This window comes from Zingiber officinale, chromosome 3A, assembly GCF_018446385.1.
Source record: "Zingiber officinale cultivar Zhangliang chromosome 3A, Zo_v1.1, whole genome shotgun sequence".
In the NCBI taxonomy this organism is placed as follows: Eukaryota; Viridiplantae; Streptophyta; class Magnoliopsida; order Zingiberales; family Zingiberaceae; genus Zingiber; species Zingiber officinale.
The window spans coordinates 22,492,766-22,564,295 of record NC_055990.1 but is presented as its reverse complement, the minus strand read 5'-3'; the positions used below and the strand labels follow the sequence as shown (position 1 = coordinate 22,564,295).

The 71,530-nt window shown below is 39.1% G+C and overlaps 4 protein-coding genes, 1 long non-coding RNA gene and 1 pseudogene across 6 annotated transcripts; 2 read left to right on the top strand and 4 right to left on the bottom strand.

The window, feature by feature from the left end:
- Nucleotides 1-29,834: 29,834 nt before the first annotated feature.
- LOC122051416 lies at nt 29,835-31,628 on the bottom strand. Its single transcript, XR_006131437.1, has 3 exons — nt 31,499-31,628; nt 30,941-31,030; nt 29,835-30,320 (listed from the first exon to the last, which is right to left on the bottom strand). It is a non-coding gene; the product is annotated as an uncharacterized LOC122051416 (long non-coding RNA).
- LOC122051415 (transcription factor MYB86-like) lies at nt 31,574-32,803 on the top strand. Its single transcript, XM_042612555.1, has 3 exons — nt 31,574-31,840; nt 31,926-32,055; nt 32,145-32,803. Exons 1-3 carry the CDS (start codon nt 31,708-31,710, stop codon nt 32,668-32,670), a joined length of 789 nt encoding a protein of 262 aa, XP_042468489.1. The 5' UTR covers nt 31,574-31,707; the 3' UTR covers nt 32,671-32,803.
- A 2,056-nt stretch (nt 32,804-34,859) lies between these two features.
- On the top strand, nt 34,860-36,094 carry LOC122050261 (annotated as a pseudogene).
- Nucleotides 36,095-36,493: 399 nt separating this feature from the next.
- LOC122051414 (transmembrane ascorbate ferrireductase 2-like) lies at nt 36,494-40,416 on the bottom strand. Its single transcript, XM_042612554.1, has 4 exons — nt 40,157-40,416; nt 38,873-38,921; nt 37,143-37,342; nt 36,494-37,037 (listed from the first exon to the last, which is right to left on the bottom strand). The coding sequence occupies exons 1-4, from the start codon at nt 40,298-40,300 to the stop codon at nt 36,738-36,740; spliced, it is 693 nt and encodes a 230-aa protein (XP_042468488.1). The 5' UTR covers nt 40,301-40,416; the 3' UTR covers nt 36,494-36,737.
- Nucleotides 40,417-42,758: 2,342 nt separating this feature from the next.
- Nucleotides 42,759-46,790, bottom strand: LOC122051413 (calcium-dependent protein kinase 20-like). The gene is made up of 8 exons (XM_042612553.1): nt 45,772-46,790; nt 45,193-45,316; nt 44,851-44,994; nt 44,544-44,696; nt 44,061-44,176; nt 43,704-43,871; nt 43,272-43,502; nt 42,759-43,184 (listed from the first exon to the last, which is right to left on the bottom strand). The coding sequence occupies exons 1-8, from the start codon at nt 46,273-46,275 to the stop codon at nt 43,029-43,031; spliced, it is 1,596 nt and encodes a 531-aa protein (XP_042468487.1). The 5' UTR covers nt 46,276-46,790; the 3' UTR covers nt 42,759-43,028.
- Nucleotides 46,791-48,656: 1,866 nt separating this feature from the next.
- LOC122051412 ((-)-kolavenyl diphosphate synthase TPS28, chloroplastic-like) lies at nt 48,657-53,071 on the bottom strand. Of its 2 annotated transcripts, none has more exons than XM_042612551.1 (14): nt 52,978-53,071; nt 52,647-52,726; nt 52,269-52,572; nt 52,012-52,195; nt 51,732-51,946; nt 51,547-51,667; nt 51,351-51,463; nt 51,041-51,267; nt 50,842-50,957; nt 50,645-50,743; nt 50,288-50,545; nt 49,377-49,497; nt 49,119-49,289; nt 48,657-49,041 (listed from the first exon to the last, which is right to left on the bottom strand). In XM_042612551.1, exons 3-14 carry the CDS (start codon nt 52,543-52,545, stop codon nt 48,835-48,837), a joined length of 2,109 nt encoding a protein of 702 aa, XP_042468485.1. In that variant the 5' UTR covers nt 52,546-52,572; nt 52,647-52,726; nt 52,978-53,071; the 3' UTR covers nt 48,657-48,834. The 2 variants fall into 2 exon arrangements, with proteins under 2 accessions (XP_042468485.1, XP_042468486.1); XM_042612552.1 differs by having other exon boundaries at nt 52,269-52,560.
- Nucleotides 53,072-71,530: the final 18,459 nt, after the last annotated feature.

Genomic DNA, 71,530 nt, shown 5'->3' with positions numbered 1-71,530 from the left:
TAATCAAAGGATACCGACAATGAGAAGGCTTTGATTACTTTGATACGTATTCTCCAGTGTCGAGAATAACTTCCATTAGAGTATTGGTGGCTATCGCTGCTCTATGGAATCTCGAAATACATCAAATGGATGTAAAGACAGCATTTCTAAACGGGGATTTAGAAGAGGAAATCTACATAGACCAACCTGAGGGGTTTTCTATGCCAGGACAGGAAAACAAGGTTTGTAAATTGGTGAAATCATTATATGGCTTGAAACAAGTACCAAAGCAGTGACATGAGAAATTTGATAATGTTATGAAGGAATGTGGATTCAAGATCAATGAATATGACAAATGTATTTACATGAAAGCCACAGAGAGTAACTATGTCATTTTGTGTCTCTATGTAGACGACATACTTATCATTGGGAGTAATGATAAGATAATCAAATCCACAAAAGGGATGTTAAACTCAAGATTCGACATGAAAGACATGGGTCTAGTTGATGTTATTCTAGGGATCAAAATTCTTAGAACAACAGAAGGACTTGTTCTTAGTCAGCCCTATTACGTGGACAAGATTCTTGAGAAATTCACCAAAGGTGATACTGCGTTGACACGAACATCGATAGATATGAGCCAACATCTATCGAAAAATCGAGGTGAAAGTATCTCTCAGCTAGAATACTCTCGAGTGATTGGAAGTCTGATGTACTTAATGAGTTGTACACGACCAGACTTAGACTACGCAGTAAGCAAATTGAGTAGATACACGAGTAATCCCGGTGTTAAGCACTAGAAAGGGATAACAAGAGTATTGAGGTACTTAAGGTATACTCGTAAATATAGACTGCACTATTCGAGATATTCCGCTCTGATCGAAGGATACAGCGATGCAAGTTGGATATCTGATATAAAAGACTCTAAGTCTACGAGTGGATATGTCTTCACTCTAGTAGGTGCAGCCATTTTCTGGAAATCTTCTAAGCAAACCATAATAACCAGATCCACGATGGAATATGAGTTTGTAGCTCTTGACAAATGTGGTAAAGAGCCTGAATGGCTACGACAATTCTTAGAAGATATTCCGAGAGTCGAAACCTGTGCCGGTAATTTGCATGCATTGCGATAGTCAATCAGCAATTGACCGGGCACAGAGTCATATGTACAATGGTAAGTCTAGGCATATATATCGTAGACATAATACCATTAGATAACTACTCTCAACGAGAGTTATCACTGTTGACTATGTGAAGTCAAAGGATGACCTAGCAGATCCGCTAACCAAAGGGTTAAATCGAGAGTTAGTTGCAAGCTCATCACGAGGAATGAGCTTGATGTCGTTGTCAGCGATCAGTGCAGAGGACACCCAACCTATGCTGATTGGAGATCCCAAGAACTAGGTTCAAAGGGATAACTAATATGCACTGACTAGACACACTGTGGGGGGGGGGGGGGGGTAGCCCAATGAAACAGTGACTAGACCAGGGTAAGCCGATGAGCTTTTAATGATCAAGAAGAATAGATGACAACTCTTGAGGGATCACCTATGTGAGAAAGAAGTGAGGCCACTTCGAAGATAATTGGAGGCACACTTCTTAGAGCTTCTCACAGAACCAGGCGTGTACATGGCCAAGAATGAACACACTCATGAGAACTGAGTTGTATCAGGGAGAGTCTTGGGCGAGATTTGTCACTGCTTACACAAACGGTAGTATAGTTCAAGGACATCGTGTCTACTATCAGCCAGTAAGCAACCAAATCTTCACAAGGGAGGGTTCAAAGGGTAAAATCTACCTATCTTATACTTGACTCAACTGCTGGATGTTATCACTTACTCTATCTCCATTCATGTGGGGGATTGTTGAAAATGAGTGAATGGAGAAGAGAGGGAAGAAGAAAGAAGCTCCATTGTGAAGAAGATTTTAATCCCACATTGAAAGTTTCAAGGCTTGATGGTTGGTTTATATTGTTTCACAAGAATGTGTGTTGTGAACAAATAAATGAGTAGAAGCTTGTTCTTGTGTGATTGCGTAGGGAGGGTGCAAATCTAGGGCCCGGATTGCACTGAACTAAGTTTGCTCGTGTGCGAGTACGACCTATGCACGCCCAAATAAATTAACTAACATTTTGCCACTTGGATTATTCTTTTTCTTTAACGCTTAAATAAGAAACGCATATTAATATAATGCATATGACGTTTCTTTAGTAAATGGAAAAATAATCTCACGCAAGACATCCTATAAAAGGCCTTGAGCATGAGAGGAAAAGATATAAGGAAAAGAAAAATTAAATAATCTTTCCATCCATCTTCTTTTCCCTCTTCTTCTTCTCTGTCGTTTCTTTCTTCCACTCGACAGAACCCTAGTGATAGCATTCGGGTATTTCTCAGTTCGCCGCAACCACCTGTGCTAGGTGGAGATTGCGGTTTCGCCGTTGTATCCTGGGAAACAAACAACCTGAGTAAGCCTCGAAGCACAGCCGGAGGTGGGCGAATCTGTTTCAAGGAAACTGCGTCATTCGCAGGCCTCGGTCAGCCTCTTCGCCCGTTCGGCCTGTCTCGCTGTTCGCTCGACCGACCATTCTGCCTACTCGACCTCGCTGCTAGGTCAACCCCTTCGTTTGCCCAGTTAGCATCTTCACTCGCTCGGTTGTCCTCCCTGTGTACGCCCGGTCGGTCTCACTACTCACCCGATCGGCCTGTCTTGTTGCCCGGCCCGGTCGACCTTCAGTCCGCTCGGACTTTGCTGCTCTAACACTCTGCTCACTCAGCCACTCCGTGGTTAGAAAATCAGCCCCTGCTGACAGCCTGAGATTATCAGCTCAAGTCATTTTAACAGATAAGTGAATTTAAATTCGGTATATTTAAATTCAGCTAATACCCCGTAAAATCTCCGGCTACAGATTGTTTGTGTCCGACAGAAGGTAAGTATTAAGTTTTTTACACGCATAAGAAATTTATTGCACAATCTTGTTTCTATATATTACAATTATTGTTCTTGTTAGTTTAAGTAATCATGTTAGAAATGAAATGTTTTGTCTATTTGTTTGTTTATTTCAATATATGTGAATGTCATACTTGTTTCTACATATTATAATTATTTTTATTATTAGTTTAAGTAATTATCTTTTATTGTTATAAATGAAATTTTTATTTGTTTGTTTGTTTTGATGGAGGAAAAGAAGATTGGATTGAGAAGAAATTTGTTAGTTTAAGTTTTTATATGTAGTTTATTGTGAACTTAACTTGTTGGATGTGTATTTTATCATGACTTGTATGGATTTTTACAGTATTTTGTTGTATGGTACAACAAACTTTGTTGTATGGAACTTTTTGTTGTATGGACTTGTATGCATTTGATATGTTAGTTTAAGATTTGATATCATTTTGTAGATTAATTTGATGTGTGAAATGTTAATTAGGATGTGTGATATGTTAAATTGGATGTATAGTATATTTCTGTTGTAAACAAGTGTGTTGTTTTGTATTAACATGATAAATTACTGAAACAAATAAAATGCGGTCAAATTTTTTAGATTTAGGAATAGATTTGGTGACGAAAATAATTCGTTGTCAATTTATCTAAAATACTGTGTAACGATAATATTGCGACGAATTGATTTTCGTCCCAAAATTCGTCGCAATATTCGTCCCAGAATTTGGGATGAATACACAGATTCGTCCCAGATGTTGGGACGAATTCTGAGATGAAAATTAATTCGTTGTAGACTTACCAATGAAATTATTATTCGTCCCCAATTTTGTCTACCCGCATTTAGGGATGAAATATTTTTCCGTTGCCAAATTTAGGACGAAAATTAATTTCATCCCAAAAAGTTTGCAACGAATTTTTTTTATTGTAAAATCAGCAACAAATTTGGTGACAAATCAAAACTTCGTTGCTAAATTTGGCAACGAAATCTAAGTTTCGTTGCAGAATTTTTACGACGAGTTTTGTTGTAAAATTTGTAACAAATTTGGCAACAAAAAGATCATTCATCCCAAAATTTGTCGCAAATTTGGGGACGACAGTTTTGGGATGAAAAAAATTTTGTCTTATAATTCGTCCTAAATTTTTTTTATAATGAAAATTTTTTATAAATTCGTCCCTAATTTTGTCCCAGATTGGAACTTTGTTTTATAGTGATACATATTGATGGGGTGGAGATAATGGTATCATGTGACACAGGTCATACAACCCTCTCTATAACTTAGTCAACATGGCCCTCAACATGCCCGATTTAGCACAGAATTTGGGTCAAACTAGCCAACTCATGCCTGAACAAGTTCAGAATAGTTTATTGGGAGAATGTTGGTGTAATAGTTTTCAGGTAAAATTGATCAGTTTGACTAAGCTCGAGCTGATTCGAGCTTAAGTTTTAATGTTTGAACAATATCTGAAGAAGAGGTTAAGTATGTCAAGGTTGGCCGGATACTTGATAATACGTGAGAGAGTAGTTAAATAGATCATGGAGAACTGAATACTTGACTGGTAAAGTCCTAACTAGAGGTTAGGCAAGGAAAAAACTTAACTTGAGGGTGGTTAGGTGAGGTTAAAGTCCTAACTGAAGGTTAGGTAAGATAAAGTCCTAATTCGAGGGTTAGGCAAGGGTAAAGTCTTAATTGGTAGTTAGGCAAGGCAAAGACCTAACTTAAGGGTTAGGCAAAAGTAAAGTCCAAGTGCGTCAAGGAGGACCGCACGTTGGTAAAGGAAAGTCCTAACTGGAGGTTATCTAAAATAAAGACTAATCGAGGGTTAGGTAAGGGTAGAGTCCAAGTGGGTCAAGGAGGACAACATGTTGGCAAAGGGAAGTCCTAACTACGGTTAGGCAAAGGAAAGTCCGAGTGGGTCAAGGAGAACTGTGCGTTGATCAGATGGTGAAGAAGTTTAACTGGACACGAGATGGAAAGTTCAAGTGGATCAAAGATTAACTGGACAATTGGTGAAGAAGTTTCAACAGGTCACGGTTGATCAGATGTTGGGAAAGGGAACCCTATACTTGGATTATGCAAGTTAGGGTTGGGCAATTGATTGACCTTAAGCTAATCGATTAGACAATCAATTAGGGCTTAATTCGCAAGAGCATCGAAGGTGTCGGAATTGATTGGGCAATCGATTCCGGTATCTCTAATCGGTTGGTTCAATCAATTAGGCAATGCTGAATCAATTGGGAAGAAAGTTTAATTGATTGGGAGCTTTGCGAAGGAGATTTGAGATAATAAAAGTTGAATCGATTGGCCTAATTGATCCATCCATTTTCAATCGATTGGACAACAGTTTGTCGTGAAGAGGTGGAATCGATTGTGTCAATCGATTCTAGCATCTCTAATTGATTAGGGTAATCAATTAAGGACTAGTTTATGAAAACACAAAGAGTTGGGGAATCGATTCGCCAATCGATTCATCCCAAGCCAATCGATTAAGGCTTTTCGTAAGAGAACAAAAGGTTAGGGAATCAATTGGGTAATCAATTAAAGCCTTCTAACTTGATTGAGATGGTTCACTAATCAATTAGCGCTCGAAAAAAAAAGTTCGTTCTATAGGTGTTCGAACAGTCGAATGATGTGACAATTGATTAGGAAAAAATTGAATCGATTGGGAGGCGTCGAAGAACCCTAGAAAAGGGTTATCGTGGATATTTCGAAGCATCTCTTGCAAGCATTCAAAGCCACCGGTTCTTGAGCTTTTGGAAGACAAGTGTTGCTATACTTTCAAACTGATCAAGAGACAACCCATAACAACAAGAGATCAATAGCAAGATTTCTTATTGTTATATCTATTTTCTCATTCTTGTTTTATTTCTTGTTGTATTTCTCGTATTTATTTGTACGAGACTTCTTTACATCCGGAAAGGAGATATTCATAGTAGAGTTGTGAGTATGAGGAGTGGACCTTTAGATTAGTCACCTCAAAAAAGTGGATATCAAGTAAACAAATCAAGGGTGTTAGCATTGCTTCAAGTTTTCCACTGCAACAAATTAACAAGACGAAACAATCGGAGCTATTCACCCCCCTCTATCTCTCAAAGTGTCCTAACATAGTTGGCTCCTGACCAAGCTTAGCCCGAGTCAATCTAAGTCACATTGATGAGCCTCTAACAACTCTAAGAGACGTAGTCGTTATGCAAGTCACTTGCGGCCTTGAGTGACATAGCCGGTACACAAGCTGTAGATAGAAATTATATTGTATTATTTTTTTAACACAACTACATTGTGCTATTGATATAAAATTTATAGAAAAATAATGATAAGTAAAAATCCTTAATTTTTGGGATTATGATTAATACAGATCCTTAATTTGTAAGATTAAATACAATCCTTCAGGATTTAAAGATGATTATAATCCGGACCTGGAATCCCTAAAATCTCAAGAAGTGTATCCCTTAACACCCTCTCACAAGCGAAATGGGGAGGCACGTACCATGAGCTTATCTCAAAGAAAGGCTAAATGATGTGAGGATAAGCTCTTTTGTGAAAATGTCAACAACTTGATCCTTGGTAGAGATGTACTGAATGGGAAGTGTCTTCTGAGCAACACACTTGTGAACAAAATGAAAGTCAATCTCAATGTATTTTGTACAAGCATGAAAAATCAAATTGGTTGTGAGAAATGTGGCTCCAATTTTGTCACACCAAAGAACCAGTAGTTGTAACAAGGGAACATGGAGGCTATTGTGAAGTGACTGGAGCCAACATAATTCAGCAGTGGCATGCATCAAGACATCATAATCTGATTCAGTACTGGAGTGAGCAACCACCTGCTGCTTCTTAGAATTCCAAGAGATAAGAGTGTTGTTAAGAAAAATATAGTGTCCTGTAATAGATCGACGGTCTTCAGGGCAACCTGTCTAGTTAGCATCAAAATAAGTTATCAGACCCAGAGAGGAGGAAGGTCGAATAAGAATACCATGGCGTGGGGTATGCTGAAGATATCAAAGAATATACTTGACAACTTCCAAGTGATACTTGGTAGAAGATTGCATAAACTGACATAGACGGTTGACGGCAAATGCATGTTCTGGGCGTGTAAGAGTAAGATAGTGAAGAGCACCAACAATACTCTAGTAGGACTAAGGATTGGCTAGGGGACCTCCATCATGATGAGAGAGAGATGACGCAGAGGCAACCGGAGTGTGAAGAGGCTTGAATTGGTGCATCTAAGCCCTAGTCAACAAATCAATAAAATAGCAAGACTAGAATAGGAACAAACTGAGGGTCGTGTGAGCCACTTCAACACTAAGGAAATAATGCAGTTGATCTTTGAGGGGGGAAAAGTTCACCTAGTGTGTCAATGGTAAAGGCAATGAGAGATGATGAGTTGCTGGTAAAAATTATATCATTTACATAAGCCAAAATATATATTATTACCTCTGAAGAGTGATAGACAAAGAGAGATGAGTCTGATTTTGACTTGAGGAATCCAAGGTTGAGTAATGAGGTATGTAGTGTCGTATGTCATTCTCTCTGAGCTTGCTTCAAACCATTTATAGCTTTGTAAAGGTAGCAAACATGGTCTGGATAGTCAGGGTGAATAAAACTAAGAGGCTAAGATATATATACTTCTTCATACAATGTGTCGTGTAAAAAGGTATTACTCACATCAAGCTAATGAATGAGTCATTCCTGAAAGAAGGTAAGAGCTAATATAATACGAACTATAGTGGGCTTGACAATAGGGCTAAAAGTTTCAATATAGTTAATGCCCGATTGTTGGTGAAATCCCTTGGCAATCAAGCGAGCTCTATGGTGATCAATAGAGTCATCCATCCCCCGTTTCCATTTAAATACCCATTTGCAACCAATAAGATTTTGATGAGAAGTACGGGAAACCAAAGAACATGTATCATTACTGATGAGGGTGTTGTACTCCGATGTCAAGGAATTTTACTAAGAAGGATCCTTACTAGCACTAGAATAGTTGGTTGTCTCAAAAGGGTTAGTAGTCACAAGATGAGCACAAGGACAAAGAGACCCAATCTTGACATGAGTGGTCATGGGATGTAGAAAACAAGAAGGGGTCTTGAGAAGGCATGTGTCAAACCGTGCCGGTGGAAAATTCGAGGAGGATGATAGAGAATAAGTAGGGGCCCTGAGAAGGCTCGTGTCAAACGATGCCAATGGGGAATCTGAGAAGGATAGTACATCGGCTGGAGGAGCATAATTCCTGGTGACAATGGAAGGGTTACCATGCAGTGATGATGAGAAACCATTAACAAGTGAGTGACCTAGGGCCTGCAGAGATATCCAGTACAACAAGAGTAGGGGTTGTAGTTGATGATGGAGCAGGGAGTGATCCAAAATCCCTGTGATCAGTAAAAGAAAAAAATGTCTGATAAAAAACCACACACCAAGAAATAAATAGTCTCCCTCTACGAATATGAAGACAACAATAACTCTTGTGAGATAGGCTATATCTCAAAAAGACATACTTGATGGATCAAAAAGTTAGCTTGTGAAGATTGTATAAACATGTAAAATGAAAGTTGCTGCACCCAAATATTTTAAAGAATCCATAATCAGGAGACCATTGAAATAACATCTCAAAAGGAGAGCCATAATCTAGTGTGGTAGTGGGAATTCAATTAATCAAGTATGCTACAGTAAGAAATGTTTCATCCTAATAAAGTAAAGGCATAGAGTTGTGGCCTAGTATAGCAAGACTCATTTCGGTGATGTGATAAATTTTACATTCAACAACATCGTTTTGTTCACTCATGTGAGAACATGATAGACAATGTTGAGTACCTTATAGTTCAGGGAGATTATAGATTATATGAACCCCCCTCCTCCACCTAATTTATCTGTATTGCTTTGATCATCTTGTTAAATTGATTTTCAACAAGAGTTCAAAATTAGAGAAAAGTTAGGAGTACATCAAATTTGCATTTAAAAGGGAATATCCAAGTATAGCAGCTAAAATTATCCACAAAATACACAAAATAGCGATATCCATTAGCAAAGAAATTAGGCGATGGTCCCTAAATATCTAAATGTATTAGATCAAGAGGTACTGCTGTTTGAGACTAAGATAATGAAAAAGGCAGTTTATGGGTTTGTCCAAATTAACATGTATCACAAAAATATATAATCTTATTACTAATATAGGTAAACTATAATGAGAGATAAGACGAACAACTGTAGCGGATGCTGAATGTCCTAGATGATGATGTCGTGTGCTGGTAAAAGAGCACTCTCCAAGACAAGTAGACCGCCTGGTAGAGGGCTCACCAATCTAGGCTAGACGATAGAGATCATCTTTAAGGATACCTTAATTTAGTTCCACCTTTGTAGCCTGATCCTTAATAACACAAAAAGTTGGATGAAATTCAAAAAATACACTCTTGTCAGCCATAAAACGAACAACACTAAGTAGATTTTTAGTGATGGCAAGCGCATGTCATATATTTCGAAGCTGTAATAATTTGATGGAGCTAAAAATGGATGAGTGATGTGCGTAAATATTATGATGGTTTATGCATATTTTTACGCACATTCACTTGTTTTATACGTGCATATTCTTTGTATGATCACCTCTTTTATCATGTACTCATCATATATATTCTTTTGTACGGATATCTGCTCTTTGTTTGATTTTATGTTGACAGGGATAACTTTTATAGCGAAAACAGCGTTTGTCGATGCACCGAAGCGAGCCAGAGAACACGATCGTGCAAACCTTGCACAGCCGTGTGGTCAAATATAAGAGGAGAAGTGCACGGCCGTGCAACCCTTGCACGGTTGTGCGGCCAACCCAGAGGTAGATCAGAGCATGGTCGTGCATACTTGCACGGTCGTGCCCCCCATGACTGAGACCAAGCAGCACACGGTCGTGCAACCCTGTACGGCCGTGCAACCTTGTATGGCCGTGTCCCTAGAGCCGAGTCCCAGCATCGCATGGTCATGCCAATTAGCACGACTGTGCAGCGTCCCCAGAGCCAAGAAAGGGCACGGTCGTGCAAGGATTGCACGACCGTGCTGCCGCGTCGTGCCTTAGCCTATAAAAGGGGTTTTAACCCTTTTTCTGAGGGGGGAGAGCCGGGAGGCGAGCCGTCAATAGGAAAATCACTCTGGTGTCGTTCCACGCCATCCAGAACATTGGTCCAGCGATCTTTCATCACCACATCAACTCCAGAAGCAAAGGATTGGATCCGAAGATCACTCGTCGCCGTTGGATAAGCATACTTCTTCCTTTTCTCTTCGTGTTGAGAATTTGTATGTTTATATACATCATGTCTTCGGATTTTTCTCCAACGTCTATAGAGTAGAGTCCTTGTTTTAGGATGAGGGAGTAATTGTGAATTAGTTTTGATATAAGACTTATACTATGCTTATATTCATTGGATGATTTCGCTTATTTTGTTTCGACTACTCGATCTCTTTGTCTTGTTGATTGATTGTGTAGGAATTGCTAACCTCGTAGAGGGAATACCTTAGATCATACACCCGAGGGGCCCTAGTGACAGGAGTAATCCGTTCACGGACATCTAGGGTACTTCCTTGAAAGGAGAGGCGACTCCTCCACAAGGAAGTAAGAGACCAAACTAAGCTTCTTAATTCTATCTTTGATAACATCAATTAGAGTCGTGTCCTTGTGATCTACCGAGGCATCCTAGTGACAGGGCTTAACCGTAACAGAATTTCATAGGGATCGTCTTTGTTTGGTGCTTAAGGATAGTTGCTTTAGCTTCCGCCGAATGCATGCTGATGGATAATGAGTATAGGATAGTATGTGACACATCAATACCACCATAATAAAACCGAACTCCTAGAACTCTTCATTAACCAGGTTCATTTCTTCTTGTTGCTAGTTCTCATTTCCGCTCTCTAACCTCTTTCCTTAGATTACTTACAACCATCGATAGTGTAGCTAATCCTAAGTGTGCCATCACTAGTGCTTATAACCAGGCCTCGTGGGATCGATATTCTTTATTACTGACGATGAATCCGTACACTTACGGAAGCATAACAATGAGTCACCAATATTAGATATGGGAAGGGTTGTACTATTGCCAACAATAATTTTGTACCTTGATACGGGGAGTGAACATGTAGATTCTCTAAATATGTTGTAAGATGATTAGTGGCATCGAAATTAGAGTACCAAGTATGATTAGAGACTGTGCTAGGTTCTGCTATCATAGCTGATAGTAGTGAAGGAGAATTAAAATTTTGGCAAAACAACGTCGACATGATGCTGTAGAATGGCCCCAGCCCTTATTACAGATTTGGCACTAGTACGATGTACGACAATTAGCAGCAATATGACCAAACCTATCTTATAGTTGACACTTGGATCATTTATTTTTATTATGTCGACTTCCATTATATGAACATTTCTCGTGTTGCTGATTATGGGCTCGGAGTTCATGGGCTGTTATAAAAGGAGTTGGGCTTAGGTTCTAATATTGGGCTTGATACTGGCCCAATGAAGAAGTGGATGATGACCCGTAAGGGTTGTGAGCCCCTGAAGGGTTCAAAGAAGAGGGGTTCCCAATGGAGGGTCCCCTGAAGTAGTCCTATTTGGAGTGGCACCTCTGTGGAAATTTCTTCCAGACAATTCGAGAGGCAGGTATGGTATGGAAGATGGCTCTATGGCGTGTAACTACTCCAATCGTTGCTCATGAGTAAGTTGTATGCCAGTTAACCCTTTTATGCTTACTCCTTTACTCTTGGTTGTCATGATAATCATCGTAGATTCATATTCAGGTCTGAGTCCTCCAAGAATATAAAGCATCAAATCAGACTCTGGAACTTGATGTCTAGCACATGTGAGATTGTTCGAGATGGATTTCACCCTTTTTTTAATATTTGGTCACGAATAGTCGACCCTTTTCACTGTTTGCAGTCGGAGTTGCATGAGGCATGTACCAGATTGTGAGGCCGCCATTTTCTCCAACAATGTTCACAAGCGCCTTGAGGTGGTGCAAGAGGGGCCAACAACTTGACCCAATACTTCCTCTAAAGTGTTGACAGAAGCCAATTGAGGAGATATTGGTCTTGTTGCTCCCAGATTGCATATTCGAGATTGTTTTTGATCTCCTATACACCAGCTTCATTCCTAGTTGCTATTGTCTCATCAAGGATTATGAACTCCGTAAAAATGAATTGAAATAAGCAATGACCTTTTAGCATAGATAGTACCTCGGATTTCCAGATAATGTAATTCCTCTGGTTTAGTTTTGTTGATATTAGGGTAGTGAAGGATATCATGGTAGGAATTGTTGTTAGCTGCATATTTCCAACCATAGGATCGCTGGAATTGTCCTTTGGCCTTGATACCAAGATAGAAAATATATTGTATTGATTTTTAGCATATAACTATAATATGTTGTTGATACAATATTAATAGGAAAATAACGAAAACTAAAGTGTTGGACCCCGTGGTAGTTTTGATGTGATCAACCAAGTTGGTTATGTCCTACTTAGTGTTTGATCCCTGTGTCTGAGTGTGCAGGAGCTTAGGAGTGCAGGAAGTCGAGCGGAAGACGTAGCTAGCGAGAAGGACGGCACGGGAAGGGAATCGACGAGCTCGGTGCATCCGAAGGATGAGAGAGCTGCAGAAGAGTACACCAGTGGACAAGAAGAACGTGCACAGCGTTCGAGGGGCGTTAAGCCGGGGAGGAACGCTGCTCGAGGAAGGCTAGAAATTGAGTTCGGGTGAGTCCTATTTTGGTTGGCGAAATCACCCAAAAGAACAGAGCATCGGAAGCCGAAGCAAAAGAAGCAAAACGCTGGAAATGTAGCTTACGGCGCCTCAGCCATTGCTGGAGGCGCCTCCACCTTGGAGGTGCCTCAAACAGCACTGGAGGCGCCTCCAACTGGTCAAAGTGACCGTTTTGAGCTACGGATAAAGTTTTATCCGCTCACCCTTTGGAGGCGCCTTGGACCTCTGTTGGAGGCGCCTTGGACCTCTGTTGGAGGTGCCCTGGACCTCCGAGATAGAATTTCCAAGGGCTATAAAAGGACCCCTAGAGCTAGAAATTCAACAACAACTCAAGCAATCAATTTTGTAGTCCTTTCTAGCAACTAGTGAGCGTTTTAAGTGTGTAAAAGGCTTCTCCGCTTTCAGCAAAGGAGTTTTCTTACTGCGCTTTTCTTACTACCCTGGATTAACAACCCTCTTGGTTGTAACCAAGTTAATTTCTGTCTCCTTTTATTTCTGCTATTAACTTTATTATAGTTGCTTTACTTTTGAGTTGAAAGATCCGAGAAGGGTATCGTTTTAATTTTTTCAGAAGCAATTCACCCCCTCTCTTACCGGCCTCCGCTGCACCTACAACATAAATATCCTTAATTTATGGGATTATAATAAATATAGATCCTTAATTTTTAATTTGTGGGATTAGATATGATTCTTAAGGATTTGAAGATGACTGTAATCAGGATCTAGAATCCCTAAAATCTTGAGAAGTATACCCTTAACATTCGCCAATAGCCCTGAGAGACACAACCGCTATACAAGTTGGCAACAACCCTAAGGAACATAGCCATTATATAAACCGATGTAGCCCTAAAGGATACACCCACTATGCAAGCCACCAATAATCCTAAAGGACACAACAATTAGAGCAAGTGTCGGTTATAATTAAAAGATTGTAACTTTTGGGGGGAGAGGGAAGAGGTTCATCCCTTAAAGATCGAGGTCACCTCTTCACCCTCTATATAAGGTAATAGTGACAGGTACACCAAAAAATAGTGTTTTACTCTTTTCTCTTCACTATCGTCATCCAATTCTTTCTCTGAATCTAACTTGAACGTCAGAGGGGTCATGTCATGGTAAGCCTTGACCCCCTTCTAACCTCCTTCTCGTCATTTTAGTTGTTGGTTCTGGAAATCTTTGCCTGAGCCCATACAATTATTCGGTGTAGCATAGCCAGCCCGAAAAGCTAACCTAATTGGAGTCGGCTCAATGAAAGTCGACTTACGTGCATTCAACTTACTTAGAGATCTCAGCTACAGACATATCGAAAAGTCATTGCATCCCTCAATTTAGGACTGGATCATATATTATATGAAAATCTAACCAACTTAATCTGTTTAGATATAATATGATAGAATGTAGATTTTAAAAAAAGATTGAACAGGTGAACACTTCATAGTTGATAAATTCTTATATAAATTTCACTAGTATATGATAGTTTAGCATGATCATAATAAACTTACTAAAAGATGCAATTGATTTTTTATTTTGAAAGCATATCATAGATTTTTTTTTACAAGTTGCGAAGTAAATGATACATGTAGGGATTAACCATAAAGATCAATATAACTTTTAGTGATAAATTCATAATGAATACTATTAAATTATCAAGGATGATACAGTGGAAGCTTGCAGCCCTCAAGTGTCTCATGAGGTCAAAAGTCATGTTGAACTATCAGTCAAAGTCAAGGCAGATCAGATATGACATAAAGGGGATCAGACCCAACTTGAAGGGATTTAGTGTTGGTCCCTTTAGAGGCTGGCAAGAGGGGACGAGTGAATTGCCCTAAAAAATAAACCAACCCTTTCTCGGCTTATAACTAAATAAAGAACACTTGTAAATAAAAAATAAAGAGACTAATTAAAAGAAAGCAGACATAAAGGAGTTACTTGGTTTGCAATCAAAAGATTGCTAATCCAAAAAGAATATGGCACACTATCTGAAGATCTCATTCGGGCGGAGTAGCCTCTTATAGCGTTAACAGCACAAACAGAAAAGTATAGCACATAGAATTGGATTACAAATGAATTGATTTAACTGTGAAAATTAGTACTATATTTATAGCACTGTTCGGGGCGCTCGGAAGGGTTTTGGGCGCCCTAGGGGGATAAAATTATATCCCTTTCGCACGGATCACGGTTTGACCACGATTTGGATAAAATCTCGGTCCGAGCCCTCGGAAGGGTTCCTAGCGCCTCAGACTGTTCCGGGCGCTCGGAATGGTTCCGAGCGCCCATACCCCCAAAGTCAACTTCAATTGACTTTTTCCGTCCGGGATCTCTGCTTTGATTCAGCTTGCCTCGGCCCAGGTCTTTCGCTCTGGCTCCGCTAGCTTGGGTGATCTCGGCCATTCGGAATAGGACTCACCCGAATCCAACTTCCAACCTTCTCCTCGAGCAGCCTTCCTCCCCGGTTTCTCGTCCCTCGAACGTCGCGCACGTTCTTCTCCTCCACCGATATACTCTTCCGCGGCACCTCGTCCCTCGGACGCATCGAGCCCGCCGACTCTCTCCCCGTGTCGTCCTTCTCGTTAGTCGTGTCTTCCGCTCGACTTCATGTGCTCCTAAGCTCCTGCACACTTAGACACAAGGGTTAAACCAAACATGACCTAACTTAACTTGTTTAATCACATCAAAACACCTTCCAACAATCTCCCCCTTTTTTATGTGAGCAACCCAAGTTAAGTTAGGGTAAAACAAACATAATGTAGAAACAAATAATTTTGCAAATAAGTGTAAGTAAGATTTTTCAATGAAAAATTTTGAATACACCTCCCCCTATAGACTTAACATTCTTCTCCCCCTTTGATCACATAAAAAAATGAGGTTCTTTAACAAGTCTAAGGTTAATTTTTTAAAAAAGAATTTGTAATAAATTAGAAAATTTTAAGTGTTAAAAAAAGTATTAAAATTTCTAAGTAAAAAGAAATTTGATTTTCTAAGTTAAACATAACATTTTGTGCAACGGAATAACATATTTTAATAGAAATAATATTGAATTTTTCTAAATGAAACTTTTAGAAGAAATTTTAATAAGTGCTAAGAGTTTCAAAAAGTTTCTAAGTAAAAAAATTTCTGAGTGAAAAATAATTTTTAAAAAATTGAGAAAATTTCTCTATGTTTTTGTAACATAAATATTTTTAAGAATTGTCTAAAACAAATTGAGTAACCCTTTAAAGCATTTCAAATTAATGTTTTTTCAGTTAGTCAATTAAATTTTTCATTTCAATACTTGGCTTCCAGGCAGTAGCGAGGCACTAGGTCTTCTTGGTTATTGGAGTAACAATCACTTTCTAGACAAAGACTTATAAAGAAATAAATTGTTTAATTTTCTTGCTGAAAATGCTACTAATTTTAAATTTAAATTAAATAGGTTTTGGAACACAATAGAGGTTCCTTCCTACAGGGTTAATCAGGAATTTTTTAGGAATATAAGCCTTTGATATTTTTCTGATTTGGCTTTTGTGAAACCTATAGTACCAGTTTAATCCTCTATAATTTCTAAAAGAAAAAATATTTGAACAAACAGAATTTTTCAAGTTTTCTATTTCTTATTTTAATTTATCATTTTCAAGTTTTACTTTTTCAAAGTCTTATATTAGATAAGATTTTGTCAAAATTATTTTTATTTCTAAAATATCATTTTTTAATTTGGTAATTTTACTTTTTAACTTGAACATGGATTTTGTCATAGACTTAATTTCAAAATAAAGTTGATCAGGAGGTAAGAGGCATACCTCACTTACCATATCAGACTTGAAGCCTGACTCTCCCCCTATTTCACTGCATTCATCTGAAGTCGGTCCCCCTTCATCGATGCTGGGTTCCGATGTACTTTGCCCTTCATAGCTCGCCATCAGTGCTAGTCCGGCATATTCTTGTACTTCGAATTCAGATGATGAAGTCTCGTCCCAAGTAGTTTTTAGATTCTTGTGTTTCTTGGGTATCTTGACTTTATCTTTCTTGAGTTCTGGGCAATCCTCTTTTAATTGGCTTCCTTTTAACACTGGTAGCAATGAACCTTTCTTCTATTTCTCAGATTCTTCTTATTCTGCATTTCTTTAAATTTATTAGATCGAAAGAATTTTTTAAAATTCCTTACCATATACGCTTCTTGATCTTCTTCTGAGTCTGACTCGGGTTCATCCTTCTTGGTTGCGTTTAGCATCATAATCTGGCTTGATTCTTTTGTTGTCCCTGCACATCTGGTTTCATGTAATTCAAGGGTAGAAAATAATTCCTCTAGAGTACTTACCTCCAGGTCCTTTGAAATGTAGTAGACATCGATTATCGAGGTCCATTCCGGAGTTCTGGGAAAGGCATTGAGTGCGTAGCGTATGATGTCCCAGCTGGTTACTGTTTCACCGAGGTTCTCGAGTCTGGTAATTAACTCTTTTACCTATACGTGTAGATCAGCTACTTTCTCACCTCTTTCCATATGGATGTTCGTCAGTTTGTTCTGAAGTATATCTCTTCTTATGAGCTTGGCTTCGGATGTGCCTTCGTGGAGTTCCAGGAATTTTTTTCAGAGTTCTTTGGCCGACGAATAGCTTCCGATGTGTTTGACTTCTTGAGGCGGCAGCATGCTCGGCAAGTGAAACTCCGCTCGGTTATTTGCTACAGAATCATTTTGCTCCTTCTTCGTCGAAAGACTTTCTTCTTTTTCTTCTCCGTTTTGATTCGTCGGAGCTACAAAACCATATTTTATTATTAAATAAATTTTGAAATCTATTTTCATAAATACCTTTATACGGCGTTTCCAGTGTGCGAAATTTCCCTCGAATTTTAGTGGAACGATGCTTGGTCCGACCATTGGTTCCTTTGCTTCGGTCGGTGATTAGTCCGATCCTTCTGAAGCGTCCTCACTCTGATGCCACTTGTTGATCCCTATGGAGGCCGGCAAGAGGGGAGGGGTGAATTGCCCTGAAAAATAAATCAACCCTTTCTCGGCTTATAACTAAATAAAGAACACTTATAAATAAAAAACACAGACTAATTAAAAGAAAGCAGACACAAAGGAGTTACTTGGTTTGCAATCAGAAGATTGCTAATCCAAGGAGAATATGGCGCACTATCTGAAGATCTCCTTCAGGCGGAGTGACCTCTTTCAGCGTTAACAACACAGACAAAAAAGTATACCACAGAGAATTGGATTACAAGTGAATTGATTTAACTGTGAAAATCAGTGCTATATTTATAGCACTGTTCGGGACACCTGGAAGGGTTCCAGGTGCCCTGGGGGATAAAATTTTATCCCTTTCGCACGGATCACAATTTGACCGCGATCTGGCTAAAAACTCGGTCCGGGCACTTGAAAGGGTTCCAGACACCCCGGACTGTTCCGGGCGCCCAAACCCCCAAAGTCAACTCCGGTTGACTTTTTTCGTCCGGGAGCTCTTCTCCGATTCAGCTCGCCTCGGCCCGGGTCTTCCGTTCTGGCTCCGCTAGCTTGGGTGATCTCGGCCATTCGGAATAGGACTCACCCGAATCCAACTTCCGGCCTTCTCTCGAGCAGCCTTCCTCCTCGGTTTCTCGTCCCTCGAACGTCGCGCACGTTCTTCTCCTCCACCGATGTGCTCTTCCACGGCACCTCGTCCCTCGGACACATCGAGCCCGTCGACTCTCTCCCCGTGTCGTCCTTCTCGCTAGCGGCATCTTCCGCTCGACTTCCTGTGCTCCTAAGCTCCTGCACACTTAGACACAAGGGTTAAACCAAACAGGACCTAACTTAACTTGTTTGATCACATCAAAACACCTTGGGGTTCCAACATTTAGGTCTGATCAAACTTATCTCAATCGTTGACATCACCCCTGGCTTGATCTCAGTCATTGACATCACCCTTGGTGCAGTCTCAATTGCATACATTATCTCTAGCTCGGCCTCAGTAGTTGACATCACCCTTGGCTGGGCCTCAATTGCCGACATCACTCCTGGTTCGGCCTCAGTCACCGACATCACCACTGGCTTGGCCTCAATCACCAATATTGCCCTTGACTAAGCCTTTGTCGCCGACATCGTCTATCCTTGGCACCACTCAACATCGACCTCATCTCCTTCCTTATCCATCCCTGAATCGGACCCACACCTTATGTGATCAGTATTAGAAATGCAATCAAAGTTCTACATTGAAAATATACGAAAAAGATTATGAGTTTAAAAGATGAAGATATTTCCATTGTTATGAGTTTTTTTGGGTAGAACCAAAAAATAAAAATCATGAGAATTTTGACCCAAAGTGAATAATATTATACCATTATGGAGATATATCAATTCTTTTGGTCCCAACAAGTGGTATTAGAACCATAGTACAGATCAGATGTTATGTGGAGTGACCTTAAACGAAGTTGAGAAAAGGTCTAGATTAGGTCAAGAGTGATTGAATGCTTGAGAGGAGGCCCAGAGCATATCAAGAGTGACCAGATACTTAAGGGGAAGTCTAGAATAGATCAAGAATGGCCAAATACTTGAGGGGAGGTCCAGACCATGAGAGTAGTGATGGTTCTTTATTTGAGAAGAGAATTATTGGGAATACAATCAAAGTTCCATATTGAAAATATATGAAAAAAATTCATGGGTTTAAAAAATAAAGATATCTTCATTAGTATAAGATTTTTGGGTAGAACCTAAAAATAAAAATCATGAGGGCTTAGACTCAAAGTGGGCAATATCATATCATTGTGGAGATATATGAATTCTTTTGGTCCCAATAGCTGGGGCGTGTGGATAAGGAGGAGATGTAACGCCTCATTAAGACTATTTTTCCTAGAAGACGTGGACAATGACCGCGTGCATCCTTGGAGACACGGACAATGACCACAAACATTCCGGGACATGTAGGAAACAGAAGCACAAACCTTGAAGAGCATGTACATTTATGACTCTTTAAAAGGTCGCCACAGGTATGCGCACACAAATACCTCATTACTATGGATGGCAATAGATAGGATTTGAGTCGAATTTTATATCCTTCATACGCATCTCCATTTATTAAATTCATCCTCATATACGCATCTCTATATTGATCGGATATTTAACTTTCATTACCATCCCCATACCTGTCGGAGGATCGGGTATCCATACATATCCTACTTATCATCCTATTACAACCTACCATTCTCTTTTTTTTTTTTATTTCAATAAACTTATGAATATTTATTAAAATTTTAAATTCTTGTGCTTATTTGCTCTTACACGACTTGCCCTCCTTCGATCAAGTGAGGATTTCTCATAAAAAAGAAGATGGGATACATGTTAGTAATCGGGTAAAGAGACAAACTAAGTTTTTTTTCCCAATACGGGAAGCGGGCTAAAGTTTTTTCTTTCCCAATAAAAAATGAAACTTTATATATATATAGTCGTGATGTCCTACGCACGCACAATACGCAATTGCACGCGTAGGACATCAGGGTCATTTTTTTATTAATTTTTTATTTTTTTAATTTTAAATTAAAAAATTAACATTTCCTCCTATAAATCTCAAATACATTAATATATCCCATAAACACATTACTATACTCCGTAAACACTTAAATTTTTTTCATTTTTCATTTTTCTTTTAACTAAATACTATAACTCAATTAGAAAGTCTGAATCCTAGAGGTAAAATCTTAAAAAAATTTAGCTTGAACACTATAACCCAATTGGGAAGCCTAAACTCTAAGGGTACGCCTAAATTTTTTTCGTTTTTAATTTTTCTTTTAACTGAACACTATAACCCAATTGGAAAGTTTGAACTCTAGAGGTAAAATCTTAAAAGATTTTAGCTTGAATGCTATAACCCAATTGGGAAATCTAAAACCTAAGGGTGCGTCTAAATTTTTTTTTTATTTTTAGTTAGATTATAATGTTCATGCTAAAAAATTTTAAACTTTTACCTTTAGGGGTTAGACTTCTCAATTAGCTGATAGTGTTCGGTTAAAATAAAAATTAAAAATGAAAAAAAAAAATAGGTATTTAGGGGGTCTAGTATTACATTTATCGGGTATAATAATTATTTAATATTTATATTTAAGAAATTTTAGTTTTTAAATATTAAAAAAAAAAATCTAATATCCTGCGAGTGCAATCGCGCACTGTGTGACGCACAGGATATCAGTTTCGTGTGTGTATAATTTTTAGGATTTTACCACATCTTCCTCCATACTTATATACCCGATTATTTCAACCTCCTCAAGTAATTAAACTCTAGCTTGAGAATCATAGTGGTATGCTGAAATCCCTCCCTAATATCATTCTAACCCTCTTTAGAGTATTTTTCTAGGTCCTTTCATCCTCCTCATCAACGATCTCCGGAGAGCACATATGTCAACCTGTTCGTTGATCGGTGGCTTGACTGTCCATAGTATTTGATCAGAAATGTTGGATAAAAATCAATCTGTCGGTGATATTTAAGATTTTGTCGAATTTAAATTACACGAAATTAAATTCAACTTATCTGTAGAGATGACCTGAGCTGATAATCTTAGGCAGGCTACAGAAGCTGATTTTTGCTAATTGTTGAGTGCAGACTGAGCTCCGAGTCGGAGCAGCAAAGTCCGAGCGGACTGATAGGCGGGGCGGGCAAGCAATAGATTGGCCGACCGGGAAGACAGGTTAAGCGGGCAGTTAGACCAAGTGGGTGAGCGATCAACCCCGCGTCCGAGTTGCACAGTAGAGAGGCTAACCGACAGGTCGAGCAAGAGGCCGGTAGGGCGAGCAAACAGGCCAAGTGAGATGCCAGTCAGGCGTTGAGGCCAAGCGGGTGCTGCAACCAGGCGAGCAATGCGAGCGGCCAAACGGGCTATGAGGTCGGGCGGGCGCTGAGGCCGGGCGAGCGCTAAGGCTGGGCGAGCGCTGAGGCTTAGGGATGGCAATTCCACCCGAACCCGATGGAGGATCCGACATCCGACCCGAATGGAGGAGGGTATGGAGGGACTATCAATACCCGATACCCGACCCGAATACCCGATTAAATAATATATATACATATATTAAAGAAAATTTTCTTTTTCTAAAATCAACTTACTATTTTTTGTTGATATTAGTAGGCCTATATAGATGTTTAATCTATTTTTTTAATTATATATATATATTTTAATATGATGTTAATTTTAATATGTTTTTGTTGAATGATAATAGCTCGATAGAAAGAAGAAAAATTACACATATAGAATATATTCGGTCCTTTAATGGGTATGGGTATACCCATTGGATATCCTATACCCGATGGGTATGGGTACGGAGGATATAGAATCCGACCCGAACCCGACCCATTGTCATCCCTACTGAGGCTGGGCGAGCACTGCAATCGGGCAAGAGATGTGCAGCGGCCGAACGTGTGAACTGAGGCCTGCGATACGCAGTTTTCTTAAAATAGATTCAGCCCACCTTCGGTTGTGCTTTGAGGCTTTCTCGAGTCATTTGTTTCCCAGGATACAACGGTGAGCTGTAATTCCCACTAAGCACTGGTGGTCACGACGAACTGAGAGGTACTCGACTGCTATCATGGGCACTCCGTCGAGCAAGAGATGCACGACAGAGTTGAAGGGGAATGTAGGTGAAGAGTTTCAACTTTTTGAGCATGTAACCTTTTACTTGTGGTCGCAGCCTCCTTATGTAGGAGTCCAGACCAATGTGCAGCGTTTCACTTTATCATTTTGATTCTGCATTGATCTTATTTTAATGCATCCATTACACAAGAAGTAAAAAAAGTTTACGTGACAAAATGTTAGTTGTTCCACTTGGACAAATTTAACCCCAATCGGTCCGACATTTGGCATGTGTAAGCAGGGATAAGTATTCAGTTAATTCGGTCCATAAATTAACCGAATTAACCGAAAACCGATTTAATGTTAGCTAACCAAATCAAATCAAAGTTTTACTAAAATTAAATTAACCAATTGGTTATTTCGGTTAACACCAAATTAATTAAATTTATTTAAAATAACAATAAAAAGAATTTATATAAAATTAATATCAAATTAACCGAATTAACTGAATGCTCACCCTTATGTGTAAGTTCAATCCAGACCCTGTATTTGCACCCTCTACGCACCCACGTACGAGAGAGAGTCTCTCCTCATGCATTTATTCATATTATTAATGCATGTGAATCAATATAAATCAACCAATATGTGGGACTAAAGTTTCATTCACAATGAAATTTCATGCTTCTTTCATCTTTTCTCCATTCACATATATCCAACTAGAACAAATGACAAAAGTGAATCGACATGCCCCTATTTGCCAACTAAGGTTGTGCATGTTCATTGTTTCCTTATTAGAGGTTAAGAACTCTAGTTAATCTTGTTGGGGTTAAATCAAAGTCCCACATTGAAAAGATTTAGTAAAGATCATGGGGTTAAAAGGATATAAGATATCTCCATTGGTATGAGACCCTTTGGGTAGAGTTCAAGAGCAAAGTCATGAGGGCATATGCCCAAAGTGAACAATATCATGTCATTGTGAAGATATATGTCCATCTTTTGGGCGCAACGAATCTCTTAGGATAATAAATTGTATGCATTTAAATTTTGAAAACTTCACTCTTCTTAGTTGTCTTTAATTTTGAGATATTTACGTCGATCGACAACAACAAGGTTAAGACGAATTTCTCAAGTATAGCTAGCTAGCCAACTTAAAATTTCACGTTTCTATGGAGTTGCTTACTTTGAAAATTCCTGATGGGTATTAATTAGATCTTGGTGGTGTCCTTTAATTATAGACTCATGTCATATCTTTCATTGAAGCCAAGCATTCTCATTGTACCATGTAACTCACCTCGATCGAGAGATTTCGTAGGAACAATAGCTTGGACTTGAACAGTTGGTTGTAAGGCACACTTATTGGTTGGCGGTTCTCAGTCTCACTAGAGTGGACCACGAGATGTTACTTAGGGAGTTCGATCTTTTTTTTGAGATAACGAATAAGAATTTCTAATTATTTTACGCCACCTACAAAAGCAACTCGTGTGATGGATTAGTACGAGACAAACTTTTTTATACCTATTATTATTTTTGTCTTTGCCTAAACGTCAAAGTCATCAATGCTGGCATTCCACGTGCTATTTCTTGTGGAGGCAATCTTGCCAAAAGAAATTTATTTACTATTATGATACACTTATGTATAAAATAAGTGTCTATATTCCTAACGAGTTTAATTTTAAGAAGAATAATAAATGACCCCTCTCTCAATGAGATTCATTCCTAAAAGGGTCTGGTAAAAAAAAAAACAGACATTTGTATTTATATAAAAATAATAATAAAATCGATACTATAAAAATAATTTTATTAACATAATAAGAATTTTATCATAATAAAAAGATATAAAAAAACTAATTGAGTAATCTAAAATTATTTTTTATTTAATTATACATCAAGCTAAATCAACATGGATCAAATAAGAAAACTCTACTTAAATTGAAACCTTGAAGGATCTAAACACGTGTATAGTGTCATTGGGCATTGGTGGTGACGCAACGATGCAATGACTACGACACTAGAAATCACAATGTGGAAATTAGGAAGGGGGCTGTCGGGGGATGTCAAAGTGGGTGAAAGTGAAAAGTTTGAGTGTGAGACAGCAAGCAAAAATAAATTTAAGGTTTAAGAAGAAATAGAAAAAAATAAAAGAAGAAAAGATATGATCGAACTTCCTCCCATAGGCATTTCTCTTTTTTATTATCGACACTTTTACCAAAACAAAAAAAAAAAAATCTACCATCATTTTAGATTTTATAATTAGATTTTTATTAAATTATTTTTTATTCAATAAATACTAATTTTGTTTACTAATAGAGGTGGGCCCTACTCGAGGTGGGCCCTATGTGTCGACCCCACCTTGACCACGGTAGGGCTGGTCTTGATTCATAGGCTATATTAAAAGATCAATTAAACATCTAAGGGAATGTTTGATAAATCTTTTACTAAGCGTTTCTTAGATTATAGTTGCATAAAAGTAGTTTTGAATGTTTGTGAATGTTAACTTCTGTTTCAGTTTATGTAACTTTTATTCAAAAGTTGAAGTAAAACTTTAATTTTTTTTATTGTAAAATTTTGATTTTTTTATTGCTTTTTCTTTTTTTACCGTCTAAAATTAAAAGTTGATATTTATATCCTTAATAAATTTATCATTTTACATAATTGTCACCACTCTTTTAACTTAAAATAATAATCATATTTTATCATCAATATTTATTTTTAAATAATATTTTATATTTTTATATAATTTGTATTTCCAAAATTTTATATATATATATTTTATGTATTTATATAAGTTTTGTCATTTTTTATATTTTTATTTTTATTAATTTTATACATTTTTTAAACATTCATGTTATTAAAAAAATTAATTTTGATATAATATTTAAAATATAATAATAATTATATAAACACATTATTATAGATGGTGTGTCAAAATTATATTTAGATAATTAAAAAAAGATTAATTTATATAGTTTAAAAATATTATTATCATTTAACTAAAATTTAAACTTAAAAGTAATTATTCATCAAACACTCAAACTATATCTTATATTAGCTTTTAACTATTATTTCCAAACACTTCAAATTTTAACTTCTCATTAATTTTAAAATAATCTTTATAAAAATTACTTTTGAATAAGTACAAATTCTTCCAAACACTCCCTAAATGCCATTGGCATACTCACCCATCGACAAGTCATGAGTTATTTTCATGCATGAAAGTTTAAAAAAAATAAGATTACATTCCCTTTTCAATATTTTGGAGTAGATAAATATATCAAATACTTTCTTAACGTCATGCATATCCCATCCTTCTCCCTTAACAGATTTCTAAAAGAAAGAGAAAACCTAACCGATTGTTAAAATAAAATAGATTTGTTTTTTGTTTAACCAACAAAAAATCGACATATTTTGGCCCAACAAATCACTATCAAATAATAATAATATTATTTCTTAAAGCGATTTGCATATCTTTCATACAGAGACGTTAGAAATATTTTGATAATAATAATAATAATGCAGAAATATTATTAGTCGAGTTGAAGCCGTGGGGATGCGCCACGTGTATCGTCTTTATAGTAATAACGGCGGCGTCCAAGTAACGTACTACCCGGAGAAAAAGTGAAAAAGATTCCCTTAAGGACACGCGTCGACTTATAATACGCTAAGCATCTATCAATCAACCAACGCCGCCAATAAATGCGAGTCTTCAGACCCCACCACGTGATGGGCACCCCCCAACCCCAAACTGGGGGGACCGACATGCGAGCCGCACGATGCTTCGGTGCGGTCGTGTGCATGAAACCATTTTTACGTAAGTGTCCGTTCTTTATCTATTTTGTATCTATACGTTAATTAAATAAAAGTCAATATTGAAAAAAAAAAAATTTGAACACATTCTAATTGGCACACTCAATTGGAGAAATAATAGTTCGCCTCATGTGATTGAGACTCGGAGGTGGGTGGAAAGTTACATCAGGTAAGATGGTTGGTCTCTCATTCTAATCACTCACTTTTCTCCTTCCACATTAACTTTACGTGAAATTATGTGTTGTTTTAATGCATTATCTCCATGCATGTTTTTCCAGGACATGAAGAAACGAGAGGATCTCATGACCCATGAATGCACATTAAAAAAAAAGAGTAATGCTAAATAGTTAAAATTTGACCAATTAGAATTCATACATGTATGTATGTACAAGAGTATTTTAGTAATATCATATACATATATTAATTACATGCATATACATGCATGTATTATGATTGGACGATAGAGAATTCTAGCTGGCCAGATTCTGATCAACAAGATTTACTCTATAAAAAATAGAGCAATGATATGTTCAAAGAAAAAATTTTAAAGAAAAGATCAAGGATAGACATATAAATTTATAGTCATCATTTCATTTTTTGTGGACCACATGAATTATGTGTGTATCCTTGAGCTTTTCATTGAAATTTTTTCTTTGAACATATCATTTTTCAAAAAAGTATAGATACGAATTTTAACGATGAAAAAAAATTAGATCTATAACAAAATTAGCAACAACAAATAAATCATCACTAATCAATAATAAAATTAGTGAAAAAATATATTTTGTTGCAAAATTGACAATCAAAAACTTTCATTGAAAAATTCATGACTGAAAAATTTATTGTCATAAAATTCGTCATAAATTCGTGACGAATTTTGAACTCCTTGCAAAATTAGTGATAAATTTTGAATTCGTCGTAAATTTATTGTAAAATTTGCAACGAACTTTAAATTTGAATAAATTTTGATTTTGTTACAAAATTTTCAAAGTTTACAAAGAACCTTGAATTAGTTGACAAATTTTACAATGAACTTTGAATTCATTATAAATTTAGCGACATATTTTTAATTCGTTGTCAAATTTTACAATGAATTTATAATTAGTCACAAAATTTGACAATGAATTTTGAATTCGTGTAAATTTACTGTGAATTCTATGATGAATATATTTCGTTGCAAAATCACACTTATATTAGAAAAACTTAGAAGGATATATTGTGTTGGAGCAATTCTTTTTTTTTTTTTTGTTTTTGACAGGTTCCAAATACTCTTTAAGAAGCAAAATCTTTAAAGTTTATTAGGTATTCTTCTTCTCTTCTTTCATTTTTTTTTTTTTTTATCAAAACAACTAATGCAACTCAAGATATATGCACTTTTAGATAATGATGTTATTGTTGTTATGAGGTAGTATCTTTTATTTGTGATAGTTTTTATTAATATTTTAATAATTTTAAATTAGGAAATAGGAAAAATACGGGAAAAAATTAGTTGAATGTATAGAAAGAATTTACTGAAGTTAGGGTTTACTTGATGAGTTTATTATTAGGTTGGAACAATTTTTAAATTTTAGATAATGATGAATTTTTTCAGTGTGATAGAGTTTGAGAATGTTTTTGAAGATTTAGTTTTATCTTGAATTATTATAATTGGGTATTTTATAGTGAACCATTCTTATATGATAAAGAGTATAAACGTAACATACAAATCTTAGTTAGCAGGGATCAAATTTATTATGATCAATTAAATTCATATTAGAGGATGGTAATTATGCAGCGGGTCAAAATTTTATTCCCGAATCAAGCGCGATAAGTTCTAGTTTTCCTCCAACATTTGAACAAATGTATACTAGTTATCTATTGCAATTGGAGGAGATAGAAGTATCAGGTATTGATGAAAATACGAATAATGAACCATATTTTTCAAGAAGTATTGAGTGTTGCAAATGAACATGTGTGAGTTGATTGTGATAATCAAACTAAATTATCTCTTTAATCGTAAGACTGTTGAATGTCAAGACAGAGCATAATGTGTCTAAAAATTATTTTAATGATTTTGCTCAATTTATTGGAGAGATATTGTCACATGATTATATAATGTCCAATGATTTCTATAGTATGAAAAAATTAGGTATTCCAATGGAAAGAATTGATGTTTGCGTATACTATATTGAGGAGATGATAAATTTTGTAATCAATGTAAGTACAAGAATATCAGGAGGTCGGGTTGTAATCAGCAACCATCAGAATAACGCAAATGAAACATCACTTTGACAAATATTTTATTTGCCTTTAACTCATAAGTTACAAAGGCTTTATGTATTAAATATCATTGCTAAACACATGACAATGTATGATAGATACGATGAGCTAATACAGAAAAGTTCGGATGTTAGTAATTATACTGGCGGATTTAAGTTATCTATTAGTAATGTGAGTCTATTGATTGAGGCAAGTGGTGAATCGAAAAGGGAAAGAATATTTGAACTAATTCTTTGAGTACAAATTGTAGAATCGTTGGTACGTCCTCTTCCACCCCACCAGCACTAAGGGTAGAAATAAATCAATTGAATGAAGATGTTAGCTATTTGAAGGAGTTACCCGTACAAAGAGACAATGCACTTCAAGAGTTCGGTACACTATGAAGGCAAAGGGATAAAAAAAACAATAAATGAGTTTCGCCAATAATAGATCTTAATCATACAGCATCTTCAATTACCATTTGCTCTAAGTCATATTACCCTTTCTCTATCTCCTCTCAGTGAAGCTCGTGATGGTGATGATTTCTTCGATGATGTTTATGATGATGGTGGTGATTGTACTTGCAATTGTTGCATATGAATGTTATTTGATTGTTACATGTGTGTTTTGTTGTTGATTTTCTTGGTTTTGTATGGTTGATATATGAATATTAGAACTTGATGACACTTTACTTTTGTTGACTACTATGATGAATTTATCGTGGAAATCTTAGTTTATTGATCTTATTGAATAGTTAGTTCGATTGATTAATAATTAGTACATACATCATAACATTATAAATTTAATGTTGATGATGATTGGACGGTTAGTTGTCGATGAAGTTAGATGTGTAGGTATAAAAATAGGTTATATAAGGAAAATTGATCTAAATAGCTAGTGAAACATATATCCGTCCAAAAGTTACAGATTTGTCATTGATGCCCGTCTCAAATTTTGTTACAAAAAATGTTAAGTTTGCAATAAATTTTAAACAAAAATAAGTTCGTCACAACGAGTCTTGATGTGTCACAAATTTGAACGTTTGCAACAAATTTTACAATGAAAATAAATTTGTTGTAACATTTGCAACTACTTTTGCCAGAAAATAAAATATTTTCGTTACAAAACCTACGACGAAAATATTTTTATCACCAAATCTGTGACGAAAAAAAATTTCATTATAGATTTGACGACAAAAATAATTTCCGTTGCAAATCTACGATGAAAAATATATTTTCATCATAGATTTTACAACAAAAATTATTTTCATCACATATTTGACGAAAATAATTTTTACCATGCCACAATTGTTTTTAAGCAAAATCTGTCACTAATTTTTTTTTTGGCAAAATTACAACAAAATTTATTTTTCGTTGTAAAATTAGTTGCTAATTTACAATAAGTTTTGTTATAAAATATTATTCATTGTAAATTTTTGGCGAAGACATATTAGTAAAAATAATAATATAAAATTTGTCACAAATTTTTTTACAAGAATTTTTTAAAAAATTATTATTATTATTGAAACTATTAAATATTGTTAAAAAAAAAATTGCTGCATGCACTAAATCCCAAAGGAGGAAACATATACAAACAACAATAATGTCATGCATGACATTTATAATTATACTTAACGTGCAAGTTGATGATTGTGACAGTTTGATGCAGAGAGAAGGGCAGGGACCCAAGTTAATTTGCATGCTTCCCTAAGAGGAGGACCATCTATGCGTGAGGGCCAAAACTCACTGCACTGTTTTCTATATTTTATGCCAACTTGCTTATAAGAGGGACAGCAATAGATGGTGGATTCACAGACCAGGACCAGCTATGTGTGTATTATATTGTACAGCTTTCTGATGACTCCATCAGTAGGGTTTTTGTAGCGAGAGTGAATCAATCAATGTCTCGATAATGGGATGGGAGAGAGTAGAGACTGACCCAGTCATAGAAAGAGCAACTAGTGTAGAAGCCAAATGATAAGATATGCCCTATGATTTAGAGAAAACTATGTCTTTTTATCTGTGTCCATCTTCAGCTTAAAGACAGAGAGGTAAAGAAACACTATTTAAAGGGTAATAAGTTGGTGAAGCATACCTTCCACATGTAGCGGCACATCGGCCAGAGGTGCTCTGAAAGAAAATAATAACATAAAATTTTCAAGGTTACAAAGGAGTGTAATAAAACAGATGTAACATTAGTTAAACAAACTTCAAAGGGTATCTCATGAAAGAAAATAGGATAAGAGAGACTTTGAAAGACACCATGGAAGGAAAAAATTAATGAGGTCTTAGATCAAGGGTATCTCTTAGTTAACCTTGGCCTAATACAATATTATCTTTAATAATTCAACAAATTAATACTATATCATACAATACCAATTTTATTATGCATCCACCAAATGCACCATGAATGGAACCAACACCCATGTTCATCTCTAGCTCCATTTTCAAAATATTCCTTTCACTTAAGCAAAGAAATGACAGGACATAAATTCCATATTTTTTTGTCAGCTTAATTATTTCTTCTTAGATTTTCTTACGAATCAGAATTCTCATGGGACTCGAATTAATTAGAAAACAAATGAAAGAAAATATTATTACATTTTTAGTAAGAACATGTATGTCCTATTCCTTCTGTTCAAAGAGAACTGTCATGAGTGATCATGCATTTAAGGGGAAATGCCTCCTTAACTACCTACTTATTTTGGCAGTATTAATATGATCGTATATGTTGCCATCGTGTACCTCACCTTTCATTGTAGTCCAGTCCGACTCCATTAAGTCTTACCCTTCTAGGTTCAAAGTCCTTTTCTCTTTTGTGAATACCCTCAAGCTTCTACCTACACAAATACTACAAGGTGATATTAGCATTTCCAACGTGCACAATATGTACTTAACCAAAAGTGCATCAAGATAGCAAGAGAGCCATGGTAAGTGAGCATCGATCTAGCAATTGAGTACTTATATAGCTTCAGATAACAATCAAATTAACTCACCTGAACAAATTAGAGATGAAACTATAAGAGATGTCTAAGCAAAGGAGATTAGATTGAAGGTACTACAAATTAGACAAGTAGTTTTTCTTGACTATTCCTATATATATATAATTAACAATTGCTTGATTTAGAGTTAAGCGAGATAAATCAAGAAGGCTTTTGGACAAAGGTTGGGGGGGCTTTCACATTCAAATGTAGATGGATCAACTGTCTGTGCATATGTTACACGGTCATTGGCCTACGCATGTGGCAATTAGCAAATCATTCAAAAAACTTCAGTGTTATATATATATATAAAACTAGCAGACCCACCATGGCAGCAACCCGAAAGATAGATATGGATGGCCCAACTCTTTCTCTCCTCTCCTCTTCTCTCTTTAAATCTAAATCAAGGTGTGGAAGGAGAGGAGGGGGAGGAGAAGAAGAGGACAATCCCATTTTGAAGGCATCCAGTTGATTGTGACATCTTTCACTTCTTCTTAAGCTCAGTTCAAGCACTGCTACATTCCCACACCTTAGCAATGGGCAGGCACCCGTGCTGCCATGAGCAGAAGCTAAGGAAGGGCCTGTGGTCTCCGGATGAAGACGCGAAGCTGACCGAGCACGTGATAAAGTACGGCCATGGCTGTTGGAGCTCTGTTCCTAAACTAGCAGGTAAACAGTTGCTCAATTGCATCAATTGCCATTGCTGCAAAGGAAAATTTGTGAGCCATTGTTGTGCCTCGGCAACAATTTGCAGGTCTGCAGAGGTGTGGCAAGAGTTGCAGGTTGAGGTGGATAAACTACCTGAGGCCTGACCTCAAACGAGGCATGTTCTCGGCCGAGGAAGAGGAGCTCATAGTCGAGCTACATGCTGCACTCGGGAACAAGTAGATGCAACCAACAATTAGTTCTCACTTTAAAATTTTGCCCCCCTAGAATCGACCTCACTAATGCTCTTGAGATCTTGGTCCCTCAGGTGGTCGCAGATCGCAGCACGCTTGCCCGGTAGGACGGACAACGAGATCAAGAACTACTGGAACTCTTTTCTCAGGAAGAAGCTGAGGCAGAGTGGCATTGATCCAAACACACACAAACCTTTCGACAACTCCAACTCAGCTTCTTCACTAGTGTCGGATAGGCAATCAAGTGAGAGGGAATTTGTGCCGACTATGGCCAAAGCTTTCTTCCTGGACCAAGTACTCCCGGAGGCTTACTCCTTTCCATCCACTCCACATCCAAACATGTCCACTTCGATCGACGATGTTACGCGAGTTTGTCTTTCTATCAGTAGCAGTAGCATGAGCAGCAGCAACTCCTTCTCCTTTGACAGTGGCATCCTCACTTGGCCAGATATGCTGCTCTACAAGGATGAGAGTGAGGAGCTCAGGTGGCCAGAGAACCTCGAAGGGACCTTTTCCTTCTCTGGCTCAATACAAGCTCCACTTTGTGACATCAGGACAGATCTCCTCTCTTCTGTGCTGAGTAATTGCACTGATTCATAAAAATTTCTGTATTTGCAAGGTCTGGGTGAGAGAATGATTCACTGTTAGCAGTTCCTTTGTGCACTGATTGGTTTCCTGTGCTGTATACACTTGGTGACAAAAAATATCAAATAAAGATTGTTCATTCACTTTATTTCTAGTTTTGAATTCACATGCTCGTAGAGATTTAAGCTAGAAATTTAAAATGTTTGGAGTCTTTCAGAGAGGACTGCAGTTAACTCCAAAGGCTAATGAAGTTTGTATGGTGGGCATGTGAGGTTACATGTGATAGTGGTTTGAAGAAGGATCAATGAGCAAGAAGTACATTTATACAAATCATAATAGTAAAAGAATTACTGAACATGCAAGAATTTTATCTAAGAACTTCCACCTATTCTTGAAATGATATATCTAACCCGTTCAGCTTGTCCTACTCGTCCTACTCTCTGGCTTATTGATGAACCACAATTCACAAGTCCTGAGCAATCCATCCAAGATGTGCACCCTATTCAGTTCATCCAACAACTGTCAGCTTGGGTTTGTGAAGCTAGTCCAAATATTAGAATAAAACCATCAGACGGATGAATAACAACATCATAAATGATTACTTTTTAACAATGTTTTCAGAATCACAGCAGTTCAAGTAATTATCGAGAAACTGGAACACATTGAGCTCAAACTGAATCGACATAAAATTTCTGACTAAATCAGCTTTTCGCCAACTTCAATTAAAGAAAAAAAAGTGTTTTCGAACTCTGTATAAATTGCTCTCTCCCACAGTGGTTATTTGGGTCTTTGTAGGAAAACATTAAGGATTAAAAGAAAGTGTTCTGCCCAAATATCACACTGGAATAATTAAAAGTGTCACCCCACATCAGCAATATCTGTACCTCCATATTTATAAATATGCTTCCTAGCGGAAATGTTACGTTGCACACCTATCCGTGAACACCTAATTTTTTTTAAGGGATTAGGGTATAGTATTTAGGCTAAAGAAAGTGAATTTTTTTTTAAAAAAATAATGATGGGTGTGCAACATATCATATCTCTGCTTCCTAGTTCATCACTTCAACCATCCAACCACTCATTTTCTTCCCAGGTAACAACAATTTACATGGAATTTCGTTATTGTCTTTTTATGTAATTTTTTTTTATTATTGTACAAGATTTGATAGTATTTGTTGAGGGTTTCATCTTGCCTGAGGTAGTTCTTGTTATTATATTCTTGGAACTAATAACAATCTGAGAATGGAGACAGATATGAGGGAAGCTAAGTATGAATGCCGTGGTAAGAGAAAGAGTTGACCAATAGTTATTGATTGCGTTTGAAATTGACGAAAGCTGAACCATCGGCGAGATAGCTTTTAAGTTGACTACAAGAAAACCTTGAAGGATAAAAAGGGGGATCACTGACGAGATGCCTTTGAAGTTGACTGCAAGAAGACTTCCAATATCATAAGGTGGAGCAGGAAGGAGCGTTAGTAAGTCAAGGGTCTCTGGCGCAACCACTCCGACATTCAAGTCAGTGAGATGGAGAAAATGTGGAAGATGTACGGTAATAGAAGAATGTAAGATGTGTGCGAAGCAAAAGACGTACTTGCATCTGTACGAACATGACCCTTCTATAATACCTTTGTAATTCCCACATTAATTGTCATATCAACGTAAGAGATATGTCAAATCCGTGCATCTCTGCTATGCAAAGCCTTGTGATCCTTGATGTAGGGGAGCAGAGGCCTGTGGTCCTGTGAACTGATTGGGAGGATGTAGGGGAACAGAGACTGCCGATCGGGAGGATGTAAGGGAGCAGAGTCCCTTGATCCTGTGAGCCGAGTGAGAGGACGTAGCAGAGCATTGCCGATCAAATGGTGATTTCTGGTGTCCCAATCGACCATTCACTCGGGTCGACCTACCTTAAACTTGACTGCCATGTTAATCGGAAGATTGACTTTTTGATCCTACGCGGGAGCCCCTTATATATCCGCCACATCAGTTATACATCCTAACCCATTTATTTATAAGAACTTGGATCGAATCCATAATTTTCAGATTTTGATGATGCCTTGTATCCCTTAGCCTCTAGTCTTTAACTTGGCTTACCGCAAGAACATTCAAGGAAATGCATTGATAGCCCTTTCATGTTTGGTTTCGATGCATATAACATTCCCTCAGATCTCATAGTTGGATTGATTTTCTTAACTATAGATTACATGATGCTCCATCTTCAAATAGAAGAAAGCCAAGTTCCTAAAATGTACCTGGACTTGTACAAAGAATCTGGAACTACAATGGCTGGTTTTAAGGTACAAATAAACTTCTGATCAGATTTTTTTTTCCCTGTTTTTGTATAGGAATTAGTTAATGAATTTGACAATGATGAATTCCGTGCTAATATTAATGGAAGATTGCCAGATGAGACACTGAAATCTGATCCTGTATTGAGAAATCTATTCTCAATGCCACAAAGAACAATAGTAAGGAAAAAATTCATAGACAAGCAAATTATGATTTTATTTTTAAGTTTAAGGGAATCATGATCTTATGTGCAAATTATGATAAAGTTCACGTTGCCAAAGTTCTTAGTAGGCTTGGCCTTGAAAAATGATTAATCAGATAACGTTGAACCTCGGGCGTTTGACTCGGCCCCATGGAAATTTTCAACCGGCCGCTAGAGTAAATTGGAGAAGTGCACATAGAGGCTCACAACCAACATTCTCAGGTCCGCGACAGCCTTGAAGATTGTTTTGATGGTGTTATATACTTTAGACACTTAACCCAAAACCAGATCAAAATGTTCCTGGTGAAAGCAACACCATCTCGATAGATGATGTATCAAACAGTGACAGTGCTGAGAGTGGCTTAAGCAACTCAAATTTAAGAGGAAGAATACCCTGCATGCCATCATTAGAAGTCATTGAAACCGCTATTCGGATCGCAAATGTCAATCGGAAGAGAACAGTAAATTTTAGTTGGAAGATTGTGTTTGATTCAATCTAACTTGACATGTACTAATTTTTCTTGTTGTTTTGGGTACCAAGATCATCTTTAATGACAGTCCAAGAAAACCGTAATTGTCAATCCCATAAACCCAACATGAAGGATTCTTGAAAGAAGATTATTAATCATTCAAAAACCTATACACAAAGAAAGTTAACAAAAATATATGTATTTGGAGATTCAAGGAGAAAAAGAAGATTTTATCTCAATTATATTTCACACTTTCAAGGCATGTACTGGACCTTAAATTAGCATATATAAGTTCCCAAATACCAATCTCACTATTTGATTGCCAAACGCATACAGCTCAATGTTAGTACCTCGTGCTGATCTTGCACTAGAGAGCATTCATAATTTAAGGGAAGCATTACCTGAGATATGGCAGGATGGAGAAAAATTAGAACTAGTTCTTGCAGCAGCATCTGTAGAAACAATTGTACTTGCTTAAAACATTGCTACAACAAATATAGATGAAGACTAATGCAGTCAGAGGTTGAGAATATGTACCGATAAAATTCATTTGGTACTCAACTAAGCCAAAGTTAATTATGTAACAGCGCATTAAGATTATATAATTGTTGATGGGTGTTATCATAAATGTCACCTCTTTGAGGCCATTTTTTTTACCAGTATCCGTGAGAAAAAAATCACCAGTAATTTGTACCTTCTAATCTCACTTCAGATCGTTTCAACTATAGCTCATAAATTCCATCAGTATGACATAATTGTGACAAATACCATCAGCCAAATATATTTCCACAACAAAATGGTTTCTAGAATTTAAAATTCTGAGATTTGTACCAAACATGATTTTGAGAACATTCCATTAATTTCTGCACCATCAGAATCCACAAATCAAACATCACTTTGATAAAAGGCCATAGTTCAATTGTTTTCTCAGAAAATGAAACTACATAGTCTCAGGACAGATAAAATCAAACAACCAGATTAGAAACAACGGAAGAAAAAAAAAAGTGAAGATAATTCAGATTTCTAAACTCGCACAGACCAAGCTCACGGTAATGATGTGCAAGTATAATTCCTGGAAGGAATCATCATGGACCGTCCAGAATAAAATGAGTAATTCGAAGTCAGAGTTTCCTCTGCAGGTCAGTTGCCGGAGATTGTGGTGTAATAATCAGGAGAATAACAAGACCACCAAGAAGTACAAGGAAAATGCCTAAAAAGTTGATTAAAAAAGCCTCGTTTGAATAGCGCGAGATCGTCTTGTTAGTCTGAAGAAAAGTAGCCTTTTCAAGGAGGCCCGTTGTTGCTGTGACTACAGTAAGAGCATAGATGTATGCCCCAAAAAACACATGCCAAGGAAGCAGCGTCACTCTGCTATTTCTTGAGCCACCAGAATACCAAAACGTAGCAAAGCCTACAGCCCACTGTACAAGAGCAAAGTTAAAATCACTTGATGGAGGCAGCAGAGGAGCCCTTTATATGACAACATTCATCAGTTGTGGTTGGAAATGCTGGATCATCGAGTTTACCTGAATGGAAAATAGTAGAAGACATGCAATGCCCAACCACGAATGCAGGCTGTAGAAGTTATCAATGCCCTTGTCATTGTGAAACTTCAGAGCAGCCCATGCACCAATTAACCCCAGGCATAAACCAAGAAATTGAATCGAAAGATGTACTGTTTTTTTGAAGCTTTTAGTTCCCGGCATTGTCTTGAATGCTAGTATAGCTGTCATTTAACAGAAGTCACTCAGTACTGCAACAAAATAGAATTGAGACAATTCAAATATTCATTATTCACCAATGAAAACTCTAATGATGATAATGATAACATTAGTTGGATCATTTGAGAATATTGAAGTATATTGGCAGAATTCAATGTGTTGCAAGAAAATATTGAAAGGAAAACAAAATAATGACCATCAGCGATTCATGTCATAGAGATTCAAATAATATGCACACAATGCCTCAGTCCATTTTAGTTTTCATCAGTAATTTGACCAACCATTCTGAGGAGGAATAACATACATTATTCATCATTTCCATTGATATATTGACACTCTCAGATATGCTAGAAAAATTAAAGGGGATAATGGCACTATTCTCTGAGTACAGCTATCCAGAAAAACGGACATCCAAAATGAAGAATTTGATTATAAAAGGAAAAATATTAACTAAAAGGCGAAGATTTAAAGCATCTTAGAATTCAACCAGTAAATGTCAAACAACCAACATGAAATAGCAAGCTATTTTGTCATGACCCAGGTTGGTCGCCACAACGCGCAACAATTTGTCCTCATACCTGCTTGCCCAACCATACTTTCCAAAGAGCATGTGTAAAAGTTTTTTGCAAAGAGAAATCCTAAGAAGAATCCAAATTGCATTATAAAAATACAGATTTGCTTTTTTAATGACAACTAAATGATAATACTAATGATAAACTATCAATGGCCAAATCTTCACCCACCCAAACCTAAATTAGATTCCACTTAATCTTGCAGTAACAAGAGCAGAAAGTCTACACGGGAAAGTTATGATGAATAAGGATAAGGTAACAAAGACAAAATTAAATATGGCACAATGAACAGCAACATGAATAACGACTAATTGCAAAAAATAGAAAATGCAACGTCACTAATTACAAGCAACATGATTAATGCAAACTACAAATTACCAGTATATGAAGATGTTTGGACACATACAATGGACATAAGTCTTGTACTTCCCTTTCTATGGTAAAGAGTGGTGTTCATGTGCACTTCAACATGACTATAGAAGGTAAACTGAATATGATGCACCTAGCACATCGCTCTCCTCAGCAAGCAAAGTGTAGACGAGGTGAAAAGAAATTGACATATACTGTTAATGGTTCATCATCATCCTAATGGGCTAGAGACCCCATCCACAAATAATTTTGCATCCGTTATATATCCTGCAAGAAATACCATGGGATTGCATCTATCTCTATTCCTAATGGCTAATGAAGTGAAGTGCAATTTCCATGAGATAGTTTACATAATATACTGCTAAATCCACTTATTGCTGTGCATCCATCATTAACAGTATTTGTGACAGAATTGTCTTTCTACACCACTTAATTTGTACCATGATTAAACATACTCAACTCAACAACTGCCCTTATTAGAAAAGATGAAAACTTTAAACAGCTAGAAGGAAAAAAAACAATTTCCAATAAAATACATGAATCCTACATACAAATTTGATATTTTGAATTACCAGTTAACCAGAAAGGTGGTACCTTCGGTATTTAGATGTATGAAGCCAATCACCATCAACACAGGATGCACCTAAATGAAAACTGTATCAGATTGTCTACTTGGTAATAGTGCAGATGCAGTTTGTAGTAGTCAGATGCAGTTTTAGATTGTCTATGCTACATTCAGAGAAGATGCAGTTTCCAGCAGTAGTCTTTCACTTGCATGGCTTCCTAATGTTAAATTGTTGATAAGAAATGCATAGAGAAAAATTATGTAAAAGTCAAACCACATGTCAACCAAAGTCACTTAAGCAGATTCTCTTTTCTTGTTAGTATCAACTAAGCAAAGGAGGAAAACAAAACACAGTATCATCACAAAAACCATTTGGTTGAAATTGTTACCGTGGATCCATTTATAAATATGATCATTACCCTTTTCTAAACTATCCAATAAATAGATGAAGGGTTCACGAGAGTTTTAAACTTCAATATACTTTCATAGGGAAATACGTACTACTTTGTACAGCACAATTTGACAACAAGCTCTACGTCATACAATTTTGGGTCAGCTGTCATCTGATTCGTAATAATCCTGAGCTGTAGGATTTGACGATTTCCCCAAATTGGTATGATGTTGATACATGAACCTCAGATCCAAAACTTTTATTAGCCCAACCATACAAAATAAGATCCACTACCACAACATCTTCATGCATTGTTTGCCCTAATTATTTGGGATTATTTGCATGATTATTATCCTTCCATTGAGCTATGCAATAAGATCCACTACATCATGTGGCACAAAATATAAATGGCATATCATCTCTCCTTGAAGCTCGATGCAATAAAATTCGCTACAACATGAGACACAAAAAGTAAATGGTTTATGATCCCTCCTGAGTGTTCCATGCGACAACATCCACCACAACATGTGGTAAAACATAAATGATTTAGAAAAATATACAAATTCCAATCTCGAGGTTACTTTAGTTGTAACACCCAAATTTAGTTCCTCAGGGTGAGCTGTGGGTTAACAGAATACAGCATCTATAATAAGATACTAATGAAAAATAGTATTCTACCATGGTTTAAAGCCATTACGTTAAATGGGCACCTTCATCATAGTGTTTACTACTGAACGTCTACTGTCAACGAGCCTTAGTACCAAAAACTATTTTAAAACCAAGTAGAAAGCGATATCATTGGAACCGATGAAGTTCGAACATGTATGATGCATCGCCTACAATTGATCTAAAATGTGATCTATGTTGTAACCGATGAAGTTCGAACAAGCGATATCATTGGAACGAGAAAGAGCAAGATTACATTGAAAATAAGGTCTTTGTTCTCGGAGATGAGAGCCAATCCTCCCCGGAAGTGGACGGCCCAGACGAGGACGAGCACGGTGACAGCGGCGGCGCCGCCCCGAATTAGAGGAATGATGGAGAATCGCACCGCCGGAGCGACCATCTTTTCGCTTCTTCCTCCGATCTGATTCTGAACTGTAGAAAAAGAGGAAGGATCGATTCGATTTGTCCTCAAAAGGGAAGCGAAAGAGCAAGTCAAGTGATGGTTGGTTTCCAAAGCGGCTTGTTAGGAAAAGGATCGGCCAATGTCTTCTTATTTTGATCAAAAGAAACACTCTAATTTTAAAATTATTAAAAAAATATTAAAAATAGTATTATTCACTTCCTATCCTTTCTATCAACCTCCTACATCTCATGTTATTTTTTAATATATTGACTTATATAGTTCAATATTAGGTCCAGCGTAGATCATCCGAAAAATATCAAACTCAATATACATGATATGATAAGTATGAGTCTGATATGAAAAATATTAGATTTACGTTGCACCTGATATGAAAAATATTAGATCCACACTGAACTTGATATTGGACTATATCAAACCCTGAGTAAGCCTGATATGTGAGCTAATATGATATGATTGACCTGATATGGAAATATATAAGACCTTTTTAATCTTGGAGAGTGGGGATGTATTAAAAATGACGAGAGAAATGAGGGATTTAGGAGGTTGGTAGAAAGAGAATAATACTATTTTTATAAATTTTTTTTAGTAGTTTTTAAATTATGATGTTCTTTTGGATAAATAAAAAAAATAATTATTTCTTTTAAGTAAAAAGCGGGTTTTAAATAGAACCGGGTTTGAGTTGAAAATTTTGGTAAGAGAAATGTCATTTGGACGGACCAGACCGGGCCAACTGGACCAAGGAAGAAATGGATCGCCCAGAGTAAGGTGTTAATTTCAGTTAATTGGTAGGTTCGGGTTTTATTATTATTATGATTATTATTATTATTATCACTTAATTCAGGTCAACACGGATCAATTCAAATCCAATCGAAACCTAAAATTTTTTCCGAGTTAATTTCGGTCCAGATCGAATTGATAAGTCAAATTTATTTTTGACACTCTGGCGGATACAGATCGAGCCTTCAACCTTATCCGACGTCTGGAATTGCTTTGGCACCTTTATTAGCAGAGTAAGACACAATAAAGAGGTTATTTAATGAGTTGTACGTGTCTTAAAACTGTCGAATATATAAATAGTGATGGCTCTAATCTATTCAAACCCTTGTAACATCAAAAAAAAAAAATATATATATATATATATATATATAATTTTTTAATTGGCACGGGATATCTTTGGCGATTAATAAAAACTTAAATAAAAAATTTAAAATATATATTAAACTCTAATGATAAGAACATCCATACCAGTTTCTTTATTACCATATCTAAAATTTAGAGTAAATGACTTACTTTATTAAATTTAGATAATCATTTTTCACTACACACTATATCAAATACCCTAAAATTTCTATCATCCTTAATTTTTTATTATTATTTTTCTCTTTCTTCTATTTTTTATTATTATATTTATGGAATGAGTGGAAGGAGAAAGATTGAGTGGAAGGAAAAAGATTAAAAAGAAATATTATTTTATTTTTAGGATAGAGATTTCATTTTCTAAATTTAAAGAATCTTTATTCATCAAATCTAAATTTAGATAATGGATAGGGTAGGATATTTAGTTAATCTATCCAAAATTTAAAATAAAATCTTTGAATAATATTACTGATGTGGATGCTCTAACCTTTAAAATCGTCGAGAGATAAGACTTATGTCATCACAACATAGAATAGAATAAAAGTAAGTGTTTTTTGATTTATTCTAACGATCAATGAAATATTTTCATAAAATCAAATTGATCATCCTCAAAAATAATCAATAAAATTAATAAATAGTCAATGAAATTAATTGAAATGATCATTATCGAAGAGTTGGAGTTCGTTCGGATAATATAGTGGTTGAGGTATAGATATTACGTGTCTGAACATATCTTTTTTATATTTTACCACTTGTACTTAATAATTAATAATTATTCATGATTTAATTTTTCTATATTAATCTAGAGACAAAATAAGAACACTAGGAACGAGCAAATCATTTTCTACCACGTAACTCAGAGAGTTTTCCACCCGAAAGAGGCACGGCTGCGGTAACTGTCAAATTCTCTATCATAACACGGACAACGGTGTGTACTGATGGACTTAATTACCCATCTTGCTTCTTACATCCTACTCAATTGATAGCCTCTCCAATAGTTTGTACCTCAAGTCAGGCAATAATCACATCATTGCAATTACTACAAGTGACATGCCTTCTTCGTGTCCATTAGAAAATGTTGTGTTGAACCGGTAGATACGCTACCTTCAACATTCAACAACCCCGCCAGCACGACAACCCACCTCCACGTTGACTTTCAAAGGCCGCCCTCGAGTCAACAATGAATGACAATATCGCAATCTCAAACGTGCCATGCCAAACCTTGTTATTGTTTTTCTCAGCCATTGACTAATGTAGCACCACAGCTGCGTAGTAGAATGGTAAACAAAACAGAGGATTGGAAACAACTTGCTTGCTTAACAAATTTAAAGATACACACAAATTAGAAACTTTGTTTCAGTCACACAGGAAGTGGAGAGAATACCTTTATGTACACAGCGAAACCTTACTTCTATGTTCCTCGTAAATTTTACATTCGTGTCGTCGGTCGGTCGGGTCGGTCGGCAAAGAGAAGTACAGTTTGAAAGAATGTTTCAAATCCACAAGGAAAATGGAAGGATCAACAATTTTCGAAATGTGTAGTTTTGTGCTTGTTCTTGTTTCAGTTTTATCTGGCCCCGCTTATCAGCTGCAGAGATCCATCCTTCATCAGCTTAGAGCTGAGGTTACTGAACCGCTCCCTCGAGTATTGCCTCGATGCTTTCCTCCAATCCGTGCCGGCTTTCATCATTGCTGCGAATTCCTCGTAGCTTATTCTTCCATCCTGCAACGAAAGAGGTCCATTGTCAGCTGACATTGTTACAATTGCCAGTGCAGCAAACTTGTGAAGTGAAAGATTATGACATCCCACCTTGTCTGTGTCTACGTCCTGAATGATAGCGTTGATAACTTCTTCACGGTTCGGACCCAAGTCGTCGACCAAGGAATCGCTGAGTTCTTCAATTTCAATGTATCCACTCTTGTTCTGATCAAAGTGTGAAAATGCTTTGTGCAGGTGTTCATCGTTTCCAATCTTGCGCAAGTGGATCGATAAAGCAGCAAATTCTCCGTAGTTTAGGGTGCCACTTCCATCGACATCAGCCTGTACAAAATTAGTTGCAATGACCCCTTAAATTATCTTACAACTAAAAGAATAGGGGAGGAGGTTTATCGGGACGAAAAAAAATAGCTGCACTAATATAACAACACAAAGGGACATGATTTTGCATTTGTGTAGACATGGTGGTTAAGGATTTCACAATAACACAAATAACATCGATAAGATGCTCGGTTAAGTACTTACTGCTTCCATTAATATCTGCACGTCTGAATCAGAAATTTGGTGACCAAGTTTATGCAAACCAAGTTTCAACTCCTCGAAGGTTATTTTTCCATTTTGATTGATGTCCAACTTCTCAAACATTTCCTTTATGTCTGCAACTTCCTCGACAGAGAGATATTCAGCCACAATCTGTAAGAAAGAGCCAATTGTGTCAGCGGTTGATTATTCTCGCGTGTGGATAGCTGTACGTATCATAGACATAAATCACAAATCGACAGAACTCTCATTCTTGCAGACAACCAAAATCAATTGTTAAATGTCCTTAACAGTGTTGCACTATGGTCAATGAAAACATGGACACTTAATTCTATCTCTTACCCGTAGAGCTTTCTTTTTAAGCTTGTTCATCCCAGAGAACTGCTGCATTCTTGCTCGTACAGTTTCACCCAGATTAACATTAGGAGCTCTACTTGCATTCTGCAGCCATGTATGATCTGCAACATCAGATATACAATTTGAGTTCATAGATTAAGTACATTCTATAGAACTAAAATTCTGAACAAACCGAAGAAATCAGGATAAACTTCTCTTGCTCTTACAAAGCATGCATGATATGCAAAGAAACAAGCAAAACTATAAATAAATCTCTTTATGAAGAATGAATAATACTGCCATCTCGACTTGTATGAGATACTGGCATGGCTCATTACTAACCATCCACTTGAGAGAGAAAATGATAAATCGAAAGTTTCACATAAGAAAAACATAGTATTAGAAATATAGCTACATGAAAACAGATCCAAGATACAAGTTTTACAAGTGCCAAGAACTGAGAAAAGGTATCAAGGAGCCAAGAGTTACCAAGAACTTGCTGAGCAGTCAACCTCTTCTTAGGATCCGGCTCAAGCATATGCCTCACAAGGTCTTTAGCGCTATCAGAAACCTTTGGCCATGGTTCTCTTTTAAAATCTACGTTAGAACGAAGAATTGCTTGGGCAACACCTTGTTCAGTTTCTGCATTGAAACAAGGAATTACATGACTGGTTCTTAGAAGCATGCCAGATGCAAACATCTCGGTTTTGGATGGACTTGCAAGAAATTATAATTAATTGAGTGATATACAGTTGGAGGTCTAAAATGGTTTTATTATCCTATGAATGAAAAATACCTGCCCAAAATGGAGGCACCCCACAAAGAAGGATGTATAAGATAACACCTGCACTCCAGACATCAACTTCAGGTCCATAATTTCGCTTTAGAACCTCTGGTGCCATGTAATAAGGACTGCCGACAATTTCGTTAAAGCGCTCACCTGGGATCGAAAGGAAGACTATTACAATTCAGAAACTAACTAGCTAGCTTGTAATATTAAGACCACCTTTTCCATGAGTAATTGTAGGTAGGAAGTGGGCATCAACTAAAGTAAGAATCATATGAATCTTTACTTTTAACAACTTAGATAACATGTAAGAAGACCAACTGAAAAAGAAACATCCTGCAATCGAATTACCAGGTCTGAAAAACACAGACAACCCGAAGTCAATCGTCTTCAATGGGGCATTTTCCCTTTTGTTCCCAAACAAGAAGTTCTCAGGTTTAAGATCCCGGTGCATAACTCCATTCTTGTGGCACTCCTGGAAAGATATGATGAAAACAAAACAAATTAGCGTACTCCATAACGCATGGAATGCGGCAACCAGCACCGTTTGCTCAATGCTAACACGACAAACTACACTGGAGTAGGAACGATAATCCCAATCCAGGAGTAACAATAAAACTATCCCAATATCAAGAACATGGAGAGATGGAGGTGCCACTATGAACAAAAAGGAAACTATTAATTGAAGTATCACAACTATCAATTGAAGCTATGCTCATTTGTCAATGTGGAAACTGTTCTATGTTTTTATTGTGCTGGGATAGTTAACAAAATTGATCCGAAAATGTATTGTTTATCTAAAACTATAACATGAACAGTTTCATAGCAGTTTCCTTCGAAGATTCAGATGCCAAGCAAAGTACAACATGATCTTAAAGTGAGAATCTTGAGTGTGTAATTTATGCAATACCATGAATGCAGAGAACTAACCTGAATGACTTCAATGATGGTACGCATGATTCCGGCGGCCGCGCGTTCAGTGTAATGCCCCCTGGCGACGATCCGATCAAAGAGCTCACCTCCCTCGCAGAGCTCCATGACGAGGTGGACAGCGGCGTCGTCCTCGTATGTGTCCTTGAGGCTGACCACGTGGGGGTGGTTCGGCAAGTGCCTCATGATCTCCACCTCCCTCCGCACGTCCTCGACGTCCACCGCGGTGCGCAGCTTCTTCTTGGAGATGGACTTGCAGGCGAAGCGCTCGCCCGTGGCCGTATCGGTGCAGAGGTAGGTGACGCCGAACTCGCCGCGGCCGAGCTCCTGCCCGAGCTTGTACCGGCTGCCGATATTGCGGCCGGTGGGGTTCTTGAGGACGACGAGGGTAGGGGTTGGCCCGCGGTTGTATTCGATCGAGAACGGATTCGGCTTCTTCTCCTTCTTCTTTCTCCTTGCCCCCTTCTTCTCCGGATCCGCAGGAGCGCCACAGCAGTTTCCCATCGCGATTCCGCAGCCTAAAGATCCGAATTCTTTGAAGCTTTTCCTTCAAGGACGGAGCCAAAAAATTGGCCTTTTCCGAACAAATCAACGGATTCAACAAAGGCAAAAGCAAGATACGATCTTTGCGTCAAATCTCAACAAAATAAGCCAGGGGATGAAGAGGAAGTCGCTTTATAGAACTCGGGACGAATTTGTCGCCATCGCCGGGACCCAAAAAGGGCGCCGAACGCGGGAATCACTGGAACAAGCAGTAAAAATGGATTGCAACACTTGAAAGTTTCCGGAAGATGCGAACTTGGAGAAAGTTTGCGAACTTTGGGGAGGAATTAAGGACGAGCTGTGAAGGTTGGGCAGGTGGGAGATGGAGAAAGGACCACCACGACCGGTTCTACCAACTGTTCCCCCTTTGACCACCTCTCTCTCTCTATCTCTCCTCGCTTCTCATCGCAATGTGAAGACGGGGAGGAGAAAGGAAGAGAGAAGAAGACAATAATAAAATAAAAATGCAATCTTTTTCACGCCTTTATCTCATCTCCTTGCTGCCCTCCTTATAATCTCAAAGTTTTGTTTTTTCTTTCTTAGATTAATCAATCGATATCAAATAAATCCATTTTTTTTTCAATGAAAAAAAACTTTGACGAATGCTTAAAATTTGCTATTTTGACTAAAATGCCATTTCTAGAAGATTATACTTTGACTAATTCTATTTATCAGATATGACCCCTTTTTTTTTTGTATAGAGTTGACTTGGAATAAAAAAAAGTAGATGCTTAGTTTAGAAACGTTCAATGGAGGCTGGTGAACTCTAAAAGATTTAAAAATAAATAAATTGCAAGGGTAAAACAACACTTTTTTTTCGATTTCTTAATATTTATGTGTTAGTAAAGCTTTTTTTGGGGGGTAAAACAGAAAATTCAAAAAGGGCGCATTAATATTGATATTGCCAGTGAACATTGAACCATGAACAAAAATTAATTAATTCCATTCGTTATAGAATTAATTAATTTTTTTGTTATAGTCGAGTTGAGCATTAATATCAGTTGACTATTTATAAGACAGTAGTTAATCTGTTTAAATAATTTTTAAAATAAAATTTAGAATAGACCGAACCCGACTTACGTACACATTTTTTAAAATAAATTTTATAAATGACTTTCGTATAGAGATACCAATCGGGCCAAGATAGCACAGCCCAATAAGCGATTAAGCCCCTATCCGTGAGTTGGGCCAGGCCAATATGGATCATCCCCAGTCTAGGCGGCATGACTAAATGGGACAATGAGCCCGTTCTCACCTGGGGGCAGCTGTGCAGCGTAGCTAAGGGGTCCTCTCAATTTAACAAACATTTAAGGTTCAAGGATGGAGTCTTACTGTAGGATGAATTTTCTATTGAACAATTGTTACGGGAGATTTTTGGAAAAAATAATTGAATTTAAAATTACAAGATTAAATTAGTCTTATCTATTGAATAAAGCTGCCAGAGGAGTTAATTTTGACAAACGTGAAGAATGTCACCCGACTGTTAAGTGTTGCTAAGTCAAGATGAGTTTTTATGAGTAGATCTAGAGTTGGGACACAAGTTGTCCAAATCACCTCCTGCTATGTTTTGAAGTTTTCTTGGATCGTATGTATTTCGGGTCGCGACGAAATAAGAGGATACCCCAATGCTATCATTGGTAGGTCTATCGAGCGGATGCATGGCGAAATGAAAGGATACCCGAATGTTATCATGGGTAGGTCTACCGAGCATATGCACAATAGGGAGAAAGGGGGAAACAAAGTGGAGCATAATCTCTTTGCAACCATTTTATTTTTGCTTCAATTGGTCTGACATTCAATGCACATAAGTCGTACTCGCACACGAGTTAACTTGGATCATTATAATCCGAACCCTAAATTTACATCTACTACTTATCTATGCGTGAGAGAGAGTCTCTCTATACATTTGCTCATAATATTAATGCATGTGTCAATTTAAGCTAATAATAAAGTTAAAAAACTTCAATAAAACTAAAAATTCATGCATAATAGAATCTATTGTTCTCCATTCTTTTATTCTATTCACATTTCTAATATTTTCTGTAATAGACAGTTGACCTAAGAATTCTAGTTGATATGTGTATATTATGAGTGTTTTCTAATTTATCCTGATGATCGATGAAATATCTATCTCTCCATCGGGAATGACAATGACACATTCCTACACCCTCTTTGTCGTATCTCCCTCGAGCAAGTCGGCTCGAGTATCCACACTGCGAGAGGACGCATTGTCATTCCCGCGGACACGACACTCTCAAACTCAACCACAAATTTTAAGCTCAATAATGCAAAAAATTATCAATTAGAAAACAAGAGGACACGACCAGCCATACGCACCCATCGAATCCGCCGGAATATCTTCATTATTCTCTGAATCATGCAATTGTCTGCCATTTGAAGCTGCCGGGCAACAGCATCTAATAGATACACATATTCTATGAAAACTTATCCAGATAAAGGTTCCATTATTTACACTTGCAATTCATTCGAACTTAAACCAAGCACAGTTTAAGTTCATTCTTAATCCGCAGGCTGGAAGAGGACCTTGGCGATGTGATCGTTGAGAACATCCTCTGAGCAGTGAGCAACATAGTAGAAGCTCTTTGCCACAAGAAGAAATGTCTGCTTGGTTTGGTGCAAGTCGAGCCCTTGTTCCTCTGAAGTACTCTGGAGCACACACTGAGCTAGCTCTCGCATCTTCTCCTCTAGTGTCTCCTTGTGCGTGTTCTGAGAGGATTCGGGCGGGAATTATTATTCAAATTGTCATGGAGTTGTTTGTCGATTGCCTGGAGGAGGGAATGTACCTTGGGGTCGAGCTTTTGTTGCAAAAGTCGATCACAGATGGAGGATAAGATGTCACAGTGTGGTTGAGCTAGAATCGAGTCGAAACGCCCTCCACAAGCCTCGATGGTCCTCACTAGTAACACCCCGGTTCCTTGCTCTTCACTCTTCCATGTCGATAACCACACAATCCACTGCCAAAATGATCCAAATAGGTTCAAAGTAGTTCTAGATTTAAAACAGCTGTTTGAAGCGCGCAACCGAGAGCATTAGAGCCTTACGGCTTCGAGTAAGTAGTTGCGCATTCGCTTTCGATCAGATTCCGCACCCAATACCACAAGGCCATCGACGAGTTGCTGGAGCAACTCGGCCAGCCACTCTCCGTTCCCACTCTTGCCTGCCCTGCATTAACATCACGTTAACCATTTTAAATGTGCCAAAGCATCAAGACAAATCAACTTCAAACTATGAGCAAGACGATAGTCCTTCTGGGTCCTAACTGACCCCTGGACAACAAATTGCCAAACTGTGAGTGATTTGATTCTAACACACGTCCTAACAAGCATAATATGAGATTAGATCATATCAATTTGAGCTTAAAATAAGATGATCAAGGACAACAATAAGATGATTATATTTAGCTAATTTAGTTGTTGAAGGAGAGCCTTCATGCAATAGTAAGGTTGTTTCCGTGTGATTTTGAGGTCATCATGGATTTGAGTTGCAAAAATAGCCTATTGCAAAATGTAAAGTAAGACTATATACAATAGAACTAATGTAGTCCGACCATCCTGAAGGGGAGATTCATCAACAGTATGTTTGATTCCACGTGCTTAAACTCTACAACTTATTATTGATTTGGCCCCCAAGAAGGCATGGTCCTCCATCTATTGAGAGGGGCAACTTAACCATCGCTTGCTGCAGGAGCAGCTTCAATAATTGCAGTAAGCAGAAGTACAATTGGTCTTAGCCAAAACCAAACACTGCATTTCCCACATTGCAAGTTGATATCTACGCCAATTTTCGAGAGTTTTCGATTCTTAAATTTGCTTCAATAATTGCAGTAAGCAGAAGTACAATTGGTCTTAGCCAAAACCAAACACTGCATTTCACACATTGCAAGTTGATATCTACGCCAAGTTTCGAGAGTTTTCGATTCTTAAATTTGAATGGGATGGTGTCTAGCACTGACCTGTTGGTGCCATGCTCATTGCTGCAGCAGTCATCAGCATTGAGGAAGTTCAGTATCAGTGTTTGTCTCATAGTTTCAGTGCATGAGTCCCTGCCAAAGTAGGCTGAAATGGCCTTCGAGAAAACCAGGGTTCGAACCCAACCCAACCTCTCAGTCTTGCGTTCGGGTTCGAATATGCAAGAGGCTGCTAAGAAGAAGTCCTCCAACAGGGTTCTTCTGCTCACACCATGCCTTCCAAGGCCTGCCTCCTCGTACCACCTTAAGTGGAACCACACAATTGAAACTTGAATAGGTTGACTACTTGTACAACACTGAACCAATGCAGGTCTCAATTAGAATAAGAAATATTTGACATACTTTTGAAGATAGAGCCACTCCAGCTGATGGTGAGCTTGGCAATGGTTAAAGTCCAATTTAGCCAACTCCAAATACATATCATTGTTCACCAGAGGCATCCTGCCATATCACTCTTTCAGTTAATCATTCAGTTAAGTAAACAAGTTTAGTAAGTAGATAGCTTAAAGTAAGGAACTGTGATCAGTAGATGAGCTTACCTGTAGAGAGTCTTGCCAATCCAAATATCACTTCCCCCTCCATACTGCTCCAAGTAGAGTCTTGCCTCGACGCGAGGCAGGCTCGCGTACCAGGGGAAATCCAGAGCATACTCCACCTGCTCCGTCGATCAAACGACGATATGGTACTAATTCGACACAAGTAGAAACTGAAATTTGTCTGTTTTAGTTGGACAATTACCTCCCCGGGCAAATCCTTGGTGATGATCCATTTGTCGAGCAGCTGGTGTGCAGCTTGTTTCTCTCGCAAGAAGGCATAGGAGAAGCTCTTAGCTCGCTTCAGTATCTCTTCCCCGGGGAAGGCCACTTGCGCCGCCCGGTTCAGGTTGTACATCCCCGTCACCGCTTGGTTCGACTGCCCTGGGAAGCACACGAATTCCCCGTCCTTCTCGAATTGCTGCAGCACATCTGCATGGATCAATCAACCAATCAAACAGGACTCCGTTTAAAGTGGCAAGTGATCGACCACTCTGCTTGATCTGCTCGCTCACCGGGGGAGACAGGGTAACCGTGCAACCGCAGCAGGCGGAACCCCATCGACGTGTCGTCGATGTCGAAAACCCGCGAGTCCTTGGCCCAACAAATGCCGTCCTCCGTCCAGTATCTGCATAATATGGACAACTCAACACTCTGCTGCATTCCAACAAACACCTGGCGAGAGGAACAAGAACTAGCGAGCTCGATCACCTGTGCACGTAATCGAGGCAGTCCTTGATCTCCGGCTTGAAGTAGCGGGCGATGCCGAGGCGTTGCAGGCGATCCACCACCCACAGGTGCTCGAAGAGGTCGACAGGGTACACGTTCGGCACTGCAGCAAATTGAATCCAAGGTCAAATTTTTCTGGCAGAATTGATGAATTAATGGATTCATACCTCCTCCATCAAATCTACGGACGATTCGCTCGAGATATTTGAGGCATTTGCCGTCGCCCGTCTGCATCAGCGCGTAGGCGGTGGAGGAAGGCGAAAAGAGAAAGGAGCCGTCTCGGCACTGTAGTCGAAGAAGCTTCTCCCAGTCCAAGCCAGCCATTCCTTCCATGCTATGCAGCAGCGTGGTCGGCACCTCGTGCAGCACTTGCTTCGGAATCCTGTTTAATTATCGAAATACCACTCAAGCGTCGAACAAGCATTGCACTGTAATCGTAGCTCGCACCTCTTCAATTTAAGGTCTCTCATGGCGCTTATGCTTTGCAAATAAGGGTGCGAGTAGGGAATCTCCAGCCCCAGCTCCTTGGCCAGGTCCATCAGCGAAGGGAACGCCACCTCGAAGCCAATGGGCATGTGCTCCGCCGCCTCCTCCTCCAGCCTCCACATGTTCTCCCTCACGTACTCCACCCCTGCACCGTGCCATTTATAGCACTCAGGTACGACCGTACGATGCACGAACGTCGTTAAAGTAATTCATTCTACCTCTGAGGCACTTGTCGGGGTGGAGATTCCAGGAGGCGAGCACGACGGCGCAGGCCAACGTGTTGATCAACCGGTCGTGGGCGGAGAAGGCGGCGGCGTCCCCCCAAGAACCGTCGCCGAGCTGGTTGTTGGCGATCCACCGGAGGCTCTTCGGAAACAGTGGCCGGTCGGTCCTCTCCGGGTCCCTGGCCAGCGCCACCCACGCCGTGTCGTACGCCGAGACGCTGATCTCCCCGTCCTCCATCGACCGCAGAATCGCCTTCACCTCTTGCACCATCCCGCCTATCGTCCTCTGCAAAAAAGACTACAGCTAGCACCCATCTATCAATGGCGAAAGCAGCATGCAGAGCCCGTCGATGAACGAAATTGACCAATTACCTCTTCCAACAATAAGACATGTTCCTGCTGTGGCAATTCCAGAAGCGGCAAAGCTCTCTGTATCAACCCACCACCGTAATCTGCAATGTGAATTCAATTCAATTCAATTCAATCAGAGTGGGCCTGAAAGCGTTAAATCTCGGTTACAATTTTACACGCATGATCCAAACACAGAAACTTGAACCGAATTCTGCTGCCTCATCTCTTCCTCAGATCTTAGCCTAATCTACGCAGTAGACGACAGGTGGCGGGGCTTGTCAGGGCGACATAACAACAATCTGTTCTCCTCTGTTTCAGTTCGATGATAATTAATCGAACGAACAAACGCTACCTGGAGGAGGAGCTGCAGTAGTGCTGGGTCTGGTCAATGCATGCCTTCTCAAGGTCTTCTCGACCTTCACAGTACTGATCGACCTCAAGCTCTTCTCCCGCGCACCTGCACGCAATTCAGCCAAAGCACCTCCTTTAGGCTCCCATGCATGGAGCATGGACCATGCAAACTAGTGGCTGACTTCAAAGGCCAACTTCGAAGTTCAATGAATTAATAATGAATGAATTTACCTGCAGGAAGCAGGAGGAGAGGCCGGGGCGGGAGCAGTGCCGACATCATGGCCATCGTCGGAGTCATTGGCTTGGCAGGCCGGGGGAGAAGAAGAAGAGGAGTTAATGGTGGTGGGGGGTGGGAGGGGTGGCGTTGGCTTATGTAGGGGAGGGAAGGGGGAGTTGAAGGAGAAGGAAACAAAAGGGAGGGGAGAGGGAATAACAAAAGGAACAGCCTGAGGAGGGAATGAGGCCAAAGGATGTCTTAGGGAGATTCCCACGGATAACAAATACGAGGATACCTTCTACTGTGGTGGTAAAAGGTGGAGTTTATCATCTTAAAAATGATTAATTAAACCAGATTTTTTTTTTTCATTTAATATATCAAGAAACATTCATTCATGACGAACAGTGCAAAAGTCCAACGTCCTCTTCTGAATGATAACTAAGCGTCCTTCGAAATTTATCATCTTGGTTATCTCTTTAGGGCGTCCTACGCACTTTGAAAGAAGTAAATCAAATTTAATCTTAGTCGAGCAGTCTTAAACAAGGATAGATATGAGATAATAGCTTCCAATTAAATCATTTGGATGGTAAAAGATGAATACATTCGTCCTCAGTATCTCTGTCAATCCGTTCTAGGGTCAGCTTCCAATTAAATCACGGTTGATAATTAAACGGTTCAAAAAAAATAATTTGATTATTAATTTTAATTTTTATAGACGTTAGATTCTCTCGGAATTCAGAGATTATAATTTATATATTTTTTTTTATAAAAAATATATTTAAAAATTTATAAATATAAAAAAAATTAAAATTTAAAAATGATAATGAATTTATTTAAATTAAGTCGAGTAGTTCCTTATTTGGATAATAAAATTTTCTACCTGGTCATTAAAAACTATATTTCTTTTTTAACTTTAGTTCAATCTATTAGGGCACCTAAGGAATTAAAAGAGGATGATTAACTTTAATCGCTTTGTTGATGATTTATTGTGACGAAAAATTTGAAATAATCATTAACACTAGGATTTACTTGGTATCTATCTTCTTGAAGTGACTAATCCAAGAATTCACACAGTACACACACTTCACTATGCAAAACACTCATTCTCGAAAATAATCCGGAGGTAGAAAAACTTAGTACAAACTCACAACAAGAAAATAAACTAGGTTCATGACCCGTACCCAGTGGCACGGGTGCCCATACCTAGTGGCATGACCTGTGTTCAATTCAGCTTTTGATATAGAGTGCTCGTGTCGCATGGGTCATGTCCAACTCCCACCACCAAACATCGACTCCCATGCCCAACAGCATGACTCGTGTTCCATTCAACTTCTGATATAGAGTGCTCGTGTCTAGTGACAGTGGCTATGTCCAACTCCCATTACAAAACACTAACGCTTGTGCCCAGTGGCACAACCCGTGTTCTACCATGCTCTAAAGCAACCACACCCAACACGGGTGTCTGTGCCGTTAGGCACGACCCAGGTCAAGTCTCCACTCCAACACCAATTTAAGTTGATCCCTCTATTTTGAAAGGGGATCTCAATCTAGGGTCATCCAACGACCCCTAGAAAGCTTTAGGAGGTGATCCTGGGTGGATCCAATGTCATCTACACTTCAAGGAGGGTCAGGAGTAGCAAGGAGGAAGATTCTTCGATCGAGCCTAAACATTTTCTCTCATTTTTCTGATTCTCTAAACTTGTAATCAGATTTATGTATTCCAATCATGATTTGGGATTGTAACCCCCTGTTTATAGGGTAAACTTTAGATTCTAGGATTAGAGAGTAGGTTTATGTGATGTGAACGCTCTTTCTTTTGATCTATGCTTATTTGATCCTTCTTATTCTGTAATATGTGATTTGTAATTTGGATCTACTATGTTAACATGATCTCAATACCAAAAGTACGAAATTCGTATCCCACGAGAGTTTAGGGATGAACCGAAAGGAGAATCTAACCCTCCAACTCGTAGAAAACTAGACGCGGAGAATCGGCTAGGAAAGTAAAACGATATGCTGCAAAGAACTCTAGACTATCATAGAGTTTAATGGATTAATCTTAATTCATCGCCACATAGTAAGAAAATGGTCATTTAGGGGTTGTAGGGTCTTGTGACAGAGCCCTACCTACGTTATGACCCTTAATTTAGTTTGCTCCAAAAATAGGTGATAATTGAGATTAGTACGTCGGTGTAGTTTCAAAAGTTTACACCCAATACATAGGATAGTCTATCTACACAAGTCAACATTGAAGATAGGAATTCAAACGTAGATCAAGTGTTTACTTGCATAGAAGTAAAATCAAAGTTCTAGAATCGTTGTCTCTCTCTCTTTGAGTATATCCATTTCTACTTTGCTATTGTTTCTTTACTATCTTTCTACTACTACGTGGGTTTCCTTTGATTGGACCACTACTGCCCTTATAGCCTTTCTAAGCTAGCTATCTTTCTCTCCTTTCTCTATCCACTTTAGTCGTGTTCGTGACACTCTACATAACTTATTTGGTCTGGACAATTAAGTTTGACTAGTAAGTTGGTATTGTCACTAGTCCCTGTGGATTTGATCTTTATTACTTTATGATACGATCGTGTACTTATGGTTTATTCACATCACTATTCGATGACTATTTGGGGTAAAATTATATAAAAAAATATAAATATTAGAAATATGTTACAAAAAAATATATGCAATGAAAATTACTAATAACACCAATATTTATCAATACCCAACAATCTACAACACAGTCTGCCCACCGGGTGCAGCTACTAGATCCGACATATCTATATCTGCACAATTATATTATAACACATATGCATTCATAATAATAATTAAATCAAAACAATAATTACTTATATGATAGAATTAGTAAGATTTAGATCTAAATAGAAATTTACCTTAACATTAATGACTTATAGAGTATAACTAGTGAGATGTAAGAATTTGAATCATAAACATTAATATTTCATAGGTCCTCTACACTAGACTCTATTAGTTCAACAAGCTCCTCACTGCTGGACATTTCTCTATCATCTATCTCCTCATAAGGTGCATTAACATTTACAAATAATGATTAAATATGGGAATCTATTGAATATATCTCCACTTCTTCATTTTAAAATGCATCATGGTTTTGGATCGTGATGGAGTTGGACATTGCTATGATAGAGTGAGATTTTATTCGACAAACTGCTAACCATTCACTAACTATTCTTTGCTTCATCTAATATTCAAGATAGAAAACATGACTTGCTTATATAGTGAAAATGAAATGTTTATACTTGTTGAAGTTTTTGTTTGCATTTACCTCAACTATAATGTAATTTGAATATATTTTGGTATTTGTTCTTGGAGTCGGATCATACCAAGAATATTTGAATAATACACACCTTTTGATGGATAAGGTAGGATATTTAACCTCTATGATTTATTTAAGTCTCCCATAATAATCAAACTCATAATTATTATTTTTAATAGATCCTTTTATGCAAATACAAGAATTGAAAGTTAGACTCTGTAAATCTCATTGTGCCACATGAATTTAAAGTTATTAACATAGTAATCAAAGTACACTATGTTAGATCGAGACACACGTAAGAGGAGAGTGAATCACGTGGTTTTTAAAAACTCATTTTTTTATTTTAAAAATTTAAAGTATACACAGCGAAAAAAGAAATAGACAAACGAAAACAAAGAGCACAAAGAGAACATAAGCGGTTTACTTAGTTTGGAGCTTTCGGTGACTTCTACTCCAAGACTCAGGTCTCGCAGACTTATCGATGGGTAATACACTAAAAAGCCTCTTTCGATACCTTTGGAAGTAGGAATCGAGTACAAGAAGATTAGAGCAAGTGCAACACACTGCACTTGTCCTTTTGCAGTAATCAAGTACACAAATAGAACCTGTTACCAACACGTAAGGATCGAGTGTGAGAATGTTCGTGTGTTGGTGCCGGTCTACTGGTCACAGTCGGAAGTATTCAGAATAGTTGTCGGGTGCAGTAGCTTCATAGCAGAGTCATAGTAGGAGCCTGGAGCGGTCGGAAGCTCAAACGGATGTGTAGTAGCTCGTATACGAGTTCTATTCCAATGCCTTCTCGAGACAGCCTTATAAAAGGCATGGAAGGCATGTTCCATAGCTATAGAAAGTGCCTTCTATGAACAGTATGAAGGCGCCTTCACTGCTTGAGGACGCCTTCGGCACTGTTCATCCAAAGACAATTTTTCTCCTTTTGTCCTACAAAACAATGTTAGTCCAAAATAACATGCAAAACAAGTGTTAGGATAAATAATAATTAATAATAAAGGGTAATAATTAGTTCCTATCCTTCCATGACTATAAACTAGTCAAGGTCTCAGCTTAAGGATCCCAAATAGACCTAAATTGGACCGACGCTACTGTCCCTTCAACCGGGATATGTCCTCATTTGGTTACTCTCTTCCAGTGACTTACCTTAACTTACCAGTTTGTCAGACATCTGGTCAATCCATCGACCTGTCTGGACTTCATGCCAGCTATCCGGTCGGCCCGTTGACCTAGTTAGACTTCTTGCCCGATATTCGGTCAGCCCATCGACCTATCTGGACTTCGTATCAACTGTCTAGACGACCCGTCGATCTAGCTAAATTTCTTGCCAAATATCCGGTCTGCCCGTCGACCTATCTGGACTTTGTACCAGCTATCCGGTCGGCCCGTCGACCTATCTAGATTTCCTGCACACTTAATCAAGTGGTTAGATCATAACAAAACCTAACTTAACTTACTTGTCATTCATCAAAACCTGAGTTAAACCGTTAGTACAAACTACACCAATAATCTCTCCCTTTTTAATGTAATGACAACCTGAGTTGACGTGGATATGGTTTAGAATAGGGGAGGAATTAGTGGAAAAGGGAGGGGCAATTTGGTAAAAGCACAGGGTAGGGTTTAAAGTGGGTACACTGTAGCATGCGGGGGAGGTCTTCTTCGTGGCTATTTTTCCACCGCCAACAGGGAAGAGGAAGCTTCTCCCTCTCTCTCGCCGCTATCCTCGCAGCGCTGGCCACAGCGACGACACTCTCCTTTTCCTCCTCCTCGCAGTGCCGGCCACAGCGACGACAACCCACTCCTTCCTCCTTCTCGCGACACACCGGCAGCCTCCCTCTCCTCCTCCCTCTCCTCCTTGCGGCGCCGGTACAGGGCAGACTCGCTGCAGCTCCTCTGAGCAGCCTTCTTCACGCTGCCGCCATCACCTCCTTCTCCCCCGTCACCGGCACCAACAAAGGAGGACTTCTCCGCCGCCTCCCGCACAGAAGGCTGTCTCCGTTGGTTTCGCTGCTCGCCAGAACACCCACGCCGCACGCACGAGGACTCACACGAGCATGATGACCTCCCCTCCTCCCTCTCCTCCTCGCAGCGCCGGCACAGGGCAGACTCGCCGCAGCTCCTCTGAGCTGCCTTCTTCACGCTGACGCCATCACCTCCTTCTCCCCCGTCGCCGGCACCAACAAAGGAGGACTTCTTCGCCGCCTCCCGCACAGAAGGCTGTCTCCATTGGTTTCGCTGCTCGCCAGAACACCCATGCCGCATGCACGAGGACTCACGCGAGCATGATGACCTCTCCTCCTCCTCTCTTCCCGCGGCTAGCACAGCAGCCGGTCCTCTGTTCTCCTCTCGCCGTCAACTTTCCCCAGTTGTAGCTTCTGCCAGCGACGCCGACATCGCCTCCCTCTTCTTACACGCGACAGCAGTGTATGCTCTCTGTTCCGGTGTCCATAGCCGTCGCCGGCAGCCTCCACGCGCCGCCAGCCCTTCGCGACAACATCCACGCGTTGCAGTCGCACAGTCGACACCTCCCGCGGCAACCTACAGCCGTTGTTGGTTGATCCACTGTCTCAACGGACCTCACAGCGTCATTACCGCTGCCGGCAGCCTCGCGGTCGGATTCGATCATCTAGGGCCCTGGTCTTTAGGTCCAACGTCGATCCCGCTCTCGATCCGAGCCCTCCGAGCTCTCGCGGTCATTATGTTCCGACTCGACGTGTGTGATGTTTTTTATGCTGTGGTTATTGGGCCGCTATTATATCCCGGTTGGCAAGCCACGGTTATGTTTCAGACTGTGCGTTGTGTCTAGCCTTTAGATTGCTGTTATTTCTCGGCCTGCGTGCCGGAATCATATCCTAACCTGCGTGTTGATCTCATATCCTGGCCTGCGTGTCGATCTCATGTCCCGGCCTGCGTGCCGATATTTTATCCCGGCCTACATGCTGATGTCGTATCCTGGTCTATGTGCTGGTGCCTTATCCCGATCTGTGTGCTGGTATTATATCCTGACTTGCAGCTCGTCTTCCGTGTCCGTACCTCGTTCAGCTTCTCGTCGTCAGATCCAGCTCTCCATCCTGATCGGGCATCGTCTACTCTTCCGGATCCCGACAACTCGCACCGCATTCCATCCGAGGGCGCCCCCTGGGCCAGGGTACGTTCCTCGTTCATATTCCATATGCATTTTCATTATTTTATGGCTTAGTCTGTTATTTATATGTTCGTTGGATTTGCCTCGAGCATCGGGGTACCGGGGGTCGGGTCAACCCGGTCGCTAGCTGCAGGTACCATTGACCAGAGGACTTTTGAAGACTTGGTCAACACGGGAGCCATCTCAGCACACCCCCCTCCGGGACATCGCGACTTCGTCAACATTCCATCCACCTTGCCCGGCGGTCCGTCTGACTCAGCTTCCGGACGGGATCAATTTGGCGCCGTCTGTGGGAACATCCTTCACCTGTTCTGGAACGTGAAGATGGACGACGTCGGGAGGTTCTTTGCTATTATCACAATCCCGGAGGATCTCGACGCATATATTATATTCTATCCTCATTCCACCGGTATTCGGGAGTCGAGGGATCGAGTGGAGCTTCAGCTGGCTGACAGGTTAATTTTTCTGTTATGATTTTTCCCTGACTCCACGGGTATTTGGGAGTTAAGGGACCGAGACAAACCCTTAGCCGGTTGGCACGGCTTCCCAATCAGGCTTATCTCCCCCGTTTGGGGTCGGGCGGTCTTCACTGGTCTCGGGCCAGCTTATCAGATTTCTTACCTCCCCCGTTCGGGGTTGAGATAGTCGCCACCGATCTAGGACCGAAATATATCATCTCTTACCTCCCCCATTCGGGGTTGAGATAGTCTCCACCGGTCTCAGACCGAAGTATGTCATCTTTTACCTCCCCCGTTCGGGGTCGAGAAAATCGCCACTGGTCTTAGACCAGAGTATCTCCACCGGTCTTGGACCGGAGTATCGCCACCAGTCTCGGACTGGAGTATCGCCACTGGTTTCGGACCAGAGTATCATCACCAGTCTCGGACTGGAGTATCGCCACCAGTCTTGGACTGGAGTATCGCCACTGGTCTCGGACCAGAGTATCGCCACCGGTCTCGGACCAGAGTATCACCACCAGTCTCGGACTGGAGTATCGCCACTGGTCTCGGACCAAAGTATGGCCACCAGTCTCGGACTGGAGTATCGCCACTGGTCTCGGACCAGAGTATCGCCACCAGTCTCGGACTGGAGTATCGCCACTGGTCTCGGACCAGAGTATCGCCACCGGTCTCGAACCGGAGTATCGCCACCAGTCTCGGACTGGAGTATCACCACTGGTCTCGGACCAGAGTATCACCACCAGTCTCGGACTGGAGTATCGCCACTGGTCTCGGACCAGAGTATCGCCAACGACCTCTCGGTCGGGTTCCAGACTCTCGCCTCAGCGCGAGTTATAAGTGAGCAAGGCTCTCACGCCCAACGACCTTCCCAGTCGGGTCCCAAACTCTCGTCCCAGTGCAAGTCATAAGTGAGCAAGACTCTCACGCCCAACGACCTTCCCGGTCGGGTTCCAGACTCTCGCCTCAGTGCGAGTTATAAGTGAGCAAGGCTCTCACGCCCAACCCCCCACGACCTTTCCAGGTCGACTGTCCCAGACTCTCGCCCCAGTGCGAGTTGTAAGTGAGCAAGGCTCTCACACCCAACGACTTTCCCGGTCGGGTCCCAGACTCTCGCCCCAGTGCGAGTTATAAGTGAGCAAGGCTCTCACGCCCAACGACCTTCCCGTTCGGCTGTCCCAGACTCTCGCCCCAGTGCGAGTTATAAGTGAGCATGCTCTCACGCCCAACGACCTCTCGGTCGGTACTCCTCACTCGCTGCTCTGCCCGGCACTCATCACACTTGCTTCACTCGTCGCTCTGCTCGGCACTTATCATCCGTGCTTTGCTCATCGCTGTTGCCGGATCGGCGCTCACCGTTTTGCTCGTCGCTCTGCCCGACACTTATCATATTCACTTCGCTCGCCGCTCTGTCCGACTCTCGGCATCCGCGTTTCGTTCATCGCTGTGGCTGGGTCAGCATCCACCGCTCACTTGTCGCTCTGCCCTTCACGTTTCGCTCATCGTTGTTGCTTGGCCGCTTACTCGACCATTCACTGGTAGCTAGGTCGGCATTATTCGATTGATCGATCGGGATTCACAGTCGCTCGGTCGACATTTGCTCGATCGCGCGTTTGATACCGCTCACCCATCGTCTTTCGACCCACTCAGCATTTTTCGAGTGCCAAGTCAGCATTTTTTGATTGCCAGGTCGGTATTTTTTGCTTATCAGGTCGACATTTTTTCGATCGCCTTATCGCGATTACTGTCTCTCGGTCGGCACTCGCTCGGTCGCGCTCACGACTTTGCGCATCCATCATTCTCTTTATTGCTCGGTCGGGATTTACTGTCGCTCGGTCTACATTTTCTTGGTCACACGTTTGATACCGTTCGCCCATCGTCGTTCGACTCACTCAGCATTTTGCAATTACCAGGTCGGCATTATTCGATTGTTCGGTCGTGATTTACTGTCGCTCGGTCTGCATTTTCTTGGTCACACGTTTAATACCGCTCGCCCATCGTCGTTCGACTCGCTCAGCATTTTGCGGTTACTAGGTCTGCATTATTCGATTGCTCGGTCATGATTTATTGTCGCTCGGTCGTCACTTTCTCGGTCACGCATTGGACCTCGCTTTCCCGTTCTCAGGTCGACCGATCGACGTTATATTTGTTTCCTGGGCGGTATTTTCTCGGTCGCGCACTGGACATCGCTCGCTCGTTCTTATTTCACTCATTTCTCTACTACTCAGTCGACATTTTTCGGTCGTTTAGTCTTGATTTATTATAGCCCTATCACTCTGCTCAGTATCGCTCAAGCGTCTTCCCGATGTCACTCGGTCGCCCTCAGCATCCGATCGATCGCTTGCTCAGCATGTGTTTCGCATTATTCCTCGTCGCTCGTTCGACGTGATAAGACGAGCCCAGTGATCTGATTCCACGTTCGGTAGCGATTCTGCTTTGGGGCTTGGTCTAGTCAGTCGGACTTGCGTCTCCTTCGACCAGACTTGACGGGGAGGCTTGTGACGTGGATATGGTTTAGGGTAGGAGAGGAATTAGTAGAAAAGGGTTGGGCAATTTGGTAAAAGCACAGGGTAGGGTTTAAAGTGGGTTATGGGTACACTGTAGCATGCGGGGGAGGTCTTCTTCGTGGCTATTTTTCCGCCGCCAACAGGGAAGAGGAAGCTTCTCCCTCTCTCTCACCGCCATCCTCACAGCGCCAGCCACAGCGACGACACTCTCCTTTTCCTCCTCCTCGCAGCGTCGGCAACAGTGACGACAACCCACTCCTTCCTCCTTCTCCTCGCGACACACCGACAGCCTCCCTCTCCTCCTCCCTCTCCTCCTCGCGGCGTCGGCACAGGTCAGACTCGTCACAGCTCCTCTGAGCAGCCTTCTTCACGCTGCCGCCATCACCTCCTTCTCCCCCGTCGCCGGCACCAACAAAGGAGGACTTCTCCGCCGCCTCCCGCACAGAAGGCTGTCTCCGTTGGTTTCGCTGCTCGCCAGAACACCCACGCCGCACGCACGAGGACTCACACGAGCATGATGACCTCCCCTCCTCCCTCTCCTCCTCGCGGCGCCGGGACAGGGCAGACTCGCCGCAGCTCCTCTGAGCAGCCTTCTTCACGCTGCCGCCATCACCTCCTTCTCCCCCGTCGCCGGCACCAACAAAGGAGGACTTCTCCGCCACCTCCCGCACAGAAGGCTGTCTCCATTGGTTTCGCTGCTCGCCAGAACACCCACGCCGCATGCACGAGGACTCACACGAGCATGATGACCTCTCCTCCTCCTCTCTTCCCGCGGCTAGCACAGCAGCCGGTCCTCTGTTCTCCTCTCGCCGTCAACTTTCCCCAGTTGTAGTTTCTGCCAGCGACGCCGACATCGCCTCCCTCTTCTTACACGTTACAGCACTGTATGCTCTCTGTTCTAGTGTCCATAGCTGTCGCCGGCAGCCTCCACGCGTTGCAGTCGCACAGTCGACACCTCCCGCGGCAACCGACAGCCGTTGTTGGCCGATCCACTGTCTCAACGGACCTCACAGCGTCATTACCGCTGCCGGCAGCCTCGCGGTCGAATTCGATCATCTAGGCCCTGGTCTTTAGGTCCAACGTCGATCCCGCTCTCGATCCGAGCCCTCCGAGCTCTCGCGGTCATTATGTTTTGACTCAACATGTGTGATGTTTTTATGCCGTGGTTATTGGGCCGCTATTATATCCCGACCGGCAAGCCACAGTTATGTTTCAGACTATGCGTTGTGTCTAGCCTTTAGATTGCTGTTATTTCTCGGCCTGCATGCCAAAATCATATCCCGGCCTGCGTGCTGATCTCATATCTTGGCCTGTGTACCGATCTCATGTCCCGGCCTACGTGCCGATATTTTATCCCGGCCTGCATGCCGATGTCGTATCCCAGTCTGCGTGTCGGTGCCTTATCCCGGTCTGTGTGCCGGTATTATATCCCGACCTGCAGCTTGTCTTCCGGGTCCATACTTCGTTCAGCTTCTCGTCGTCAGATCCAGCTCTCCACCCTGATCGGGCATCGTCTACTCTTCTGGGTCCCGGCAACTCGTACCGCGTTCCATCCGAGGGCGCCCCCGGGCCATGGTACGTTCCTCGTGTTGGTGCGGGTAGCACTAACGGTCTAACCCAGGTTTTGATGAATGACAAATAGGTTAAGTTAGTTGTGTTGTTGTCTGACACTTTGATCAAGTGTGCAGGAAAAGTCCAGCTAGGTCGACGGGCTGACCGGATAGCTGGCGAGAAGTCCAAGCGGGTCGACGGGTTGACCGGACGCTTGGCGAGAAGTCCAGCTAGGTCGACGGGCTGACCGGATAGCTGGCGAGAAGTCCAAGCGGGTCGACGGGCTGACCGGACGCTTGGCAAGAAGTCCTGCTGACCGGACGTCTGGCAGGTAAGTGAGGTAAGTCACCGGAGGGAGTGACTGTGAGGACGCGTTCCCGGAAGGGGACATTAGGCGTCGATCCGGCTTAGATCCATTTCGGATGTCTAAGTCGAGATCGTGACTAGATTCCGCTCTCGAAAGACGGAATCTAAGTCATACTCTCTTTATCTATCTGTTGAACTTTCAGTGCTAACCATCCATTTTACAGATATATATTTGCCTCGGACTAACCTTGTTTTGCGGAAAAAAAGAGCAAATTTGCCTTCGGATGATCCGGGCGCCCGGAAGGCGAATTTTATCCAGACACCTCGTCACTACGTGGAGCATCTTGATTTGAGCAGTTACGTCACACTCCAGGCGCCCGGAAGGGATCCAGGCGCCCGGAACAGCATATAAAAGAAGCCCCAGACAGGAGCTTCAGAATAAAAACTTTGACTGAGAACTCTTCTACTGATCTTGCTGCTCGACGTTCAAGTGCGACGCCAACAACGCTCCGACAAAAGTGCTCTTCCGGTTTTTGTTTAATTTTCTTTTTGTCGGTATTGCTTTATCATTAGCATCTCCTGTACTTTTTCTGTAATCATATTTCGACTTGCTAGTGATTGCCCAACGAAAGTGGTCAAGGACCACGGGCCTTCGAGTAGGAGTCGTCACAGGCTCCGAACGAAGTAAAAATATTTGTGTCTACTTTATCTTTTTCCGCTGCGCTTAAACTCTTGTTTTGCGAATCGATATTCACCCCCCCTCTATCGAATCTAACGGTCCTACAAGTGGTATCAGAGCAGGTACCGCTCTAATTTGGTGCAACCACCAATCAGACAGGGGGTGAAGTGTTTTTTTTTAATTTTAAACTGGTGTTTCGATAACTTAATATTTAACTAATCAATTTAAATTAGTGCAACACGAATCTAGTTTTTTTTATCTTTTTCTTCCCGCACTACTAATCCAAGACCAAGTCTTGGGATATTTTTTCTTGGTTATTTATCTGTGCACAGAATGTCCCAACAAGAAGGATTCAGCACAGTGCGACCTCCACTCTTCAACGGGGACGACTTCCCTTACTGGAAGAAGCGCATGGAGGTCTACCTTAAAACTGACTTTGACCAGTGGATGAGCATTACAAGACCTTACAAAATTCCAGTGGACAACGCCGGGAATCTAGTGGATCCTGAAGACTGGACAGCAGATCTCAAGAAAAAAGCGTCAACAGAAAACAAAGCGATCAACACTCTACAGTGCGGACTAACAAGAGAAGAGCTAAACAGAGTCGGTCCACACAAGAACGCTAAAGAATTATGGGACAAACTGATCGAGCTGCACGAAGGAACAAGCGACGCTAAGGTAACAAAACGAGACCTGCTTTTAAATAAAATTTTTAATATAAAAATGCAGGAAGGAGAAACAGCGAATCAACTCCACGCGAGGATCAAGGACATCCTCAATGGGCTCCATGCGATAGGTCACCAAATGGAGAACAGAGACTTAATAAGGTACGCTTTAAACGCTTTTCCATGTAATAGTTTGTGGGCATCAATAGTGGATGCCTACAAAATTTCTAAGAATCTTTCTAAATTAAAATTGGATGAGCTTTTCTGTGAATTAGAATTGCACGAACAAACTAATGCCGGAGCCGAGAAAGGTGTAGCCTTATTTGCAGGTTCCTCCAAGAAAATCAAGCCTGAAGTTGAAGAAGAATCTGACCAAGACTCCGAAAACGAAGAACACCTGGTGAACTTGGTAAGAAAAATGTTCACCAGGAGAAAGAGGAGCTTCAGCAAAAAGGATCTTCAAAAGATCAGCTCTCCCTCAGAACAAAAGAACGTGACCTGCTACGGCTGCAACAAAAAGGGACATTACAAGAACGAATGTCCAAAACTAAAGTTCGACAAACCAAAGCCAACCAAAAAGAAGGCACTCAAAGCAACGTAGGACGACTCCTCGGACGAATCGGAGAAAGAAGAGCAGAAACATCAGAGCCACATCGCATTGATGGCCCGCGAAGCCGAAACAGATAACGAGTCGGAAGATGAAGACGGGTCTGAACCCGAAACAAGCCACGAGTCCGTACTCGTTTCCGAAGGCCCGAATGAGGTATACTTTAATTTAAACAAAAAAATTTTTAGAATTATTTCCTGTTTAAATAGCAAATTAACTAAATTAGAAAATGAAAACAACTTATTTCTTGAGGAAAATCAAAACCTCAAGGAACAATTAAAGAATTCAAATCCAACTCAAAATCTAACACTTGAGGAGGATAATTTATCATTAAAAAATGAAATAAACAATTTAAAGGAGATGTTAGAAAAATTCACAACAAGATCAAAAAATTTAGACTTAATCCTAAATAATCAAAAAGCATGTTATAATAAAACCGGACTAGGATATAAGTCGAATTCAAATAAAACCTTCAAATCATTAATAACCCAATACAAGTCAACCAATCTAGCTTGGGTTCCGAAAGCGTGTCTAACCACGCAAGTAGGACTTAATCAATATTATATACCTAAAGAAAAAATACATTATATAAATAAACTAAACCAAAATCCAAAATACAAACCTAAATCAAATTCAAAATCTAAACAGTTTAAAAAACAACAAAATTATCACCAAGTTAACTATAACTATAAAAAGAATCGACACAAGCCTAAAATCAAAACTTAAATTAATGGCCAATAATTCAGGGGGAGGCTCCAGAATAGCTGGCACCTCCAAAACTAACTTACCCGATAGGGTAACCCAAAACTAACAAACCCGGCAGGGCAATTAGAATTAGAGACCAAGTTTAACTTGAATCATGGTACTGGTGAAATTTTTGGATGATAGTACGTTAGGGAAACTTGGGCATCGCATGTCTAGAAAGATATGGTTTCGATCTGGTGCATTTGGCCAAGTGGAACTGACCGAAGCTACCCTTAAACGAATCCTAACCAGTTAGACCAAGATTTAGTACTAAGTTCCGTGGATAGGACTATTCGGAAAACCTCGAAAGGTTGGTTACTTCTAATGATGCCCTTGTGACTCACCAAGCTTAGAAGTTTATCCGAAGAATGCTTATTTGTGGAAACCAAAGCTAAGTTTGAATCTAACACAAGTTAAAACAAAACTCTGTAATCAAACTAATTTCATCTCACAAAATCATAGGATTCCCTGATTGATAATATAGATCGGGTGAGATGAATAAGACTTAAATTTAATTTTAAACTTAAAAATTAATTTCAAAATTTTAATTTTAAACTTAAAAATTAATTTCAAAAATTTTAATTTTAAACTTAAAAATTATTTTCAAAATTTTAATTTTAAAACTTAAAAATTATTTTCAAAATTTTAATTTTTAACTTAAAAATAAATTTCAAAATTTTAATTTTAAACTTAAAAATAAATTTCAAAATTTTAATTTTGAACTTAAAAATTAATTTCAAAATTTTAATTTTAAACTTAAAAATAAATTTCAAAAATTTTAATTTTAAACTTAAAAATTATTTTCAAAATTTTAATTTTAAAACTTAAAAATTGTTTTCAAAATTTTAAATTTTTAACTTAAAAATAAATTTCAAAATTTTAATTTTAAACTTAAAAATAAATTTCAAAAATTTTAATTTTTAAACTCAAAAAATTAATTTCAAAATTTTAATTTTTAACTTAAAAATAAATTTCAAAATTTTAATTTTAAACTTAAAAATAAATTTCAAAAATTTTAATTTTTAAACTCAAAAAAATTAATTTCAAAATTTTAATTTTAAACTTAAAAATAAATTTCAAAATTTTAATTTTAAACTTAAAAATTAATTTCAAAATTTAATTTTAAACTTAAAAATAAATTTCAAAAATTTTAATTTTAAACTTAAAAATTAATTTCAAAAATTTTAATTCTAAACTTAAAAATTAATTTCAAAATTTTAATTTTAAACTTAAAAATTAATTTCAAAATTTTAATTTTAAAACTTAAATTTTAATTTTAAAAACTTAAATTAATTTTAAAACTTAATTTTGATTAATTTTAATTTTAAAACTTAAATTAATCTTAATTTTAAACTTAAATTAATGCATGCTCGAAAGACTAACTTCAAAATCCAACTTACTGTAGGAAACCAAGTGGATTTTGGACAGTGGTTGCTCCAAACATATGACTGGAGATCACACCAAGTTCACTCAACTCACTTACAAAAGCCTAGGAACAGTTGCCTTTGGAAACAACGGCAAACTCAAGGTAATTGGTATAGGTAATATTGAATTAAAATCAGACTTTATAATTACAAATGTCTTACTTGTTGAAAACTTTAAATATAATCTTCTAAGTATAAGTCAATTGTGTGATACTAGGTATAAGGTCAAGTTTCTATCTACAGAATGCTCAATCAAACATCTAGATAATCCTACCATAAGCCTAAAAGGTTTTAGAAAAGACAACATCTATGTCATCAACTTAACCATTTCTTCCATTAAGTGTTATTTAACACAAAAAGAAGAAACTTGGTTATGGCATAGGAGAATGTCTCACACCAACTTTAGAAATATAAGTAAACTAAATGGACTTGTAAAAGGCTTACCGAAGTTACCTAACTTAGATTCAACTATATGTAATGCTTGTCAACAAGGAAAACAAACTAAGTCAACCCACAAACAAACAAATCAACCACAAACTAACTCAATCTTAGAACTTCTACATTTAGATCTTTTTGACTCCCATGGAGTCAAATCCATTAATGGAAACTTATATTGTTTAGTAATTATAGACGATTACTCTAGGTTTACTTGGGTAAAATTCTTAAAACATAAAGATGAAACTTTTGAAATTCTTACAAATTTTTGCAAACAGATTGAAAACGAAAAAGATATTAAAATTAAAAGAATTAGGAGTGACAATGGGGGAGAATTTAAAAATCACAACTTTAACAGTTTTTGTCTAGAAAACGGTTACCATCATGAGTTCTCATGCCCTAAAACCCCCCAACAAAATGGAATTGTAGAAAGAAAAAATAGAACCTTACTTGAAGCTTCTAGAACAATGTTAAATGAGTATAACCTACCTAAATACTTTTGGGCAGAAGCCGTTAGTACAGCCTGCTATGTACAGAACAGAACAACAATAAATAAAACTCATAACAAAACTTTCTTGAAATATTTTATAATAAACAACCAAACATAAAATACTTTAAGGTATTTGGGTGCCCAGTTTTTATCTTAAATACAAGAGAACACTTAGGAAAATTCACCTCTAAAATTGAAAATGGAATTTTTGTAGGATATTCCCTAAACAGTAGAGGCTACAGAATTTATAATAAAGTTACCTTAAAAATTGAAGAAACTACTAATGTAAAATTTAAAGAAACTAAACAAGACATAGAACCTACACAACCCCCAGAGTTTGTTCCAGAAACCAACCAAACTCTAAATCATGAAGACGAGGAACAACATCAAGAGAATCAACCTCCTAAAACAATAAGGGTAAACCCAAATCATCCAACTGATCAAATAATTGGTAACCCAGACTTAAGAGTTCAAACCAGATCATCCTTTAGAAACCTAAGTCAAATCTCATTAATTTCAAAAATTGAACCTAAAACTGTGGATGAATCCCTACTAGACCCAGATTGGATTATAGCTATGCAAGAAGAACTAGCCCAATTTGAGCGTAATGAGGTCTGGGACCTAGTCCCACCACCTAAGAATAAGAAAATAATAGAAACAAAATGGGTATTCAGAAACAAACTAAGTGAAACTGGGGAAATTACTAGAAATAAGGCTAGACTGGTTGCCAAAGGATTTAGTCAAGTTGAAGGACTTGACTATGACGAAACATATGCCCCAGTAGCCAGATTAGAATCCATTAGAATGTTACTAAGTTATGCAGCCCATAAGGGATTTAAACTATACCAAATGGATGTTAAGTCTGCCTTTCTTAATGGACTAATCAGAGAAGAAGTTTATGTAGGTCAGCCTCCTGGTTTTGAAAGCTTAGAACACCCTGATTATGTTTTTAAATTAAAGAAAGCCCTATATGGACTTAAACAAGCACCCAGGGCGTGGTATGAGAGGCTAACATCTTACCTAACATCTAAAGGATTCAAACAAGGTCAAATTGACCCAACCTTGTTTGTCAAATCATTAAATACAAACATATTTATTGCACAAATATACGTGGATGACATAATATTTGGCTCAACAAATTCAGAATTTTTAGAAGAATTTATTAATCTAATGGAAAAAGAGTTTGAAATGAGCTTAGTGGGAAAACTAACCTATTTCTTAGGATTACAAATCAAACAGACAAATGAAGGAAACTATATCTCTCAACATAAATACACCAAAGAATTACTTAAAAAATTCGGAATGGAAAATACAAAAGAAATAAAAACACCGATGGCTGTAAACACAATCTTAGATAGTGACCCAAATGGAAAACCAGTTGACTTAAAATATTATAGAAGTGCAATAGGTAGCCTACTATACCTAACTGCAAGCCGACCTGATATTTTATTTGCAGTTAGTATGTGTGCTAGATACCAAACTTGTGCTAAGGAATCCCATTTGACACAGGTTAAAAGAATTTTTAGATATCTTAAAGGAACAACAAATGTAGGAATCTGGTATCCTAGGACAAGTAATTTTGAACTAATAGGGTATTCTGACTCAGATTATGCTGGATGCAAATTAGACCGCAAAAGCACAAGTGGTGGATGCCAATTATTAGGTTCATCACTTGTTAGCTGGTTTAGTAGAAAGCAACATTGTGTTGCTCTGTCTACAACTGAGTCATAATACATAGCTATAGGCGAATGTATTGCACAAATATTAGGGATGATGCATACTCTAAAAGATTTCAACTTAAATATCACAAATGTAAAAGTATTAATTGACAATATAAGTTCAATTAACTTAACCAAGAATCCTGTGCATCATTCAAGAACCAAACATATTGAAATTAGACACTACTTCATCAGGGATCATGTTACTAAAGGCGACATTGAACTCAAGTACATTGAGTCCAAATCAAATTTAGCTGACATTTTTACAAAACCTCTCCCTGAAAGTGAATTTAGCAACTTACGA

Bases quoted from the DNA above. Each gene is read 5' to 3' on its own strand.
- LOC122051415 (XM_042612555.1), top strand. From the start codon at position 31,708: ATGGGCAGGCACCCGTGCTGCCATGAGCAGAAGCTAAGGAAGGGCCTG. The intron at 31,841-31,925 runs GTAAACAGTTGC...AACAATTTGCAG, and splicing joins CTCTGTTCCTAAACTAGCAG to GTCTGCAGAGGTGTGGCAAG. The intron at 32,056-32,144 runs GTAGATGCAACC...TTGGTCCCTCAG, and splicing joins CATGCTGCACTCGGGAACAA to GTGGTCGCAGATCGCAGCAC.
- LOC122051414 (XM_042612554.1), bottom strand. From the start codon at position 40,300: ATGGTCGCTCCGGCGGTGCGATTCTCCATCATTCCTCTAATTCGGGGC. The intron at 38,922-40,156 runs GTAATCTTGCTC...GTTTTCATTTAG, and splicing joins ACAAAGACCTTATTTTCAAT to GTGCATCCTGTGTTGATGGT. The intron at 37,038-37,142 runs GTAAACTCGATG...GCTCTTGTACAG, and splicing joins TTCTACTATTTTCCATTCAG to TGGGCTGTAGGCTTTGCTAC.
- LOC122051413 (XM_042612553.1), bottom strand. From the start codon at position 46,275: ATGGGAAACTGCTGTGGCGCTCCTGCGGATCCGGAGAAGAAGGGGGCA. The intron at 45,317-45,771 runs GTTAGTTCTCTG...ATATCTTTCCAG, and splicing joins CCATCATTGAAGTCATTCAG to GAGTGCCACAAGAATGGAGT. The intron at 43,872-44,060 runs GTAAGAGATAGA...TCTTTCTTACAG, and splicing joins TTAAAAAGAAAGCTCTACGG to ATTGTGGCTGAATATCTCTC.
- LOC122051412 (XM_042612551.1), bottom strand. From the start codon at position 52,545: ATGGTGCAAGAGGTGAAGGCGATTCTGCGGTCGATGGAGGACGGGGAG. The intron at 51,668-51,731 runs GTATGAATCCAT...AATTTGCTGCAG, and splicing joins CCGTAGATTTGATGGAGGAG to TGCCGAACGTGTACCCTGTC. The intron at 51,464-51,546 runs GTGATCGAGCTC...CATATTATGCAG, and splicing joins TGCCTCGATTACGTGCACAG to ATACTGGACGGAGGACGGCA.